Here is a 72,089-nt window from a genome sequence, read left to right as displayed (position 1 = left end):
TGACACCTTGGGAACAGGAGAAGTACTCCCAAGGTCACCAGGAGGACAACATGGGGATTAGAACCCAAGTTGTATATCAGTGATCCCTGCACTCAACCCTGATCACACAAGCTGTGAGCCAGCTGGACAGCAGATACACAACACGTTTATCACCTCTTTAAAAAAGGGGCAATCAGACTTTCAACAAGAGAAACTTAAGATCACATTGGGGCGTGACAGTGCTGTGACTGAGGGGCTTGGGGTGTAAGTGCTAAGTTCAAGAACACTAGAGTGTTAGCCTGTGCACCTGGCTTCAAAGCTTGCTGCTTGTGTGGCAGATGTCATTCTTCTTACTTGTACAATCTTGATGCCTGTGCTTAAAGGTGACAATATTTTTCCAACAATTTTGTCAAGCGGCTGACGCTTAACAGGGCAAGGCATTTCTCTTTTAAAAGAATTCCTCACCTTGTGAACCAGCACTGGGAAAAGGACAGAAACACAAGGAGAAGTTCCTGGGGATAGAACCCATATGTTCCTGACTTCTCTATCAGCAAATAACTTTACCAGTGCACTACCTCTGCAGTCAAGCACCAGCAGCAAATTCTTCCAAAGATGACATTTTCTTATTCCTATTGGAAGTGGCGTTTACATTTGGTCTTATGGGGACAATAAAAAACTAACCTGAGCTGGTGGTCTGGGGCTTAAGTAGTATCCAAACAGTGAGAGTCTTCTGTGCTGACCGTGGTTCAAATCCTGTTGTGTGTCTTTGTCGAATAATGTAAATGTGACAGGATGCTTGTGGTATTACTGTCCATGTATGTTGCTCTCTGGTTGTGGTCATGGGGAATTGAAGTTTATGGAGTGTTGGCTTGTGGCTTTGTGATGTGATCCAATGTTTTCCATGTGGGAGGGAGGATTAGGTATGTGGGGTTTCAACATAGTGGTCTGGAGGCAGTACAATGAGATTGTTGCATAAGAAAGTAACTTTTTCTAGACAGCTGTATTTATATAGTATATTATTTCAGATTTATACACATCACTCAAACAGGTATCATAATCCATCACTGGCACTTTGTGGGTAGCAGCCCAAGGTCACCAGGAGGCCAACATGGGGATTAGAACCCACATTGTATGGAAGGCCACATTGTATTGTTCTCAACTCAGATCACGCAAGCTGCATCTACACAACAACTCATTTATCACCTCTTTAAAAATAGGGGTAATCAGATTTTTGACAAAGTAAACTTTAGATCACATTGGGGCACAACAGCACTGCAGCTTGGGGATTAAGTGCTGTCAAGGTTGGAGACCCAAGGAGGAGATCATGACTCCTCTAATGCACTAACAGAGAACTTTACCAGTTCACTACCTCTGCTGTTTACAGCTGACTGCAATTTCTTACAAAGATGACATGTACTTATTCCTGCTTGAAGTGACATTTACATCTGGTCTTATGGGGATAATACAAAAGTCTAGAGCTCAACCTGAGCTGGTGGTGTGGTCCTTATGCAGTATTGAAACAGTGAGTAACCTCTGTGCAGATCCTGGTTCAAATCTTGATGTGTGGCCTTTCCCAAAACGTTCCTTGCTGGGTGGAGTTCATAGTGGTGTGGAGGCAGTGTAATGAGTACTTTGCTGCATAAGAAAGTTACTTATATGAAGAATGTTACTTACAGGCCCTCAGGCTTATTGGCCATAGGGACTATGACTGCGGGCAATTTAGGGGTTAATATGGGTACAACAGGGCTAGGGGAAATTAGATCCCTCCCCCTTTTCTTTACTCTATGAAAATGGCAGGGAAGCCTATAGGGATTTAAGGTCCCTCCCACAGGGCAGCTTTAGGGGGAATAGGGGCGGTTTTACCCTCCTCCTCACCTGTGTTTATAAGGCAAGGGTGGGAGGGCTTCTTCCTCTTTGGCCGTCACTTGTCAGACACACAGTATTACAGTGAGTTACCTACCTTGCTATTACTTACCTGACGATGAGGCAGGAGTTAGAAGAGATCATCCGCCTCCAGGATGAGGGCTCCGTCTGGTTGCAGTCCCTCCTCAACGAGACTGTGGCACCGGAGTCCTCTCTGCGGGGCACACTCCCTGCACGGCGCTCCACGCGCCGCTCCAGGCTGCCAGTGTGCTTGTCCCCCTCCAGCAACCATAGAGCTGGCTCCGCATCGGCAAGACCGCCGGGGCATGCGCAGTCGGGATCCCGGCCTCCAGTCTCGCCGCAAATATCGCGAGACTTAGTGGCCGGCATTGAAGAGGAGGTTATTCCTCCATCCCGAGCCACAACGCTTCCTCCAGCCTGGGACGGATTAGAGCTCGTCCGGTGGCCGTGCGGAGTACGGCCTTGCAAGCCAGGATGCAGGCTGCATTTTCCGCTGCCACCACTGTAGATCTTCCCAGGGGGGCTCCGCTGCCCCCAGCTCTCAGGACAGCTGCGGGCAGTGCACCGGCTACACAGCACCACCCACAAGAGTCTGCCAGCGGAGGCTGGCATGAGATCTCACCTCCACCGCTGGACGACCACGAAGATGGGTCCTTGGCGGACAGCAGCGACGAATACTTCCCCTGCGAGCAGGATAGACCAGTGGTGAGGCAGAACCCTTCCCCTGCTCCCCATGCTGCAGTGGGCATACCTTCCGTTCTGGGCCCCGCTTATGTGCTAGCTGAACATGTAGAACGTGGTTTATCGGTGAGCTCCAGGGACTCTAGACGTATGGTGAGCTCCTGCTCACGGCGCTCTTCTAGGCATGGCTCTTCATGCTGGTCCAGGCGACGCCGTACCCGATACAGGAGATCGCCTTCTTTAAGCTCTAGGTCCACGAGCTCGCGCACTGGTTTGTCTACCCACGGCAGTCCGCACCATAGCCACCGCTCATCTCATGGTCGTCGCCAGACGGGAGTACGGAACAGGGAGGGTACAGTAGCAGCTTCAGCACCTGTTCCTCCTCCACCTCCTCCTCCACCTCCACCTCCACCCTCGATGGCTCTGGTTCCTACTTCGGCTACTGGACACGGTGAGTTGGATTGCCGTCGGGCTTGGGGCACGGGGGGGTCTACTGATTAAAAATTGTTGCCTGTGTTATGATCTCTGTTGGCGGGCACTCCGTCCGTTCCAGTGGCACCAGTCTCGCAGGCGGAGGCCGGTAAGATGTTAGTGGAAGCATCCACTTCAACCGCTACTCCTTCCATGCCCGCCTTCAGGGATTCGTATTTTTGCGGTATAGACCCCGCTCGGTGCTCACTTGTCTGAAGATACCAAGGAAACGATAGCAAGGAATGAATACATTGATATCTGGTCCTTGGTGTCGGTGGATTCGGCGACAATCGACAAGGAGCGCCGATTTGAAAGAGGCGTTCCCTCTAAGCCTAAAGTTGCTAAATCCTTTAATAATTGGTTACAGGCCTTCGCGGTTTTAGGTTGCGTATTATCCCAAAAGTTCCCAGATAAGTCCTTCCAACTCTTCGTCTACCTAGACACCATCTTCAGTGCGTATAAGTCCCATGGGGGAACGGCATGGTGGCGGTATGACGAAGAGTTCCACAGACGCATGGCACAAATACCAGAGGTGGGGTGGGATACAAAAGCGACGGACGTATGGCTGCGGCTTATGATGTCGCAGCGCCCCTTTCAGCCGAGGGCCCCCTCCAGTGTCCGGCGTCGTGGCCACTGGGGCTGGGGGCCTCAGCAACAGGCGGACCAGGACTTGCTGGTTCTTCAATGAGGGCCACTGCAAGTTTTACGGTTCCTGCAAGTTCAAACACGAGTGCTCAGCCTGCGGTGGCCCCCATCCCGCAGCACGTTGCAACCGCCGGACTGGCGCAGCCCCGTCCCAATACTACGGGTAGGATAGAGGACCCCAGTCCGCGTGTTAGAGATACTAACATGGTTAGACAGGTACCCCAAGATGGGGGAAGCCGCATTGCTTAGGACGAGTTTTTCATTTGGTTTCTTTAACCCGTTTGTTTATAACCCCTCGCCCACGTTCTTAGGCAATTTGAAATCAGCCAAGGAATTCCCGTCGGTTATCGCTGAAAAAATAGACAAGGAATTGGAGCTAGGCCGGATAACCGGCCTCTTTACTGATCTACCATTCCCTAACATGCGCGTTTCTCCCCTAGGAGTTGTCCCCAAAAAAAGAGCCTGGCAAGTTTCGTCTAATCCATCACCTGTCCTACCCTAAGGGCAATTCCATGAATGATGAGATTGAGAAAGACCTCGCCGCAGTGTCGTATGTGTCGTTCGACAGGGCAGTTGATTTGGTTTCCCGAGCCGGCCAGGGGGCCCTTATGGCCAAGTCGGATATAGAATCCGCTTTTCGTTTGTTACCAGTTCACCCCGATTGTTACCACCTCCTCGATTGTCAGGTAGATATTATTACGATATGTGCCTTCCCATGGGGTGTTCGATCTCTTGCTTCTAGTTCGAGGTGTTCAGTTCATTCCTAGAGTGGGTGTTAAGGGATGTCACAGGCTCGTCCTCCACGTCACACTACCTAGATGATTTTCTCTTCGTTGGCCCTGCCTCCTTACCTCATTGCCGAATGTTGTTAGACTCTTTTCGTAGGTTAGCCAGTCGTTTTGGCGTGCCACTTTCATCGAAGAAAACTGAGGGGCCCACCACGTTCTTGTCTTTCCTTGGCATCGAAATTGATTCACTGCAGTCATTAAATTGCGTTTCCACTTAACAGCTGCTATGTCGGTAAAAAAGCTGCAGCTCTGACAGGTCCAATCGCTTTTGGGCAGAATTTTGTCCCTAGCCACTGCCGGTGTCCATTCCCCTCTGCATTATGTGCAGCCTTGCGCTGTGATTTTCAGGTGTGGCTCACATTCCTGGCAGATTACAATGGGCGTACGTGTTGAAGGTCACCGCGGCATCCAACAAGGAGATACAACTGTTCACCGACGCGGCTGGCAGCACTGGGTTCGGGGCACCCCTGGGCTCAGCGTGGTGCGCGGACCCATGACCCCATTCGTGGCGACCGCGTGGGTGGTGCAAAAATGTAACGCTCCTCGAGCTATTTCCCATTGTAGTTGAGCTATGGGGGTTGGCAATGTCTAATTCATCTGTTGTATTTTGGTCTGATAACGCTAGTGTGGTTCATGCTGTTAACCATTTATCTTCTTCCTCAGGGCCGCTGGTTGTGTTGATTAGACGCTTGGTGCTTAGGTGTCTTTAGCACAATATACAGTTCAGGGCTCGCCACATTCCAGGTGTACAAAATAATATAGCTGATGCTTTGTCACGCTTTAATTGGCAGGTGTTTCGCTCACTTTGCCGATAGGGGGATGTGGAAGGGGTCAGCTGCCCGGATGCGTTATGGAGAATGCTGGATCTCAGCTGGTCCCCCTCGTGAGGTCATCTCTTGCCCCGTCTACATGTGCGGCATACGGTAAAGCATGGAATGAATGGCTGGATGTGGTGGGGTTGCGCGAATAAGGTCTGGCTGCGGGCCCCTTGTTGTCATATGTATTGGAATATCTGTCTCTCTTGTTAGCCCATGGTGTGTCCGGCCTATGCGCCCAGCGCCGCCCCGCCGGCTTGGCCTTTTTCTTTAATTTGCGCTCCTGGCCAGATGTCATGAAATCCTTTTTCATTACCCAGGCTTTGAAGGGGTGGAAGAAGTCTGCAGTGAGCCGGGAAGCTAGGCGGCCAGTCTCTTATCCTATACTTCGTAAGTTGTTAGCGGTCCTTCCGGACACATGTTCTTCCCCGTTCGAGGTTTCCTTGCTTACTACAGCCTTCGTCTTAGCCTTTTTTGGTGCGCTGCGTATTTCGGAACTAATAGCCATTAGCTCTTCACGACCTGGGAGTTTGCTATTTGAGGATGTAGCATTGTCCAACTCGGGGGTCCGTTTTCGCATACGCAAGTCCAAGACGGATGTATTTGGCAGAGGCTGTTTGGTTTCCCTGCGGCCCGTACCCGGGCCTGCATGCCCGGTGGAGGCCGTGTCCTGTTATCTGCGCTCCAGGTCGGCGGGTTCTCAATTCCTGTCACACGCTGATGGAAAACCCCTTACTAGGTTTCAATTTTTGTCAGTGTTTAGATCAGCACTAGCGGTTTGGGCCCCCCGCCCAAAGAATTTGGGACACATTCGTTCCGCATTGGCGCAGCTCACTGCTAGTGGCCTGGGCTTGACCGACGAGGAAGTCCGCCGTATTGGTCGTTGGCGGTCTGATTACTTTGCCGGGTATATCCGCCCTGATTTGGTCCTGCATTAAACTGTGTTTCTTGTTTCAGGTTCACGCCCCACAATTTGGATCCTCGGGCACTCTTATGTTGTCTGGGCGGAGTGGAGGGCGGCCATACGACCAGGAGGTCTCCCGCTGGGTCTTATGGGGGTCGATGTTCGCTGGAGGGGGCTCAGCGGCTTGAGATGGTTGGATGTTTTGCCCGAGGTGGTGGCTATCAGCGGGAATGGTTCCATTTCTATGGTGTTGGTGATCCACATTGGGGGTAATGATTTGTCTTCTGTCCGCTTGGGGGAGCTGATCGCTCTCATACAATCTGATTTGGAAAGGTTCACGTCATTTTTCCAGAACTTTACCAGTGTGCTACCTCTGCTATTGGGAGCCAGCCGGCCGCAAATTCTTCCAAAGATGACATGTTCTTATTCCTGCTGTAGGTGATGATTACATTTGGTCTTATGGGGACAATAAGAAAGCTCAGCAGATTACTTAAGCTGGTGGTCTGGTGCTTAAGCCAGACCTAGGCAGTGACTGTTTTCTGTACAGACTGTGGTTCAAATCCTGATGTGTGGTTTTGTCCAAGAGGACACGTTTCTGTGTGAAGGAAGCTTACAATGGCCGTAGACTTTTAAAGTTTCAGTCCGTTGTCCTATTTTAATCAATACTGGAACAAATTCTAAACAGCCATAAAAAAGTTCAACAGCACGACGGATTCCCAGCTGGTCTCCTACACTGGTACTTGTGAGGCATTAAGCAATGGTACTTCTGCGATCTGACGAGAGAAGACACATTCAGCTTAGAACGGCCATTGACTTTTAAAGTTTTAGTCCGTTTTCCTTTTCAATTCTATTTTTATTAAAGTTTTTTTATAATAGATAAATAGACAAACAATCGAGCACAAAGCCATTTGCTGACCCCGCAGGGCGGCTTAAAAAACAAATGATATCTCAAAAGCCTGTGTAGCTAAGAAATCTTATGTACCAATAACAGTAAAGCAAAAATAAAAATACAAAAAGCTAAATTGCATAGACATATATTTTATATAGTACAAAATACAAAATGCGGTCGAGACCAGACCGCTTAATAAAACATAATGAAAAGAAATGGAAACAAAATAAAAAGACCGAGGGTTACCTCCAATCAAGGTGTCGTCTGTTTTGGAAGATTATTTGAAGTAGCAGGAAGGTAAATATGTAGCGGTGACACGCACAAATTTGTCATGAAAGTCCCATATAGAGGCCGTGAGCTCCTCCATTCGTTGCACCTTTGGTTTCCAGGAGATCCACGAGGTGAATTATGGGTGGGTCAACTGGTTTTCACAAGGCCAAAATAAATGCACGAGCCATGGTAACTAAATGACGTACCACCGATTTCTTGTATGTCACACAGATGAAGCAAGAAGAATTCAGGGGACTTGGGGTACGTGAAGTCAGTAAATTTGGAGGTGACGTGCCAGACATTGTCCCAGAAGGCAGTCAGTCTGGGGCAGCTCCAAAATGTAAGCAAGAGGTCACCTACCTGGGTTCCACACCTCCAATACATGGGGGAGACCTCGGGGTAAAACCTGTGGAGATTGGAGGGGACTCTGTACCATCTCGTCAGTATCTTAAAGCCCACTTCTTGAATTCTACTCGATATTGAGGATTGATGTGTCTGCAGTAAAAGTTAGGTTAAGGTCCGTCGCCCATTTGGACAAATATGGAGGGTGTGAGTCTGCTGCTGGTGAATTCAGCAGGTTATACGTTAGAGAGGGTGTGGCACAAGTGCCCCATCATAGTGCATAAGTTTTCGAATGCTGTAGCAGTGGGGGAAAAGGTAGAGGAAGGAGGGAGGGACAGTAGAAAATGACGAAGTAGGGAGGCCCGAGTCCGTATTCTCAGTCAGTTGTGATAAAATATTCCAGCTGTTGTTAACTATGTAGTGACGGGCTTAGGTCTCGCGGGGTAGTGCGTCGTTGGCCAAAGGGACCTGGCTCACATGCTGGTGAAAAAGAGTCCAGTATGGGATAAAGTGGTGATGGGGAGGGGGAAATGTTGCAGCGTATGAATGTGAGTGACGCTAAACGTAGTGTAAGTCCGATAAGCGGATGAGATCTTATATGTGTTGTGAGTTGGTTCAGCATCCATGGGGCGGCATATAGGGGCAATGGCGAGAATAATTGTTCTAGCTTAACCCAAGGTTTAAGAGTACCATGTCTGCACCAGTCTACAATGCGAACTAGATGCGCTGCCTGGTAGTAAAGATGGATATCGGGCAGTCCCAGACCCCTGTCAAGCTTTGGGCGGGCTAAAATCGTGCAAGCAACGCGAGACGGTTTTCGGGACCAAATAAATTTGATAAGTAAGGAGGAAAGGGAGCTAAAGAATAGGCGTGGCAGCTGTATGGGGAGTGTTTGAAAGAAATACAACAGATGAGGTAACACGTTCATCTTGAATACGGAACAATGACCGAACCAGGTGAACCTTTAGACCATCTGTCAAGTTCACCCTTGATTGATCGTAAGAGGTGAGGGTAATTACAAGAGTAGAGTTGAGAGAGCTTGTTTGTAAGGTGTATCCCTAGGTACTTAATGGAGCTGGGAGCCCATCTGAAAGGGAAGGAATCCGCCGGGGCTGCCGCCATTTGGGTCTGGGGGATACATTGAGTTCTTCTGACTTTTGAAAGTTTATTTTGAAATTGGACAGGGATGCAAATGTTTTAATTTCAGCTAACAGGTTGGGCACCGACATACGAGGGCGGGAGATAAAGAACAAGAGTTCATCAGCATATGCTGCTACTTTGTGCGGCTTATCCCCAACTACGACCCCCTGCAATATCTGGGTTGTTACGAACATGGCAGAGGAAGGGCTCTAGACACAGAATGAAAATCAGGGGGGATAGCGGGCAACCCTGGCGGGTTCCGTTAGTGCTAGGGGAGGAGGAGGAAGTATGGCCGTTGACCTTCATGGGTCCTGAAGGAGATGAGTATAAGCTCAAAATCCAGCTAAGCATACTATGGCCCAAACCTATATAAGATAAAGTCTCTTGGAGAAACGACCTGTCAACCTGGTCGACATGCCTTCTAGGCATCCGAGGAGAACTAGAAGGCTGGGGCAGAGGAGCTAGTGATATGTTCAATGAGGTTAATGGCCCGGATAGTATTATCTCTGGCCTCTCTCGCTGGAAGAAAGTCTGTCTGGTCCCCGTGGATTCCCGTGGATTATCGTTGACAGAAATGGAGTGAGTCGTGTGGCTAGGATCTTGGAGAAGAGTTTGAGATCTAAGTTTGAGAAGGTAGATGGGGGCGGTAAGATTTTTCTGTGTTTTTGTATATATGTCCCCTTGTTTTTATCTGTTGTTTGCACTCACGGTTGCAGCGAGTGATGTCAGATCAGAGACGAGTGACACATTGTGGTTCTTTAGTCGAGTGACCCGGTCACCTAGAGAGCGAACGGTCAGCAAAACTTCCTGCAAGGCTTTGGCCTGCTCCTCTTCCAGGTGCACCATCTCCCACCATCTCCCACAGTTTGGTAAGAGTGCGGTCCACCTGGGTACTTGTGGTTGTTACCGCGGGGTAGTTGCGGTGCAGAGTGGAATACTACCGAAGTTTCCTGAGAGCGTTCACTTGGCGCGCACATGTCAGGAGCAGGACGGACGCCTTTACAGGTTCAGATGGCCGGTTGTCTTTTGCTCTCTGCTGGGGCGTCGCTGGTTTCAGAGAGGGATCACGAGAGGCAACAGGGGTTTCCGGCCTTTGCTTTTCCCCTTGGAAATGTCTGGCCATGCAGGCGAGGGTGAGTTACGAGAGTAGTTCAGCTGGAGGTGTCCGGAGCTCCGGGAAGTTGCTGCCTCGCGCCGCTATGCCCCAGACAGGATGGTTTTAGGTTCAATCTCAGTGAATTGCTTATGGAGCTCATTCTCCCACTCCCTCATATCGCCCGGCTTTGGGCCAGAGTTCTGTAATAGTAATAGTGGGTAAGTATCGGACATAGATTTAGCTTGAGGTGAAGTATAATCAAGGAGTTTCTCCAACCAATTCAAATTTCTATGCGGAGAAGGTAAAAGACGCAGGAACCTACTACAAATTTGTCTAAAAGATAATCCATGCAAAAACGTTAGTTCCATATTGTCACTTCCAGGTAATAAAGACGAGATGTCTGGAATATAAATAAATATAAATATCTTTTATAGGGGATCTGAGAAGTTGAGACCAGGGAGTCGTGATGTCCTCTAATTCATCCGTACACCAAGAGGGGATAATTCCAATTTACATCAAAGCTGAACGCATATCACTCGTGCTTAAAGATTTGGTCAGGCCTAAATTGACCTTAATCGTGGTTGTGCCTCAGGAACTCCAGTAATAGGAAACCCCTGAAGTCAATGACAATATATGTAGGAAAGCTGGGTGACAAGACATTATATATAGGAAAGCTGGGTGACCGGACATTATATATAGGAAAGCTGGGTGACAGGACATTACATATAGGAAAGCTGGGTGACAAGACATTATATATAGGAAAGCTGGGTGACAGGACATTATATATAGGAAAGCTGGGTGACAAGACATTACATATAGGAAAGCTGGGTGACAGGACATTATATATAGGAAAGCTGGATGACCGGACATTATATATAGGAAAGCTGAGTGACAGGACATTACATATAGGAAAGCTGGGTGACAGGAAATTACATATAGGAAATCTGGGTGACAGGACATTATATATAGGAAAGCTGGGTGACAGGACAATATCTATAGGAAAGCTGGGTGACAGGACATTATATATAGGAAATCTGGGTGACAGGACATTATATATAGGAAAGCTGGGTGACAGGACAATATCTATAGGAAAGCTGGATGACAGGACATTATATATAGGAAAGCTGGGTGACATGGCATTATGTATGGAAAATCTGGGTGACAGTACATTACATATAGGAAAGCTGTGTGACAAGACATTAGATAGAGGAATTCTGGGTGACAGTACATTATATAAAGGAAAGCTGGGTGACGGGAAATTATATATATGAAAGCTGGTCGACTGACATTAAAAGCTGGGTGACATGAAATTACATATGGGAAAGCTGGGTGAAATGGCATTACATATAGGAAAGCTGGTTGACATGGCATTATGTAAGGAAAAGCTGGGTGACAGCACATTACATATAGGAAAGCTGTGTGACAGGACATGAGATATAGGAAAGCTGGGTGACAGGACATTACATATAGGAAAGCTGGGTGACAGGACATTACATATAGGAAAACTGGGTGACAGGACAGTACATAAAGGAGCTGAGTGACAGGACATTACATATAGGAAAGCTGGGTGACAGGACATTACATATAGGAAAGCTGGGTGACAGGACATTACATATAGGAAAGCTGGGTAACATGACATTACATATAGGAAAGCTGGGTGACAGGACATTATATACAGGAAAGCTGGGTGATAGGACATTATATATAGGAAAGTTGGGTGACAGGACATTATATATAGGAAAGCAAGGTGACAGGACATTAAAAAGGAAAGCTGGGTGACCGGACATTACATATAGGAAAGCTGGGTGACTGGACATTACATATAGGTAAGATGGGTGATATCACATTATATATAGGAAAGCTGGGTGACACGAAATTACATATATGAAAGCTGGGTGACTGACATAGGGAAAGCTGGGTGACATGACTTACATATGGGAAAGCTGGGTTACATGGCATTACATATGGAAAAGCTGGGTGACATGGCATTACGTATGGAAAAGCTGGGTGACAGGACATTACATATAGGAAAGTTGGGTGACATGGCATTATATATATAGGAAAGCTGGGTGACAGGACATTATATATAGGAAAGCTGTGTAAAAGGACATTATATAGAGGAATGCTGGGTGACAGGACATTATATAAAGGAAAGCTGGGTGACATGACATTATATATAGGAAAGCTGTGTAAAAGGACATTATATAGAGGAATGCTGGGTGACAGTACATTATATAAAGGAAAGCTGGGTGACATAACATTATATATAGGAAAGCTGTGTGACCGGACATTATATATAAGAAATATGGGTGACAGGACATTAAAAAAGGAAAGCTGGGTGACAAGACATTAAATATAGGAAAGCTGGGTGACATTACATTATATATATAGGAAAGCTGGGTGACAGGACATTATATATAGGAAAGCTGGGTGAGAGGAAATTATATATAGGAAAGCTGGGTGACATGACTTACATATGGGAAAGCTGGGTTACATGGCATTACATATGGAAAAGCTGGGTGACATGGCATTACGTATGGAAAAGCTGGGTGACAGCACATTACATATAGGCAAGCTGGGTGACATGGCATTATATATATATATATATATATATATATATATATAGAGAGAGAGAAAAGCTGGGTGACAGGACATTATATATAGGAAAGCTGGGTGACAAGACACTACATATAGGAAAGCTGGGTGACATGGCATTATATATATAGGAAAGCTGGATGACAGGGCATTATATACAGGAAAGCTGGGTGACAGGACTTTACATATAGGAAAGCTGGGTGACAGGACATTACATATAGGAAAGCTGGGTGACAGGACATTACATATAGGAAAGCTGGGTGACAGGACAGTACATAAAGGAAAGCTGGGTGACAAGACATTACATATAGGAAAGCTGGGTGACAGGACATTACATATAGGAAAGCTGGGTGACAGGACATTATATATAGGAAAGCTGGGTGACAGGACATTATATACAGGAAACCTGGGTGACAGGACATTATATATAGTAAACCAGGGTGACAGGACGTTAAAAAGGAAAGCTGGGTGACAGGACATTACATATCGGAAAGCTGGGTGACGGGACATTACATATAGGTAAGCTGGGTGATATCACATTATATATAGGAAAGCTGGGTGACAGGAAATTATATATAGGAAAGCTGTGGGACAGGACATTATATATAGGAAAGCTGGTTGACTGACATATAAGGGAAAGGTGGGTGACATTACATTACATATGGGAAAGCTGGGTGACAGTACATTATATAAAGGAAAGCTGGGTAACATGACATTATATATAGGAAAGCTGGTTGACAGGACATTATATATAGGAAAGCTGGGTGACATGGCATTATATATAGGAAAGCTGTGTTGCCGGACATTATATATAAGAAAGCTGGGTGACAGGATATTAAAAATGGAAAGCTGGGTGACAGGACATTATATATAGGAAAGCTGGGTGACAGTACATTAAATATAGGAAAGCTGGGTGACAGGACATTAAATATAGGAAAGCTGGGCGACATGACATTATATATAGGAAAGCTGGGTGACAAAACATTAAAAATAGGAAAGCTGGATGACAGGACATTATATATAGGAAAGCTGGGTAACATGACATTATATATACAGGAAAGCTGGGGTACAGGACATTACATATAAGACAGCTGAGTGACAGGGCATTATATATATATATATATATATATATATATATATATATATATATATATATATATATATATATATATATATATATAAAAAAAAGCAAAGCAAAAGCAGCACCGTTCTTCCAGTATAGGGTGCACAAGTCCCTGTTCAGACACACGACCAGTGTCCCAAATCCACAGCAAAATCCAATACACAGGTCAGTACTCCAGGTTTAAGTGAAATAAGGATCTTTTTATTCACCACATGCAACGTTTCAGCCCTGCTCAATGGGGCCTTTCTCAAGCAAAGAAAGCTTGAGAAAGGCCCTATTGAGCAGGGCTGAAACGTTGCATGTGGTGAATAAAAAGATCCTTGTTTCACTTAAACCTGGAGTACTGACCTGTGTATTGGATTTTGCTATATATATATATATATATATATATATATATATATATATATATATATATATATATATATATATATATATATATATATATATATAGGAAAGTTGGGTGATATGACACTGTATACAGGAAATCAGGGTGACAGGACATTATATATAGGAAAGCTGGGTGACAGGACATTACATATAAGAAAGCTGGGTGACAGGACATTATATATAGGAAAGCTGGGTGACGTGACATTACATATGGGAAAGCTGCGTGACAGGACATTATATATAAGAAAGCTAGGAGACAGGACATTATATATAGGAAAGCTGGGTGACAGGACATTATATATAGGAGAGCTAGGTGACAGGACATTGTATATAGGAAAGCTGGGTGACAGGACATTATATACAGGAAATCTGGGTGCCAGGACATCATATATAGGAAAGCTGGGTGACAGGACATTATATATAGGAAAGCTGGGTGACAGGACATTACATATAGGAAAGCTGGGTGACAGGACATTATATATATGAAAGCTGGGTGACAGGACATTACATATACGAAAGCTGGGTGACAGGACATTATATATACGAAAGCTGGGTGACAGGACATCATATATATGAAAGCTAGGTGACAGGACATTATATATAGGAAAGCTGGGTGACAGGACATTATATATAGGAAAGCTGGGTGACGTGACATTATATATAGGAAAGCTGGGTGACAGGACATTATATATATGAAAGCTGGATGACGTGACATTATATATAGGAAGGCTGGGTGACAGGACAGTACATATAGGAAAGCTGGGTGACGTGACATTATATATAGGAAAGCTGGGTGACGTGACATTATATATAGGAAAGCTGGGTGACGTGACATTATATATATGAAAGCTGGGTGACATGGCATTATATATTGGAAAGCTGGGTGACAGGACATTATATATAGGAAAGCTGGGTGACAGGACATATACAGGAAAGCTGGGTGACAGGACATTACATATAGGAAAGCTGGGTGACAGGACATTATATATAGGAAAGCTGGGTGACAGGACATTATATAAAGCTATATTATATACTGCTTCCGATGATGTGTGTACTATTGTGACATCACTGCTGTAATCTGCTCCCTGTGATGTGTGTCCTATTGTGACATCACGGAATCTGTAGGAGTATTGAGCGATGTTACAGTGGAGGGGATTAGTCTGGATATATAGAGGAGAAGAGCTATATCTCCAGGTCATCATGCTGTTGCGATTACTTCTCATTGTGAATGTGCTTTTAGCGTCTGTGGAAGGCGCTCCTATCAATTTCCGCAAATATGGATCATTTGCGAAGAATCGGATAAGTAGAGGTAAGTGCGTCACCAGATATACAGTGAATAAGGGGTTAATGCTGTGCGGACAAGTCACTAATCTGATAGGGCTCATCCACGTGGTCAGTCCAGTAACATATAGATCAGACCTGGACGCCTAAGGCTGGACTCATACACAGCAGTTACTTGTGTTTTATACGGCACTTTTTTGTGCCCACAATTTTTGACAAATGCTACGTTAAAGTCTATAATAAAATATAAGAACGTACATAGAATTTTGTTATTCGCTGTTTTTTTTCCGCTTATAGGGTGAGTGGCATTTTTTTTCAAATCACAGCATGCTCAAGGTAATGCGTTTGTTTCTGCCAATTATCAACACTTAAAAAACGCCAGAATTTTTTTTTTTTTAAATGGTCACAAAAAAACTCAAACAAAAACACATTTAAACTTACTTTTAAAAATGCTGGAAATGGATTGGATGGATGGATTGGATGGATGGATGGATGGATGGATGGATTGGATGGATGGATGGATGGATTGGATGGATGGATGGATTGGATGGATGGATTGGATGGATGGATGGATGGATGGATGGATGGATTTGGATGGATGGATGGATGGATGGATTGGATTGGATGGATGGATTGGATGGATGGATTTGGATGGATCGATGGATGGATGGATAGATAGATCCCATATAACCAGTCACTCCTGACAATCTTGGGGACATTCATCTTGATTCCAAACTTGTATTACATGAATGAAAATAATAAAAATAATAATAATAATAATAATGGAGTTTATCTGAACACTTATATGGTTTCTCCTTCTTTTTCAGTACATACTACTACTCCTATTACTACTACTACTCCTATTACTACTCGTACTGAGACTCCACAATACTTTTGGAATAAGTTCATTGTGGTTGCTGCGTTTTCTGCCATCAACTTCCTCCTTGTAACTTTTTATGGCGTCGCCTGTTACATCAGATATAAGTGAGTATTGTAGATAATGATTTCATGTCCGGCCTTTTACCTCCGACTTTCACGCACAGCCGCTGATTATAACCAGGGGCGTAACTAGGAAAGACTGGGCCCCATAGCAAACTTTTAACTGGGCCTCCCTCCCCTGGGTATCACACAACCCCCCCTTGTACATAGTGCCTCCCTATAGATTCCACCACACAGCGCCCCCTATAGATAGCACCATACAGCCCCCTGTAGATAATGTCATACAGCCCCCCCTATAGATAACGTCATACAGCCATCCCCCTGTAGATAACGCCAGACAGCCATCCCCCTGTAGATGACGCCAGGCAGCCCCCCTGTAGATAACGCCATACAGCCCCCTTGTAGATAACGTCATACAGCCCTCCCCTGTAGATAACGCCATACAGCCCTGCCCCTGTAGATAAAGCCATACAGCCCTCCCCCTGTAGATAACGCCAGACAGCCCTCCCCTGTAGATAACACCATACAGCCCTCCCCTTTAGATAACGTCATACAGCCCGCCCCTGTAGATAAAGCCATACAGCCTTCCCCTTTAGATAACGCCATACAGCCCTGCCCTTTAGATAACGCTATACAGCCCCCCTGTAGATAACGCCATACAGCCCTCCCCTGTAGATAAAGTCATACAGCCCTCCCCCTGTAGATAAAGTCATACAGCCCTCCCACTGCAGATAACGCCATACAGCCCTCTCCCTGTAGATAACGCCATACAGCCCTCCCCCTGTAGATAACGCCATACAGCCCTCTCCCTGTAGATAACACCATACAGCCCTCCCCTTTAGATAACGTCATACAGCCCGCCCCTGTAGATAAAGCCATACAGCCTTCCCTGTAGATAACGTCATACAGCCCTCCCTGTAGATAACGCCAGACAGCCCCCCCTGTAGATAACACCATACAGCCCTCTCCTGTAGATAACACCATACAGCCCTCCCACTGTAGATAACGCCATACAGCCCTCCCCTTAAGATAACGCCATACAGCCCCCCTGTAGATAACGCCATACAGCCCTCCCCATGTAGATAAAGCCATACAGCCCTCCCCCTGTAGATAAAGTCATACAGCCCTCCCACTGCAGATAACATCATACAGCCCTCCCCCTGTAGATAATGCCATACAGCCCTCCCCCTGTAGATAATGCCATACAGCCCTCCCCTGTAGATAACGCCATACAGTCCTCCCCTGTAGATAACGCCATACAGCTCTCCCCATGTAGATAACGTCATACAGCCCCAAACACCCCCCTTGAGTTAACGCCATACAGCCCTAAATCCCCTCTGTAGGTAAAGCCATGCAGCCCCCCAACCCCACCCAAAAAAAAAACGGCCTATAGTTTGTCCTACAAACGACATGCATCCCCTATCCACAGGATAGGGAAGATATGTGTGATCGCTGGCAGCGATAAGGAGACCGGGGGGACAAACCTCGGACTTCCGGGGTCTGCGCAGTTCAATAAAAATTAAAGGAGCGCTGGTCTCGCATGCGCACAAGCGTGACCGGTGCACAATTCATTTCTATGGAGCTGCCGACAGACTCCGGAAGTCCGAGGTCTGTCATGGAGATCTTCGGGGGACTTTCGGTCCCCCGTTCTCCTTATCGCTGGGCGTCCCAGCGATCACACATGTATCCCCTATCTTGTGGATAGGGGATGCATGTCTTTTGTAAGAACAACCCCTTCAGTGGCATCGCGCTGTAGCAGCCATAGCAGCTGGTAGCGGAGCCTGCGGCCATGGGAAGGGTGGCCCGTGCCGGCAGGCGGCACGGGCCCCCTCATGCTACGGACCCCGTAGCAGCCGCTATGGCTGCTACAGCGGTAGTTACGCCACTGGGTTCAACATTTCGGCAGAATAAAGTGACTTTCCAGCAGCTCAGAAAATATAATTGATTCTTCCGAAACATTGTCTTTATTGCTCCAAGACGTGATGCTGAGATGTATTTGTAGTTATGAATATTGGAGGGGGTGTATTTTTGTTCCCTTTCCAGGGTTCCCCCAGCACATGACTCCTCAGTGCCGTATTTATGGGCTACACAGGAGTCTATATAGGAAATACTGCACCCCGCCGCCCCCCCCTCCGAGTATAACATGATCCAGTAAAAGGGGCACATTACACCTCTATGTACAGAATATAATGGGGAGACATTACACCTCTATGTACAGAATATAATTGGGGCACATTACACCTCTATGTGCAGAATATAATGGGGGCACATTACACCTCTATGTATAGAATATAATGGGGACACATAACACCTCTATGTACAGAATATAATGGGGACACATTACCCCTCTATGTAGAGAATATAATGGGGACACGTTACACCTCTATGTACAGAATATAATGGGGACACGTTACACCTCTATGTACAGAATATAATGGGGACACGTTACACCTCTATGTACAGTATATAATGGGGACACGTTACACCTCTATGTACAGAATATAATGGGGGCACGTTACACCTCTATGTACAGAATATAATGGGGACACATTACACCTCTATGTACAGAATATAATGGGGACACATTACACCTCTATGTACAGAATATAATGGGGGCACATTACACCTCTATGTACAGAATATAAAGGGGGCACATTACACCTCTATGTACAGAATATAATGGAGACACATTACACCTCTATGTACAAAATATAATGGGGACACATTACACCTCTATGTACAGAATATAATGGGGGCACGTTACACCTCTATGTACAGAATATAATGGGGACACATTACACCTCTATGTACAGAATATAATGGGACACATTACACCTCTATGTACAGAATATAATGGGGGCACATTACACCTCTATGTACAGAATATAATGGGGGCACATTACACCTCTATGTACAGAATAAAATGGGACACATTACACCTCTATGTACAGAATATAATGAGGGCACGTTACACCTCTATGTACAGAATATAATGGGGGCACATTACACCTCTATGTATAGAATATAATGGGGACACGTTACACCTCTATGTACAGAATATAAAGGGGGCACATTACACCTCTATGTACAGAATAATAATGGGACACATTACACCTCTATGTACAAAATATAATGGGGACACATTACACCTCTATGTACAGAATATAATGGGGAGACATTACACCTCTATGTATAGAATATAATGGGGGCACGTTACACCTCTATGTACAGAATATAATGGGGGCACATTACACCTCTATGTACAGAATATAATGGGGGCACATTACACCTCTATGTACAGAATATAAAGGGGGCACATTACACCTCTATGTACAGAATATAATGGGGGCACATTACACCTCTATGTACAGAATATAATGGAGACACATTACACCTCTATGTACAGAATATAATGGGGACACGTTACACCTCTATGTACAGAATATAATGGGGGCACGTTACACCTCTATGTACAGAATATAATGGGGACACATTACACCTCTATGTACAGAATATAATGGGGACACATTACACCTCTATGTACAGATTATAATGGGGGCACGTTACACCTCTATGTACAGAATATAATGGGGACACATTACACCTCTATGTACAGAATATAATGGGGACACATTACACCTCTATGTACAGAATATAATGGGGAGACATTACACCTCTATGTACAGAATATAATGGGGGCACATTACACCTCTATGTACAGAATATAATGGGGGCACGTTACACCTCTATGTACAGAATATAATGGGGGCACATTACACCTCTCTGTACAGAATATAATGGGGGCACATTACACCTCTATGTACAGAATATAAAGGGGACACATTATACCTCTATGTACAGAATATAATGGGGACACATTACACATTCTATGTATAATATAATGGGGACACATTACACCTCTATGTACAGAATATAATGGGGACACATTACATCTCTATGTACAGACTATAATAGGGACACATTACACCTCTATGTACAGAATATAATGGGGACACATTACACCTCTATGTACAGAATATAATGGGACACATTACACCTCTATGTACAGAATATAATGGGGACACATTACACCTCTATGTACAGAATATAATGGGGACACATTACACCTCTATGTACAGAATATAAAGACTTGTCTATAGTCATAATGTCGTCATATCTCTAATCCACAATATTTCTTCCCTTATTACAAGACAATCGAAAACTAAATCCACGAGAGATGTTGAGACCCAATGTTCAATGGATGAAAATAGAGAGAGAAACGGCAAAAAAAACGGTAAATAGAGTTTATCAGATGTGACATATTAATATCTATCTACATAAAACAATTTATAGGAGCTTTATATCACGTGGACACTGGGAATATTCTGCTTTGTCTCTTTCATTATATGAAATGTATTTATAGAAAAATAATCTAATCTATGAGCACATTTTACTAAAGTCATCACAACTGTGCACTATATCTCGATGTATTTCCCAATGACTGCCTCTTATCGGAGAGGATGGAGTATTCCCGCTACTCACATCATGCGGACCCATTCTCTGTAACTATCGGCCTTCTTGTGGCATAACACGACATCAAATACAGTTATTCCCACATCCACCAAAGGTAATATAGTGTAACTCCACCTTACAGTAAAATCCTCCACTTTATAGAATATTCACTACTACACTCAATATAACCACCGCTCCAGGATTGTAGATTTCATCGTCTTCCCTATATCACGGCCATGTTCATTATATAAATCTATATTGTGTCGGGTGATGATCCAGGAGCGTGGTTATACAGGAGACTGGAGGGGTCAGTCATGTCCACAGAGGGTCTTGGAAGGATTTAGTGAGGAACCCGAGATGTAGAGGCAGCTGTGGGGGTTGTGATCTTTTATTCTTGGCATTTACTTTGTCTTTAGGGGATTTCAATTAATAAATTACAGTAAACTTATAGAAGATTTTATTTTATAATTACTAATTTCAATTTTCTGTCTTACAGCAAAACACGAGGACAAAATAAATATTATAGACGAGGATGCCCCTCATAGGCTGGCTGAAAAAAGTGATGTCATTGAAGACTCTCAGATCTCCATACCGGGATCCGATCATGTGACCATCAATATCAGCCCAGAGGATGTGGACACCTCTGATATTATAACCAATGATGCTCCTCCCGGGCTGGCTGAAAAAAGTGTTGTCATTGAAGACAATAAGATCTCTATGTCTGAAACCAATGATGTGACCATCAATACCAGCCCAGAGGATGTGGACACCTCTGATGTCATGACCGATAATGTTCCTCAAGGATTGGCTGAAAAAAGCTACACCGTTGAGGACACTCAGATCTCCATGCCTGGATCCAATCACGTGACCATGAATATCAGCCCAGATCATGTGGACACCTCCTCTGACAGTAAGTTCTTACAGCTTTTATTCTTAAATTTAGCCCAATAATATTAATAATAATTTGTATTTCTATAGCGCCAACATATTATGCAGCATTTTTAAATCAGATGGTTCATGTACAGACAAAATAAGTTCATGTACAGACAAAATCAGACATAACATAGAAACAAACTAATTAACAAATCAAACTAGAGGGGTGAATCTGCTCGCAAGAGCTTACAATCTGAGGGAGGAGGTAGTACACAGGGTGGCAGACAGAGATGAGGGAGGAGGTAGTACACAGGGTGGCAGACAGAGATGGGGGAGGAGGTAGTACACAGGGTGGTAGACAGAGATGAGGGAGGAGGGAGTACACAGGGTGGTAGACAGAGATGAGGGAGGAGGTAGTACACAGGGTGGTAGACAGAGATGAGGTAGTACACAGGGTGGTAGACAAAGATGAGGTAGTACACAGGGTGGTAGACAGAGATGAGCGAGGAGGTAGTACACAGGGTGGTAGAAAGAGATGAGGGAGGGAGTAGTACACAGGGTGGTAGACAGAGATGAGGGAGGCAGTAGTACACAGGGTGGTAGACAGATATGAGGGAGGAGGCAGTACACAGGGTGGTAGACAGAGATGAGGGAGGAGGTAGTACACAGGGTGGTAGACAGATGAGGGAGGAGGTAGTACACAGGGTGGTAGACAGAGATGAGGGAGGAGGTAGTACACAGGGTGGTAGACAGAGATGAGGGAGGAGGTAGTACACAGGGTGGTAGACAGATATGAGGGAGGAGGTAGTACACAGGGTGGTAGACATAGATGAGGGAGGAGGTAGTACACAGGGTGGTAGACAGAGATGAGGGAGGAGGTAGTACACAAGTTGGTAGACAGAGATGAGGGAGGAGGTAGTACACAGGGTGGTAGACAGAGATGAGGGAGGAGGTAGTACACAGGGTGGTAGACAGAGATGAGGGAGGAGGTAGTACACAGGGTGGCAGACAGAGATGAGGGAGGAGGTAGTACACAGGGTTGTAGATAGAGATGAGGGAGGAGGTAGTAAACAAGGTGGCAGACAGAGATGGGGGAGGAGGTAGTACACAGGGTGGTAGACAGAGATGAGGGAGGAGGTAGTACACAGGGTGGCAGACAGAGATGGGGAGGAGGTAGAACACAGGGTGGTAAACAGAGATGAGGGAGGAGGTAGTACACAGGTTGGTAGACAGAGATGAGGGAGGAGGTAGTACACAGGGTGGCAGACAGAGATGGGGGAGGAGGTAGTACACAGGGTGCTAGACATAGATGAGGGAGGAGGTAGTACACAGGGTGGTAGACAGAGATGAGGGAGGAGGTAGTACACAGGGTGGTAGACACAGATGAGGGAGGAGGTAGTACACAGGGTGGTAGACAGAGATGAGGGAGATGTATGGAGGTGCAGCCCTGGGGAGCGCTTTGTAAATGAGAGTAATAAGATTATATTGAATTCTAAAGTAAATGGGCAACTAATGTAGTGACTTGCACAGGGTAGGGGCATTGGTGTAGTGGTCCATTATAGTGACTGGCACAGGGTAGAGGCATTGGTGCAGTGGTCCATTATAGTAACTGGCACAGGGTAGAGGCATTGGTGTAGTGGTCCATTATAATGACTTGCACAGGGTAGAGGCCATTGGTTTAGCAGTCCAGAGCAGTGACTGGCACAGGGTAGAAGCATTGGTGTAATGGTCCATAGCAGTGACTGGCACAGGGTAGGGGCATTGGTGTAGTGGTCCATTATAGTTACTGGCACAGGGTAGAGGCATTGGTCTCCAGGGCAGTGACTGGGACAGAGAAGAGGCATTGGTGTAGCGGTCCATTTTAGTGACTAGCAAAGGTTAGAGGCATTGGTCTCCAGGGTAGTGACTGGGACAGAGCAGAGGCATTGGTGTAGCGGTCCAGAGCAGTGACTGGCACATGGTAGAGCCATTGGTGTAGTGGTTGGTCAGGAAGATGAGCCTGGCGGCTGCATTTAGCATTGACTGTAGAGGGGAGAGTTTAGTGAGGGGAAAACTGACAAGTAATGAGTTACAGGAGTCAAGGCGAGAAGAAATCGGAGTACCAATAAGGGCTCATTCAGACGAGTGTGTATCTCGTCCGTGTGACAGCTGTTAAAACAACGGCCGTCACACAGACTCATCTATTTCAATGGGGCCGTTTACACGACCGTTGTTTTAACGGAGCGTGTGAAAGGTCCGTGGAAAAATAGGACATGTCCTATTTTACTGCGTGTCATGGATCCCTACATAGACTCTAGTCTATTGGGGATCTGTGACAACGCATGCCGTGTGATCGCAATGAGGTCACTTTACGCCTTGATCTCCATGCAGGTTCAAATCAGGTGGGGGGGGGGTGCGAGCTCGGAGAAGCAACAGATACACTGAGACGTTTCTCAAGGTAAAAATCCTTCTGACTTTATTTGCAGAGACACAGAGTTTATATAGTAAAAATATCACATGACTACGTGCAGACACACATTAATCATTTACATTCTTGTGGTTTCTTCCCTTGTGATTTATGTCACAATGTACATTGTTCTTATCTCTAGTTGTTAATCTGGTGTCTGGTCCTTATCTTATCTTGGCTGTATGCACAGAACTCAAAGATCAAAGATCAAAGATCAAAGATCAAACATCAAACAGACTCCTTTGTGTCTGGTAAGTCCTTGTAGGGCCCCAATTTCTACTATCTACAGAATGTCTGCAAATCTATTCCATTACCTTTCCCAGAATATATTCTAATACATGTTTTCTCTTCAGCATTGCACTCTTTCAGGTCTCAGATACATTATACATATATTTATTCCATAACAATCCCTCCTTTTGTGATTTTACCAACACCTAAATTCCAATGCTACTTCTATCTCCTGATAGCAAGGCTTCGATCCATTTCTTCACTTGATTCACACAGGTATGTAGGTGGGGTAATCTCACAACATTCTTTCATCATAATGTATAGGCCTCTGTTTGAATGCTTCCCTTATTTTGCAAAATGCATAACAATTGAAACATGTAAGCAATACAAATAATATTATGAAACATATCAAGGGTTGGAACAACACATGCAGTATCTTAGTGGCAGTGGGGGAAAATCCTGTAAATATGTCATACCAATGATGGGCACTGGCATCTTTTATTGCTGACGATAAATTTATCACTTCCTTAGCTGCTATTGTAGCCAATACTTTCACTTTACTTAGAGTTACATTATGGGCTGCTATCAATTTCTTTACGTCTTTAGACTTTTGTAACACTTGTTTTAACTCTTCCAGTGGCAAACTAAAATTTCCATAGGGCAAAGGTTCAGGTACCCATACAGTGGACATTATTTCTTCTAAAGTAGGCAGGAACACTATAGTTTGGTTCCCCCAAGTCAAATGCGTCACATTGTATAGACATCCTGAAAATGGTCCCATGAGATTAAACTGGCTAAGGGTCTGCTTGTTGTTAGTTATTAAACATACATGCTGTGGACCTACTTCAATATATACCTGTAGGTTAGCTTCTGGGATTATAGTGAGTGCGCATACATTATCCTGGTGCTGCATCAGACAGGGTTCATATATCCCTGACTGTTGATTACATACATATCCTTGCTCTGTTAATTGGCACAAATCTATATTCCTTGTCTTATTTTGAGAATCTATGTGTGTTCCTTTCATTTCTGGCATCCAATATTGTCCTAATAATGTCACCGGATCAATCATTACCATTGGCATAACAATAAATTTGCATAATAGAGTAGGATTTTTCACATTGAATGCTATTAGTCTTCCTGCGCACCATCTAAGTGTACACTCAGTATACTCAGGCTGGAACAATAACCACGTATCATTTCTCTCTCCTACGGGCAGAATGTCTGTCCATTGCCTAACATGACTACTAAACAATTTATTCTTACAATTATTCATCTGTTCTTGTTGCCACATCGTTTTAAGCGTACATACTGTCCAATTTACAAAAGTTGATACATTCTGTAATGTTCTATATTCGGTTAGCATACTTTCATTGAAAACATTTAGAAACAGTTCATCTATAGTTAACCCTTTCTGTTGTATGGCAAAGGTAGTAGGTAACCATGAGGCACCTATCCTTAATGCAGTACATGTGTCATCTCCCACTGAGTTTAATTTGTTCATAACTGTTTCTAACTGTATCCCATTCAATACTCCTAATCCCGTTCCTACCCCTCCTAATAGCGTGTCATACCATTCTCTTTTTTGTCTATGACAGCTGGGGGATTCAGGGAAGGAAATATTGAAGTGTACATTCTCTTTCTGCTGTTGGGTTACAGCGCTCTTACAAGTGTGTGGGATTCTTTCCAGACTTTGTACTGTTATATGTGGCTTAAAACTATCTCTTAAAATTGTTATCAAGAATACAAAATATCTTCTATTTCTTATTTGGCTATTATTCATACATAATATCATCCCATCAGTTTCTTTTATTACAATCGTAGAGTTGAGCCTCTCCTTGTTGCATCTTTCATAAATCTTATTTATCATTTCATTTCTATTTTTACTGGTTGTATATTTCTGTCGATACTGTAAATCTGGTTCATAACAACAAAACAACAGCCGTCTCTTCTTGTATGCTAATGTTGGCTGTTTTGTCTATGTGAAGGTACACAGTCCCTCCATGTGGTCCTTTTCTCCAAGTCCCTTCGGTTGTAGTCACATTTGTAGTATAACACGGGTCATTGGCCTTACAGGTGTAGTTACCCTGCTTTCTATCCACTGTGGCATTCGCCCACCCTGTCCTGAACTGTTCCAGTGATTCTGTACTGATTACGTGTACAGGAGTAGCAGTTCTGCCTTTTTGTATAAGAGCACACGCAACAACCGCCGCAACAACCGCAAAGATCTTCATTCTTCTGGCTGAAGAACCTTTTTACAATGACTGGCGTGAATCCAGCTTGTCTTTCCTTCGAGCTTTACAGAGGTGCTTGTAACGAGTAGGACTTGAAAAGGACCATCAAATCTTGGTTCAAGGCTCTTCCTCACGTGTCTTTTGACAACGACCCAATCTCCTGGTTCTAGCTTATACGTCAACTGAATCAGGACCTGGAATGGAAGCAAAGACTTGTGCATACACCTTGGTCAATTGTTTGTTCAGCGTTGATACATAATCTGTTAGTCTACCATACTGCATTTGGAGCACCTGTGGAAAATAACATCCTAATCTGGGAGCCGACCCAAATAAGATCTCATATGGGCTGAGACCTGTTCTTTTTGTGGGCGTGTATCTTACTGAGAACAAGGCTAATGGTAGACACTCGGTCCATGGTTTCCCGGTTTCTACCATTACTTTTTGGATTTTCAATTTGAGAGTCCCATTTAGTCTCTCAACCTTCCCACTACTTTGTGGATGGTATGGTGTATGTAGGGCTTGACTTATGCCTAGAGCTGACAACACATAGTTCATGATTTCACCCGTAAAATGAGTTCCTCTGTCGCTCTCGATCATCTCTGGAACTCCATATCTGCACACCACCTCGTTGATCAGTTTCTTTGCTGGGCTACGGCTGTAGCTTTGGTTACTGGAAAAGCTTCTGGCCATCCTGAAAAAAGATCAATACAAACAAGCACATACTCATAGGTACCAACTTTGGGTAATTGAATATAGTCTATCTGCAGTCTCTGGAACGGATATATAGGTCTGGGTGTGTGCTTCTGTGGTACTTTTACAGTTCTTCCAATATTATGTGTTGCACAGATCATGCATCCTTGTGTAAAACTGCTGGCCATCACACTAAACCCTGGGGCATACCACACCTTGTTTACCAAGTCCATCATTGCCGTTTTTGACTGGTGTGTCTCTCCATGTGTTATCTGGGCCATCATTGGGAACATTGTCTTAGGCAGGCACAGTTTATTCTGGCACTGCCAGAGGCCATCTTTTCGTAGCGTTGCTCCTTGGGCCGTCCACTTGTCTTTTTCTTCTTCTGTTGCTTGTCCTTGAAGTTTTTGCAGTAGTTCCGGGCTTACAGCTGGTCTTGTTTCCTCTGGATCTTTTATCTGACATACGGCTGCTAACACGGGTAGCTTCTGTGCTGCTTGCTTTGCCGCTTCGTCTGCCAGGGCATTTCCCCTTTTGTCTCTGGTGAACTCACCTTAGTGTGAGCTTTAATTTTTACTACTGCTACTTCTGTGGGTAACATCAGGGTCTCCATCAAGTATTTTACAAAGTCTGCATTCTTTTCAGGTGTACCTGCAGAGGTCAAAAACTGTCTTGCCCTCCATATGGGGCCATAATCGTGTGCAATCCCAAAAGCATATCGAGAGTCAGTGTATATATTTGCTGTCTTTCCTTCTGCATGTTGGCATGCTACTGCCAGGGCCTTAAGCTCCACTTCTTGTGCTGAGCGGGACGCTGGTAAGGAGGCTGCTTCTAGGACTACATCTTCGGTGGTTACTGCATATCCTGTAAGAAAAGATCCTTCTACACAATACCTTGAACCATCCACAAAGAGTATTGGGTCTGGGTTTTGGAGTGGGGTATCTTTTACATGTGCGAACCCCACTGTTTCCTGGGCCATAAGGGCCATACAATCATGTTCATCAGTTTCAGGCAAAAATTGTGACCATACTTTACCTACGTCTTCTCCCCCTTGCTCCAAAGGCAGTAAGGTAGCTGGGTTCAATGTAGTACAGCGGTGTAAAGTAACCTGCTCAGGAAGAAGAAGAGCACAGGTTAATCTCAAATGTCTTGCAGTTGACAAATGCTTAGGTTGTACTTGAGTTAGAATAGCAGTAATATACAAGTTTTGTTTTGCCTTCTCCCTCATCTAAATCCATAAAAACTCGTGTGAGTGATGTCACATCGCCTCCTGTGTAACTTTGCTGGAGGGGGATGGTCTCTTACACATAAACCAAAATTGTACCTAATCAGTTCCTTCACCCTTCCCCCCTTTGTGGACTCTGCGAGAGTGATGTAGCAGAGTTCAAAACTACATCTCAACATAACACTAATTTAACCCCTTGTAATGTACAACAGCCTGAAACAAAAATGACTTTTTCCTGACAAACATGTTATCTTTACAATGACATAACTCATGTGTGAAATCAAAAACAAAACAATTGTAGTTAGTTATTCAATAAAACAGAAAATATTATCTCTGATAACATTAATTACTGCAAACCAATAAACAGTATAACGGTGGGGGCACATACATTTTCAATACCCCGTGTCTCACAGTATCTGTAGTTTAATACATCTGAATTATCAAAACACATGAAATCTGATCACATCATAACACATAATTATCGTAACTTTTATAACCAACAGCGCTTGCGCAAAAGAGAAGAAATTTATTTCGGTTTGTAGACATTACTGATATATATATATCTCAGCAGTGCATATTGAGATCCCTTTGTCTCATCAGCCCTGCAGACTGCACCCAGTCAGCCCCCCTCCTCCTCCTCCCAAACACAGCACACTTTAGAGGGGAGGGAGGGGGGTCACACACTCAAAGCTTCTCACAACTTCTCACAACTTCTCACAACTTCTCACAACTTAACACTTTCAATGCCGGCAAAACAACATACGTATCTGCAATCATTTATCACACCATTGTATAGGAATTATCTACGTTAATGTTTAACCGTACAATCTGACGGCCACCATCTCTATATTATGATGACGTGTTGTTTCATCAGTGAACTAGACTGGAACTTCTGTAAAATAGAAAAAACACTACAAATAACAAAATTAACAAGGTGATTATTTCATACTGATTTGGTTGGGCCGGGCGTGGCCACATCAGGGGCAGGGGGGGGCAGCCTCTCCCATTGGAAACAGTGTGCAGGGGGTTTCCCACCAACAATGAGGACACACTCAACATGAGGTACGGACGCCATTACCGGGCGTCGGCTGGTCCTGTTCTCTAATACATACAATACATTTCTTATTCCTAACTTCCTCTTCTGCAAATCCCTCTAAAGCACTTTCTATCAACTTTCTACCTTCCAACTTCCCTTTGTTCTCCAGAATACCTTTTGCCCAATCTGCGGCTTGGAGCCGCCCTCCTCTTTTTCCCTCTGCCAGTTTTCATGCCTTGATCAGGGCAAGCAACTCTGCACTCTGTGCAGAATGTATGACAGGATCAAGGGTCTCATCATATAAGACAGAGGTGTCTGGTGGTTTGGCTGTGAAGGACTGCTTATACATTATTACATTTATCACTTTTCCTGATTCAATCTACAAAATGACACAAAGTCATACAAAATATCTATATCAGCATTTAATGTTGTGTCCATTCATTTCAAGAACAAGATTACATTTCTTATCTCACTAGCAGCTGTTCTTCACCTCCCCCTTCTCTTATCACACTAGTTGATTCTAAATTATACCATATGGGAATTTACTATAAGGTCATTTGCAACATTAAAACAGCTACTACTTCTATACCTCCCTTTGCTTTAAACTTTACTTTATAAAATATGAATTTCCTCTGACACTTTTCATCTTTCAGCCATCCACGTTTTGTGTCACAACATTCATTCCATTTTTCTGCGTCTAACCGTCCATGGGATTCTAGACCACATGCTTTCATTAATTTTTTTTATTTTTATTTTTTTTAATTTATTTATTTATTTATTTTGTTCCCTGCGTTGCCTTTTTACCTTCTCTTTCTGCTACTACCTGTTTGGCGGTTTGTCCTTTGGGGTGCTCATCTCGTACTCTTGTTACAGATTCTAGCTACTGACAGATGAATTCCATTCTCATCTGTTTTATACAGTTTCTAGTTTCCGTACTTACTCCTGTTACAGATTTTAGCTACTGATAGATGAATTCCATTCTCATCTATTTTAGACAGTTTCTAGCTTCCGTACTTACTCTTATTACAGATTCTAGCTGACAGACGAATTCCATTCTCATCTGTTTTAGACAGTTTCTAGTCTCCGTACTTAATAGGGACACCAGTTCCCCATTGTCTAGTTATAAGTGGTCGCCTAAAGGCAGACCCTAAGTTATGTAGGGGGTAGTTTTCCTGATAGGTGAATTTCTGGATTTACGATCCCCTAGTAAGCTTACACCCTTTTAACAGGTGCTTGCTCACCCATATGCCATACCTCAAACTCTCGTTTGCCGTGACTGTTTCCCATAGCCCTGCTATGATGGAGGGGACTCTTACCCTTCTCTCTCAGTTTTTATCTTCACTAACAAACACTATGGCTATTGGCTGTTAGGGAAAGTCCCACACTACCTTTCTCACCTATTTTATACAGTTACTTATCCCCTCAAAACCCTTTTAAACCTTCTTCTACTCTGGCCAGAGAATTAAATTCCTTTTATAACTAGCTTACTTTCTTCTTATTCACTTTAAACACCACTCAAGGAGATATCCTCCACACCATAACAGTAATATGACAAATATTCCTGATCCAAATAATAAGGAAAACGTAAAATCAAGCTGTTCATTTGACATGCCGGATTATCGGATTGCAGAAAATTCTGGAATTTTGAGCTGAAAATCAGTGCATGATAATCCCCGCAAGTACCTCAATGCTGTACACACATTTTCGGTATTTTGCCAGATTATCAGATTGCACAAAATTTTCGATTTTCGGGCTAAAATTTAGCCTATCATAATCCCCGTAGTCACCTGAAGCATGTACACATGTTTCTGGTAATTTGCCGGATTATCGGAAGTTTTTTCCAAAAACAATTTCCTTATTCTAAAATGCATTTGTGACACAAAACTGGGTTCCTACAACATTCATACAAATACTGTCATGGAGATCAGGCACTTTATCCTGAGGGTAGGATTACATATAGACTTGACCAGATTTTTACACTAAAAATACCCTCATGTGGCCCCTCTATTCCTCAGGAGTACTACCGGGAAGGTGACCTACCAGACAGGAAGGTGCAGAGCAGAGTTTGTAAGAATTAAGTCTTCTTACCTTGCTGCAGCAGTGGTCTGCACGTTCCTTCGTCCGGGTGGTCGCCACTCTAGTCCCGGGAGATCCCCTAGGTGGGGTGCCGTCCTTCTGGTCAAGTCCCTGTTCGGGCGCCAATTTCTGTGATCGCAATGAGGTCACTTTACGCCTTGATCTCCATGCAGGTTCAAATCAGGTGGGGGGGGGGTGCGAGCTCGGAGAAGCAACAGATACACTGAGACGTTTCTCAAGGTAAAAATCCTTCTGACTTTATTTGCAGAGACACAGAGTTTATATAGTAAAAATATCACATGACTACGTGCAGACACACATTAATCATTTACATTCTTGTGGTTTCTTCCCTTGTGATTTATGTCACAATGTACATTGTTCTTATCTCTAGTTGTTAATCTGGTGTCTGGTCCTTATCTTATCTTGGCTGTATGCACAGAACTCAAAGATCAAAGATCAAAGATCAAAGATCAAACATCAAACAGACTCCTTTGTGTCTGGTAAGTCCTTGTAGGGCCCCAATTTCTACTATCTACAGAATGTCTGCAAATCTATTCCATTACCTTTCCCAGAATATATTCTAATACATGTTTTCTCTTCAGCATTGCACTCTTTCAGGTCTCAGATACATTATACATATATTTATTCCATAACAGCCGCATGGGTGGACCTCGGACCTGAAAAAACTGCAGTCTTTCACGTCCGAGGTTGGCTACGTTCATCTGAATGTAGCTTAAGAGTTTTAGCCGTTTCCACAGTAAGAAAAGGGCAGATGCTGAATATGTTTTTTAGATGCAGGAGACATGACCATGCAAGTGTTTGAATATAAGGAGTAAAGGGAAATCTGAGTCCAACATAACCCCAAGACAGTGGCTGCTGCCTAGGACCTTGTTAGCATCTTTCTTCTTTGTGCTCTTACATTCATCCTTTAGGGTCTGTTTACATCTGCATCATGACTTCCATTTATACCGGAAGCCACGACACAGCGCCTCTGGACTTACAATGGGGTCTGTCCGACAAGGTGTCTGATGCTTTCACTGAAAAAAAGAGTGGAGCCTCCAGTGCAGATATGAACATAGCGTTAGGTAGAGATAGAGGTCAGGACTGCAGATCAGACTACATCTGTGTCCTTCCTTAGTCTTCTCTTGGCTTTCGACATATTGCGAGACGAGTGGCGAGATATGACATAGGATCCCATGTTACAAATCCTGAGAAATTGGAGTCAAAAACAGAATCCAAACAGCTGTAAAGGTGGAAACATCTGTATAATTCTATTCAGTGGAAGTTAATGGTCAGGGGAGTGGCTGTGACAACCTCTTATTCATTTTCATGAAAAGCCTTGAGCAGGTAAAAAACCTGTAAGAGGTGACGATGACAGCAGCGCTCCGTATAATATAATCACCAAATATTGTCACTCACCACGAGCCTTTATTTTTTGAGTAGTTCTGGAAATGTTTTACAGTCATTTATTTCAGTGTATTATCTTCTTTATAGTCCTGACCAATCACATCTCATTTACTCATATCCGCCAACATTTTATCCTTATTGGAGGGGCATTGTTAGAATCTTTCTTCTTTGTGCTCTTACGTTCATCCTTTAGGGTCTGTTTACATCTGCGTCATGACTTCCATTTATACCAATTTCGGATCAGATTTTTATAAGTCCCACCCCTTATGATGTCCGTTTTATGGGACTGTCCAGAAAAAAATAGAACTTATTACTGGTGAAGATGAATAAGTGTGAATCTTCTGATTGCCACCATAAAAAGTAACATCAGTTGTTCTAGTTTATCTTGTGTGAATAAAAAAAACTGTCGACGCTCTGATGTTGGTGACAATATATTAGGGAATTGTTGCTTACGCCATTTCCTAATATTTGACAGTGGAGTAGACACTATGTCCATTATATTAACAGGTAATCTTATAGACTGCATCTGTTTTACAGAAAACCAAGAGGACAAAGAACGTCTTCACCATCTTCCAAGTCCTGATGAACATCTTGGCCAGAATAAGGAAGAAGCTGGATTTAATGTCTCTAAGAACTACACACCTACAGACACAGCCAGTTATACCTCACCAAGGCAGCAATTACATGAACATCTTCTGGCATATTTCCAAAAAAGGAATGTCTCGGCTGAGTCACAGAGCTAAACCTTGAAAAAAAAGAGAGAGACAATTTCTCTGGCTGTAGCTCGGCTGAGTCACGGCTCAAAACATCTCACAACATGGACAATTTCTCTGGCTGTGGCTCGGCTGAGTAGCACATTACTATAGTGACTGTAACCTGAAACTTATTGATATACCACACTCTGGACTATTGGGTATAGAAAAATGCTGCTGAAAGTCATAAAATCGAATATGAGGATAATTCAGCATAGAAATCTAGGGAGCGGATCAAAAAGCAGCTCTGGCATGATGAGTTTTGCTCAGTCACTCTCCTCGCTACTCCCTTAACCACGCAGTGTCAACCGTCACAGCGGTAGGCTCTTAAAATGACAAAAATGTATACAAAAATTATAAAATCTAATCAATCATTTATATCTACCCCAAAATGCTTCTATTAAAAATATAGTTCATCCCGCAAAAAACAAGACCACATACGGCTTTATTGTCTCTCTGAATGCAGTTACATAGTTACATAGTTAGTACGGCTGAAAAAAGACACATGTCCATCAAGTCCAACCAAGGGAAGGGAAAAGGGAAGGAAAAATGTCTACACATAGGAGCTAATATTTTTTTGTTCTAGGAAATTATCTAACCCTTTTTTAAAGCCATCTACTGTCCCTGCTGTGACCAGCTCCTGCGGTAGGCTATTCCATAAATTCACCGTTCTTACTGTAAAGAAGCCTTGTCGCCTCTGCATCTTGAACCTTTTTTTCTCCAGACGGAGGGAGTGCCCCCTTATTTTTTGAGGGGGTTTTACAAGGAACAGGATATCACCATATTTTTTGTATGTGCCATTAATATATTTATATAAGTTAATCATGTCCCCCCTTAGTCGTCTTTTTTCAAGGCTAAATAGGTTTAATTCTTTCAATCTTTCCTCATAACTTAAATTCTCCATGCCCCTTATTAGCTTCGTTGCTCTTCTTTGTATTTTTTCCAACTCCAGGGCATCCTTTCTATGAACTGGAGCCCAGAACTGAACTGCATATTCTAGATGAGGCCTCACTAATGCTTTGTAAAGTGGCAATATTACATCTCTGTCCCGCGAGTCCATGCCTCTTTTAATACACGACAATATCTTGCTGGCCTTTGAAGCAGCTGATTGACACTGCATGCTGTTATTGAGTTTATGATTTACAAGAACACCCAGATCCTTCTCAACAAGTGAATCCGCCAGTGTAGCGCCCCCTAGGACATATGATGCATGCAGGTTGTTGGTACCCAGATGCATAACTTTACATTTATCTACATTAAACTTCATTTGCCAAGTGGACGCCCAAACACTTAGTTTGTTTAAATCTGCCTGCAATTCACAAACATCTTCCATAGTCTGAACTATATTACATAGCTTGGTGTCATCTGCAAAAATAGAAATAGTGCTATTAATCCCATCCTCTATATCATTAATAAATAAGTTGAATAATAGTGGTCCCAGCACTGAACCCTGGGGTACACCACTTATAACTGGGGACCATTCAGAGTAGGAATCATTGACCACAACTCTCTGGATACGGTCCTTGAGCCAATTCTCAATCCAATTACAAACTATGTTTTCTAAACCTATAGTCCTTAATTTACCCATTAGGCGTCTATGGGGGACAGTGTCAAATGCCTTTGCAAAGTCCAAAAACACTATATCCACAGCGGCCCCTCTGTCTAGACTTCTGCTCACCTCTTCATAAAAACAGATTAGGTTAGTTTGACAACTTCTGTCCTTTGTAAAACCGTGCTGGCTGTCACTTATAATGCTATTTATTGTCACATAATCCTGTATATAGTCCCTCAATAGCCCCTCAAACATTTTCCCCACGATGGATGTTAAGCTTACTGGTCTATAATTACCCGGGGAAGACCTAGAGCCCTTTTTGAAAATAGGCACCACATTTGCCCTGCGCCAGTCCCTTGGCACTATACCAGTCACTAGAGATTCTCTGAATATTATGAAAAGGGGGACAGAAATAACTGAACTAAGCTCTTTAAGAATTCTAGGGTGTAACCCATCTGGTCCCGGGGCCTTGTGCACATTTATTTTATTTAATTTAGCTTGGACCATCTCTACATTCATCCAATTCAGTATATCAACTGATATATTAACAGCACTGGCACCGGCTAAATCAGCTGCTCTTTCTTCAGTTGTATATACAGAGCTAAAGAACCCATTTAGTAACTCTGCCTTCTCTTGATCCCCTGTGATCAACTCCCCATTACCATTATCTAGGGGTCCTACATGTTCAGACCTTGGCTTTTTTGCATTTATATGCTTGAAGAATTTTTTAGGATTTGTTTTACTATCCTTGGCCACCTGCCTTTCATTTTGTATTTTTGCTAATTTTATTACATTTTTACAGATTTTATTAAGCTCTTTATATTTTACAAAGGCTACAGCTGTACCCTCAGATTTGTATTTTTTAAATGCCCTTTTTTTGTCATGTATTGCCCCTTTCACAGAAGGTGTAAGCCATGTGGGGTTTAATTTGAGTCGTTTATACTTATTACCTGTAGGAATAAATTTTGCACTATAATAACTCAAAGTAGATTTGAAAATCTCCCATTTATCATTTGTTCCATTATTTGACATTAGTTCTTCCCAGTCCATATCCTGAATTGCAGCCCTCATCCTGGGGAAATTGGCTTTCTTAAAATTAAATGTTTTTGCCCTCCCAGCCTGCGTTTGTTTTTTACAGTATAGGTAAAATGTAACTATATTGTGATCACTGTTACCGAGGTTTTCACGAACATTGACATTCCCAACAAGATCTGCATTATTAGAAATGACCAGATCCAACAGAGCTTCACCTCTAGTCGGGTCTTCCACAAACTGGCCCATAAAATTTTCCTGCAACAGGTTGAGGAAATGTCTCCCCTTTGCAGTTGAAGCCGAACCATGACACCAATTAATATCCCGGAAATTAAAATCTCCCATTATCACTACAGTACCCGCCTGTGCAGCCCGCTCCATCTGTTTATATAGCTGAACTTCCATCTCCTCAGTTATATTGGGGGGTCTATAGATTACACCAAAAGTAATTTTTTCAGTGTTTACCTCCCTTTCTAGTTCCACCCACAAGGTTTCAACCTCCTCACAGTCTTCACCCACTATTGTCTCTTTCACACTCGCCTTCATATCACTTCTCACATACAGACATACACCACCACCTTTCCTATTTGTCCTGTCTTTACGAAAAAGTGTAAAACCCTGTAGATTTACAGCCCAGTCATGTGAAGAGTCCAGCCATGTTTCAGCAACACCAACTATATCTATATTTTCTTCCAGTATCAAGGCCTCCAGCTCCCCCATTTTACTTGCTAGACTTCTGGCATTTGTGAACATACACTTTAACTTGCCTGTCAGTTTTTCACTTTTATTATCAGAAATGTGATTTGACATTAATCGGTCCTTTTTATTTACACTGATGTTTTGTAACGAAAGGATCTCCTTATCCTGTTGTCCAGTCCTCTCCCCACATTCTGTTTCTCCCCCCACCAATATAGTCTGACCCCTCTCTAACCTGGCTACCCCTTTTTTTTCTACATTGACCTCCCTCCTCAGCCCTAGTTTAAATACTCCGCCACCCCAGCTAGAATTCTCTCCCCCAGCACAGCGGACCCCCTTCCATTTAGGTGCAAATCATCTGCAGAATACAGTTTGTACCCCAATGAAAAGTCAGCCCAGTGCTCTAGGAACCCAAATCCTTCTCCTCTACACCAAGACTTCAGCCATGCATTTAACTCCCTAAGCTCCCGCTGTCTTTCCTGTGATGCGCATGGCACAGGCAGTATTCCTGAGAATACAACCTTGGAGGTCCTTCCCTTCAGCTTGTAGCCTAGTTCTTTAAAATTATTCTTAAGGCTCCTCCACCTACCATTTATTCTGTCGTTGGTACCGACATGGACCACGACAGCTGGATCATCACCAGCCCCTCCCAGCAATTTGTCCACCCGTTCCACCACATGCCGAACCCTGGCACCAGGGAGACAGCAAACCATTCGGTTGAGGTGGTCTTGGCGACAAATAATTCTATCCGTCTTCCTGATTATAGAATCCCCTACGACTATCAATTGTCTTGGCTTACCTGCATTACCATCCCGCCGACTACTAGCTGGGCTGTTCTCCCGGCTGTTAGGGAGATCAGTATCCACTAGGGCTGCCATTTCTGAGACTGACACCCTCGCATCATCACCCAACTTGACAATTTTGCCTGGAATGTCAGAAACCGGATCGGCCTTCCTTGTCTTTGACCCCTTTCTAGTGCCCCTAACTACATTAACCCAGCTACTTACCTGATCCTGCTCACCCATGTCTTCACCCTCCAGTTGTAACCCACTAACTGCATGCTCTGTGAGCAGCAAGCTCCGTTCAAAATTGTCTATCCTCCTCAGTGATTCAACAATGAAAAATTCTGCCATAAGAGGCTCGGTAATGAAAGAGAGTAAACCCTCCGGTAATGAAGTGGTTAAATATGTAAGCCAAAATAATAACAGAAGGAAGAAAATAAACATGGAAAACAGATCCAAAACAATAATTAAATACAGTGACTCACAGGTGATGTCTTCTCCGATTAGAGTCGTACACTTTCCTTTTCTAACTGGCCAAGACCACTATAACGACTTAAAGGGAATCCGGGAGCAGGGAGAGTTGGATTAACTTCTTAACGCTCCATGACGAATATATTTATCATGGCATCAAGCCGTCACCGTGTCTTAGTGCATGGTGACAAAGCTATGATGACAGCTGTCACAGACAGCTGACCATCACCGCTAGACGCCCCGGGACCAATGAGAGTAGTCCCGGGTCGGCAATCGCTCTGATTGGTCAGTAAATTTTCACGGACCAACCAGAGCAATGTCCTATTTAAATTACGCGGTGGGAGAACGGGGGCTATAATCCCCGCTGTCAGAGACAGTAGAGGAGCACAGCTAGCCGCTGCGGGACAAGTAAGAGCAGTCCTGGTTCGGCGATTGCTCTGATTGGTCCGTGAATTTTCAAGGACCAATTAGAGCAATGTTGCTCCAGGATGTACTATTAGGTCATGATGAGTATATAGATATAGGAGAAACAGAGTCTGTAGCCAATATATTATCAGAAAATATCAAAACAAAGCTTTATTTAAATATGCAAGATAACAAACATTTAAAAAGATACGTATAACAGGAGAAACTCAATAAAAAATGACATAGTGATACATCAGGAGAGCCTGAGTCATAAATATTTAGCCCTTGTTGTATAGGTTTGCAGTAGGAATATCACTGGTATGAAATATGGTAGTTTGAACTCAGTGCGTGTGTTGATGCTACTAAGGGACATAAATGGTCCAGAAAAAGAGCATCGTGTACTAAAAAAATGAATCTAAACCATACCCTGAAAATACAGGGATAGCCAGGATAATCTTACCCATAGAGTGTCCTTAGCTGTATCCCGATGGTCACTGTGTGTGCCCCGACGTGCGTTTCGCAGATGTCCTGTAATGATGGGGGTAGGGAAACAGACAAGTGAGCCCTAATCTACCCGCCACTCAGTCCCTGCCTACTTGCAACGACCCACCCTGGGCGACGGGGTACAACTGGGCGACCGTCCCTACGCTCAATAAGTGTACGACAGACAAGGGTACACAGAAGCTAAGGGAAATGTGGCCGTTGCCCACGGCAACACCGTAAGCAACAAGAGTGGTGAACGAGCCGAGTCAAGCCAGGAGTGTACGAGGTACCAAACGCAGAGCAGGAGAGTAGTGAACAAGCCGAGTCAAACCAGGAGTGTACGAGGTACCAAACGCAGAGCAGGAGAGTAGTCAGTAAGCCAGGGTCAATATGAAGCAGGGTCAAATAGTTCAGAAGCTGCAGCAGGGCCAGGAAACCAAACGAGAAGAATCACAAGCAAGGAGGAACAGGAAAGGCAGGTATAAATAGACAGAGGGCGGGAACTAGCTCCGTCTGGCCAGGCTGTGATAGGCTCTCCCACTCCTAAGCCTGCCATCCTGAGTGGTGGAAAATGGAGTCAGTCTCACAGACATAGAAGCAGGTGCAGACTGATTACCTATGGGCGTTGACACAGAAGCTGTGCCTGGCAGATCCTTTACAGTTCCCCCCCTTTTATGAGGGGCCACCGGACCCTTTCTAGGGGGACCTGGTTTATTGGGGAAACGAAGGTGGAACCTCCTGACCAATACCCCAGCGTGAACTTCCCGGGCGGGTACCCAAGTCCTCTCCTCAGGCCGTATCCTCTCCAATGGACCAGGTACTGGAGGGAGCCTTGGACCATCTTGCTGTCCACAATCTTGGCCACCTCGAATTCCACCCCCTCAGGGGTGAGAACGGGGACAGGAGGTTTCCTCGAGGGAGCCAAGGACGGGGAGCAGCGTTTAAGGAGGGAGGCATGAAACACGTCGGAAGGAGACAGTTCTTCGACGATAGCCACACCAGATCCCCGACCATAAACAAGGGGTTAGCAGAACGTCTTCTATCTGCCTGAGTTTTTTGTATGCTCTGGGACGCCTCTAGGTTCTTCTGAACCTGGGCCCAGACTGTGCACAGTTCCCGATGAACGACCTCTACCTCGGGATTGTTGGAACTACCAGGTGAAACGGAGGAGAACCATGGATTAAACCCAAAATTACAGAAAAAGGGGGAGACCCCTGACGAGTTACTGACCCGGTTATTAAGGGAAAATTCGGCGAGGGGAATGAATGAGACCCAATCATATTGACAGTCAGAGATAAAACACCTTAAATATTGTTCTAGAGACTGATTAGTCCTCTCAATTTGGCCATTAGTTTCAGGATGGAAGGCAGAGCAGAAGGAAAGATCAATCTCCAACTTTTTACAGAAGGCTCTCCAAAACAATGAAACAAATTGTACCCCTCTGTCAGAAACAATATTGACAGGGACCCCATGGAGACGCAGGATGTGTTTGACAAACAAGGTAGCTAACGTCTTAGCATTGGGTAGTTTCTTGAGGGGCACAAAGTGGCACATCTTACTGAAGCGGTCTACTACAACCCACTCCACCGACTTGCCTTGAGATGGAAGCAAATCGGTGATAAAATCCATGGCGATATGGGTCCAAGGTCTCTGGGGAATGGGCAAAGAATGTAGTAAGCCCGCTGGTCGGGACCTGGGAGTCTTGGACCTAGCACAAACCTCACAAGCGGCGACGTAGGCCTTAACGTCTTTAGGCAACCCAGGCCACCAATAGTTTCTGCCAATGAGGTGCTTGGTACCCAGGATGCCTGGATGACCAGATAGTGCGGAGTCATGATTTTCCCTAAGTACCCTTAGCCGGAATTGCAGGGGAACAAACAGCTTGTTCTCAGGAAGGTTCCCGGGAGCTGAACCTTGATCAGCCGCAATTTCAGAGACTAAATCAGAATCAATAGAGGAAATGATTATACCTGGAGGCAAAATACAAGCAGGATCTTCCTCCGAAGGAGGGCTGGCCATGAAGCTACGCGACAGTGCATCAGCCTTAATATTTTTAGACCCAGCCCTATAGGTAACCAAAAAGTTGTATCTGGTAAAAAATAACGCCCATCGAGCTTGTCTCGGGTTTAGCCTCCGGGCAGATTCTAGGAAAACCAGATTCTTGTGGTCGGTAAGGACCGTTACCTGGTGCCTAGCCCCCTCCAGGAAGTGGCGCCACTCTTCAAATGCCCATTTAATGGCTAAGAGTTCGCGGTTGCCAATATCATAGTTACTCTCAGTGGGCGAAAACGTCCTGGAGAAGTAGGCACAAGGACGGAGATGGGTGAGGGACCTGGAACCCTGGGACAAGACAGCCCCCACTCCCACCTCGGATGCGTCAACTTCCACGATAAATGGCTCCATTTGGTTGGGCTGAACTAGCACCGGGGCCGAGATAAAGCACTTCTTAAGGACCTCAAAAGCCTGGACAGCCTCAGGAATCCAGTGGAGGAGATCAGCACCTTTGCGAGTGAGGTCTGTAAGAGGCTTAGCGATGACCGGGAAGTTAGCAATAAATCTCCTGTAATAATTAGCGAACCCCAAGAAGCACTGTAACGCCTTCAGGGAGGCAGGTTGGACCCACTCCGCCACAGCCTGGACCTTGGCGGGGTCCATGCGGAATTCATGAGGAGTGAGGATTTGACCCAAAAATGGTATCTCCTGCACCCCAAACACACATTTTTAGGTCTTCGCAAACAGTTTGTTTTCCCGAAGGACCTGGAGCACCTTCCTGATATGCTCAATGTGGGAGGACCAGTCCTTGGAAAACACAAGTATGTCATCAAGGTACACTACAAGAAATACCCCCAGGTAATCTCTTAAAATCTCATTTATGAAACTCTGGAAGACTGCGGGAGCATTACACAACCCAAAGGGCATGACGAGTTATTCGAAATGACCTTCGGGCGTGTTAAACGCAGTCTTCCACTGATCCCCCTCTTTGATGCGGATAAGGTTATACGCCCCTCGTAGATCAAACTTAGAGAACCATTGGGTCCCCTGAACCTGATTAAAGAGATCAGTAATCAAAGGAAGGGGTAACTTATTCAAGTTACGGTAGTCAATGCATGGCCTAAGACTACCATCCTTCTTCCCTACGAAGAAGAAGCCAGCACCTACCGGAGAAGTAGAGGGGCGAATGTAACCCTTGGCCAGGCATTCCTGGATATACTCTCGCATGGCTTCACGTTCGGGACAATAGAGATTAAATATCCTACCCTTAGGGAGCTTAGCTCCTGGTACCAAATCGATAGCGCAATCGTATTCTCTATGAGGAGGTAACACTTCGGAGGCCTCCTTAGAGAAAACATCAGCGAAGTCCTGAACAAACTCAGGTAGCGTGTTCACCTCCTCAGGGGGAGAAATAGAATTAACAGAAAAACATGACGTCAAGCATTCATTACCCCATTTGGTAAGATCCCCAGTATTCCAGTCAAACGTGGGATTATGCAACTGCAACCAGGGAAGGCCTAAAACCAAATCGGACGATAATCCCTGCATCAACAGTACAGAGTACTGCTCCAAATGCATGGAGCCAACAAGGAGTTCAAAAACAGGGGTATGCTGTGTAAAATAACCATTAGCAAGAGGAGTGGAGTCGATACCCACTACCGGGACAGGTTTAGGCAAATCAATCAAAGGCATAGCTAAAGACATAGCAAATTCCACAGACATGATATTAGCAGAAGACCCTGAATCCACGAAGGCACTGCCGGTAGCAGACCTACCACCAAAAGAGACCTGAAAGGGAAGCAAGATTTTATTACGCTTCATATTTACGGGAAATACCTGTGCGCCCAAGTGACCTCCCCGATGATCACTTAGGCGCGGAAGTTTTCCGGCTGCTTATTCTTACGCCTAGGACAGGTGTTCACTTGATGCTTGTCATCCCCACAATAGAAGCAGAGACCATTCTTCCTGCGGAACTCTCTACGTTGTCGTGGGGACACGGAGGCCCCGAGTTGCATAGGTATCTCCGAGTATTCCGTGGAAGAGCGAAGCAACGGAACCTCGGGAGGCATCATGGGGGAGTCAGAGGGGAAAACACAAAAACTTTCAAGTTGTCGTTCCCTGAGACGTCGGTCAAGTCGTACCGCTAAAGACATAACCTGGTCTAGGGAGTCAGAAGAGGGATAGCTAACTAGCAGATCTTTCAGGGCGTTCGACAGACCCAACCTAAACTGGCACCTTAAGGCAGGGTCATTCCACCGAGAAGCTACGCACCACTTCCTAAAGTCAGAACAATACTCCTCAACCAGGTCTCTTACCCTGACGTAAGGTCACCAGCTGACTCTCGGCAAAGGCAGTCCTGTCAGTCTCGTCATAGATGAGTCCGAGAGCAGAAAAGAAAAGATCAACGGAGGAAAGTTCAGGGGCGTCAGGAGCCAAGGAGAACGCCCATTCTTGGGGCCCTTCCTGGAGCTGGGACATAATTATACCCACCCGCTGGCTCTCAGAACCTGAGGAGTGGGGCTTTAAGCGAAAATAGAGGCTACAACTCTCCTGAAAGGAGAGAAAAGTCTTCCGGTCCCCTGAGAACCGGTCAGGCAACTTGAGGTGGGGTTCAAGAGGTGAGGTGAGGGGCACTACCATGGTAGCATCAGGCTGGTTGACCCTCTGAGCCAGGGCCTGGACCTGTAGGGAGAGACCCTGCATTTGCTGAGCCAGGGTCTCAAGGGGGTCCATAGTAGTGTGAGGGACCAGGGTAGACTAGGTATAAGGGCTTGTGATTATGTAATGATGGGGGTAGGGAAACAGACAAGTGAGCCCTAATCTACCCGCCACTCAGTCCCTGCCTACTTGCAACGACCCACCCTAGGCGACGGGGTACAACTGGGCGACGGTCCCTACGCTCAATAAGTGTACGACAGACAAACAGACAAGGGTACACAGAAGCTAAGGGAAATGGGGCCGTTGCCCACGGCAACACCGTGAGCAACTAGAGTGGTGAACGAGCCGAGTCAAGCCAGGAGTGTACGAGGTACCAAACGCAGAGCAGGAGAGTAGTCAGTAAGCCAGGGTCAATATGAAGCAGGATCAAATAGTTCAGAAGCTGCAGCAGGGCCAGGAAACCAAACGAGAAGAATCACAAGCAAGGAGGAACAGGAAAGGCAGGTATAAATAGACAGAGGGCGGGAGCTAGCTCCGTCTGTCCAGGCTGTGATAGGCTCTCCCACTCCTAAGCCTGCCATCCTGAGTGGTGGAAGATGGAGTCAGTCTCACAGACATAGAAGCAGGTGCAGACTGATTACCTATGGGCGTTGACACAGAAGCTGTGCCTGGCAGATCCTTTACATGTCCACTGTATCAAGTGTCCAAGAGAGGTTTAACGACACGTCTCATTTACAACATTAGCCTAGACACATCAGGCAGTATCAAAATGTCAATGGAACTTTATGAACTCTGCAAAGCACATCCCTGGGGCGGTTTGGGTCTCTGGTGCTAGGACCCGCTGAGCAATGGACCCCGTCAAAGGAGGCCTCCGCAAAACGGTCCAACATTTTATTAAAGATGGAGGTCACTGTATCGTGTGTAATTCCTCCGTTGCTACAGATTCGGGGATACCATGCAACTCAAGATTGTTACGCCGTCCCCTTTTATCGACATCGTTAAGATGGAAAGCAAATTTTTTCTTACGCACTGCTGGTGCACTCACGGTAACAAATTGACACAGCCAGGTCAGAAACCCATGCACCACACGCCACTCCCCTCAAGACTAGTGGGCGTGGCTATTATTATTTAAAGCACCTGCTCACTCTCCATCAGCGTTTCTGACCTGGCTGTGTCCATTTGTAAGTATGGCCTTTTTTTCAGTGTTTTTGAGGTATAAGGTCCCCTTGTTTTTATCTGTTTTGTTTGTGTATCAGGAACTTTTAGTTCCATTTAGGGAGTTATGGACTCGCAAGACCGGGGATCCTTGTCGTGGATTGCGAGCTTGCGTTCTTTTGGCCAAAATTATTACTAATATCCCAGGTATTTTTCATTCTTACTTATATTTGCTTCTTTTGGACACATTCGGGTCTTTGATGCTGGGAGAGTATGGTGTGCTGTTGTTTGGCATAGTAAGCAGGGTAGCCCGCTCTATGAATTATCAAGGCGTCACAAATAGGCTTCTACCTGGATATACACGCTGTGCCTCATGACCTACACACTATCCCTCCATGTTTCACACACTGGCACCCCATTATTCATTTATTTTTATTTATGCACTTTACTCATTACTGCCCCCTATATTTAACCCCTATTATTACTTGCACATACACCATTTATTTATAATTTTTTACTACACATCCCATGCACCACTTGCCACTCCCCTCCAGACTAGTGGGAGTGGCTATTATTATTTAAAGCACCTGCTCACTCTCCTTCATCAGCGTTTCTGACCTGGCTGTGTCCATTTGTAAGTATGGCCTTTTTTCTGTGTTTTTGTGGTATATGTCCCCTTGTTTTTATCTGTTTTGTTTGCACTCACGGTTGCAGCGAGTGATGTGTGATCAGAGACGAGTTACACATTGTGGTTCTTTAGTCGAGTGACCCGGTCACCTAGAGATCGAACGGTCAGCGAAACTTCCTGCAAGGCTTTGGCCTGCTCCTCTTCCAGGCGCACCATGTGAGCGTCCACGGCCACCCGTGTGGGGAGAGTTCTCACCATCTCCCACAGTTCGGTAAGAGTGCGGTCCACCTGGGTACTTGTGGTTGTTACCGCGGGGTAGCTGCGGTGCAGAGTGGAATACTACCGAAGTTTCCTGAGAGCGTTCATTTGGCGTGCACATGTCAGGAGCAGGGCGGGCGCCTTTACAGGTTCAGATGGCTGGTTGTCTTTTGCTCTCTGCTGGGGCGTCGCTGGTTGCAGGAACCGATCCAGAGAGGGATCACTAGAGGCAGCAGAGATTCCGGTCTTTGCTTTTCCCCTTGGCATGTCTGGCCATGCAGGCGAGGGTGACTTATTAGAGTAGTTCAGCTGGAGGTGTCCGGAGCTCCGGGAAGTTGCTGCCTCACACCACTATGCCCCAGACAGGATGGTTTTAGGTTCAATCTCAGTGAATTGCTTATGGAGCTCATTCTCCCACTCCCTTATATCGCCAGACTTTGGGCCAGAGTTCTGTAATAGTAATAGTGGGTAAGTATCGGACATAGATTTAGCTTGAGGTGAAGTATAATCAAGGAGTTTCTCCAACCAATTCAAATTTCTACGCGGAGAAGGTAAAAGACGCAGGAACCTCCTAAAAATTTGTCTAAAAGATAATCCATGCAAAAACGTTAGTTCCATATTGTCACTTCCAGGTAACAAAGACGAGATGTCTGGAAGAACCTTGGGAACAAATATCTTTTATAGGAGATCTGAGAAGTTGAGACCAGGGAGCTGTGATGTCCACTGATTTATCCGTACACCAAAAGAGGATAATTCCAAATTTACATCAAAGCTGAGGGCATATCACTCGGGCTTAAAGATTTGGTCAGGCCTAAATTGACCTTAATCGTGGTTGTGCCTCAGGAACTCCAGTAATAGGAAACCCCTGAAGTCAATGACAATATATGTAGGAAAGCTGGGTGACAGGACATTATGTATAGGAAAGTTGGGTGACAGGATATTATATATAGGAAAGCTGGGTGACAGGACATTATATATAGGAAAGCTGGGTGACAAGACATTACATATAGGAAAGCTGGGTGACAGGACATTATATATAGGAAAGCTGGGTGACCGGACATTATATATAGGAAACCTGAGTGACAGGACATTACATATAGGAAAGCTGGGTGACAGGAAATTACATATAGGAAAGCTGGGTGACAGGACATTATATATAGGAAATCTGGGTGACAGGACATTATATATATATAGGAAAGCTGGGTGACAGGACATTATATATAGGAAAGCTGGGTGACATGGCATTACGTATAGAAAAGCTGGGTGACAGTACATTACATATAGGAAAGCTGTGTGACAAGACATTAGATAGAGGAAAGCTGGGTGATATCACATTATATATAGGAAAGCTGGATGACAGGAAATTATATATATGAAAGCTGGTCGACTGACATTAAAAGCTGGGTGACATGAAATTACATATGGGAAAGCTGGGTGAAATGGCATTACGTAAGGAAAAGCTGGGTGACAGCACATTACATATAGGAAAACTGTGTGACAGGACATTAGATATAGGAAAGCTGGGTGACAGGACATTACATATAGGAAAGCTGGGTGACAGGACATTATATACAGGAAAGCTGGGTGACAGGACATTATATATAGGAAAGTTGGGTGACAGGACATTATATATAGTAAACCAGGGTGACAGGACATTAAAAAGGAAAGCTGGGTGACAGGACATTACATATCGGAAAGCTGGGTGACAGGACATTACATATCGGAAAGCTGGGTGACGGGATATTACATATAGGTAAGCTGGGTGATATCACATTATATATAGGAAAGCTGGGTGACAGGAAATTATATATATGAAAGCTGGGTGACTGACATAGGGAAAGCTGGGTGACATGGCATAACTTATGGAAAATCTGGGTGACATGGCATTACGTAAAGAAAAGCTGGGTGACAGCACATTACATATAGGAAAGTTGTGTGAAAAGACATTATATTGAGGAATATTGGGTGATAGTACATTATATAAAGGAAAGCTGGGTGACATGGCATTATATAAAGGAAACCTGGGTGACATGACATTATATATAGGAAAGCTGTGTGACAGGACAATATATATAGGAAAGCTGTGTGACAGGACATTATATATAAGAAAGCTGGGTGACAGGACATTATATATAGGAAAACTGTGTGACAGGACATTATATATAGGAAAGCTGTGTGACAGGACATTATATATAGGAAAGCTAGGAAACAGGACATTATATATAGGAAAGCTGGTTGACAGGACATTATATATAGGAAATCTGGGTGACGGAACATCATATATAGGAAAGCTGGGTGACAGGACATTATATATAGGAAAGCTGTGTGACAGGACATTATATATAGGAAAGCTGGGTGACATTACATTGTATTTAGGAAAGCTGGGTGACAGGACATTACATATAGGAAAGCTGGGTGACAGGACATTACATATAGGAAAGCTGGGCGACAGGATATTACATATAGGAAAGCTGGGTGACAGGACATTACATATAGGAAAGCTCGGTGACAGGACATTACATATAGGAAAGCTGGGTGACAGTACATTATATATAGGAAAGCTAGGTGACAGGACATTGTATATAGGAAAGCTGGGTTAAATTACATTGTATACAGGAAAGCTGGAAGACAGGACATTATATATAGGAAAGCTCGGTGACAGAACATTACAAATAGGAAACCTAGGTGACAGGATAGTATATAAAGGAAAGCTGGTTGACAGGACATTATATATAGGAAAGATGGGTAACATTACATTATATATAGGAAAGCTGGGTGACAGCACATTATATACAGGGTAGCTGGGTGACAGGACATTATATATAAGAAAGCTAGGTGACAGGACATTATATATAGGAAAGCTGGGTGACAGGACATTATATAAAGAAAAGCTGGGGGACAGGACATTATTATATATAGCGAAGTTGGGTGATATGACATTACATATAGAAAGCTGGGGGACAGGATATTATATATAAGAAAACTGGGTGACCGGACATTATATATTGGAAAGCTGGGTGACAGGACATTATATATAGGAAAGCTGGGTGACATGGCATTATATATAGGAAAGCTGGGTGACAGGATATTATATATAAGAAAACTGGGTGACCGGACATTATATATAGGAAAGCTGGGTGACAGGACAGTACATTTAGGAAAGCTGGGTGACAGGACATTACATATATGAAAGCTGGGTGACAGGACATTATATATAGGAAAGCTGGGTGACAGGACATTATATATAGGAAAGCTGGGTGACAGGACATTATGTATTGGAAAGCTGGGTGACATGGCATTATATATTGGAAAGCTGGGTGACATGGCATTATATATTGGAAAGCTGGGTGACAGGACATTATATATAGGAAAGCTGGGTGACAGGACATTATATATAGGAAAGCTGGGTGACAAGACATTACATATAGGAAAGCTGGGTGACAGCACATTATATATAGGAAAGCTGGGGGACAGGACATTATATATAGGAAAGCTGGGTGACCAGACATTATATATAGGAAAGCTGGGTGACAGGACATTCTATATAGGAAGGCTGGGTGACATGGCATTATTTATAGGAAAGCTGGGTGACAGGATATTATATATAAGAAAACTGGGTGACCGGACATTATATATAGGAAAGCTGGGTGACAGGACAGTACATATAGGAAAGCTGGGTGACAGGACAGTACATATAGGAAAGCTGGGTGACAGGACATTATATATAGGAAAGCTGGGTGACAGGACATATATTGGAAAGCTGGGTGACATGGCATTATATATTGGAAAGCTGGGTGACAGGACATTATATGTAGGAAAGCTGGGTGACAGGACATTATATAAAGCTATATTATATACTGCTTCCGATGATGTGTGTACTATTGTGACATCACTGCTGTAATCTGCTCCCTGTGATGTGTGTCCTATTGTGACATCACGGAATCTGTAGGAGTATTGAGCGATGTTACAGTGGAGGGGATTAGTCTGGATATATAGAGGAGAAGAGCTATATCTCCAGGCCATCATGCTGTTGCGATTACTTCTCATTGTGAATGTGCTTTTAGCGTCTGTGGAAGGCGCCCCTATCAATTTCCGCAAATATGGATCATTTGCGAAGAATCGGATAAGTAGAGGTAAGTGCGTCACCAGATATACAGTGAATAAGGGGTTAATGCTGTGCGGACAAGTCACTAATCTGATAGGGCTCATCCACGTGGTCAGTCCAGTAACATATAGATCAGACCTGGACGCCTAAGGCTGGACTCATACACAGCAGTTACTTGTGTTTTATACGGCACTTTTTTGTGCCCACAATTTTTGCCAAATGTTACGTTAAAGTCTATAATAAAATATAAGAACGTATAGAGAATTTTGTTATTCGCTGGTTTTTTTCCGCTTATAGGGTGAGTGGCATTTTTTTCAAATCACAGCATGCTCAAGGTAATGCGTTTGTTTCTGCCGATTATCAACACTTAAAAAACGCCAGAATTTTTTTTTTTTTTTTAAATGGTCACAAAAAAAAACTTACTTTTAAAAATGCTGGAAATGGATTAGATAGATAGATAGATAGATAGATAGATAGATAGATAGATAGATAGATAGATAGATAGATAGATAGATAGATAGATAGATAGATAAATAGATAGATAGATAGAGATAGGAGGGATGGATGGATTGGATGGATGGATGGATGGATAGATATCCAGTTTAGATCCCATATAACCAGTCACTCCTGACAATCTTGGGGACATTCATCTTTATTCCAAACTTGTATTACATGAATAATAATAATAATAATAATAATAATAATAATAATAATAATAATAATAATAATAATGGAGTTTATCTGAACACTTATATGGTTTCTCCTTCTTTTTCAGTACATACTACTACTCCTATTACTACTACTACTCCTATTACTACTCGTACTGAGACTCCACAATACTTTTGGAATAAGTTCATTGTGGTTGCTGCTTTTTCTGCCATCAACTTCCTCCTTGTAACTTTTTATGGCGTCGCCTGTTACATCAGATATAAGTGAGTATTGTAGATAATGATTTCATGTCCGGCCTTTTACCTCCGACTTTCACGCACAGCCGCTAATTATTCAGTTCCGTCCATATAACGGTGCAACCAGGGGCGTAACTAGGAAAGACTGGGCCCCATAGCAAACTTTTAACTGGGCCTCCCTCCCCTGGGTATCACACAACCCCCCCTTGTACATAGTGCCTCCCTATAGATTCCACCACACAGCGCCCCCTATAGATAGCACCATACAGCCCCCTGTAGATAATGTCATACAGCCCCCCCTATAGATAACGTCATACAGCCATCCCCCTGTAGATAACGCCAGACAGCCATCCCCTGTAGATGACGCCAGGCAGCCCCCCTGTAGATAACGCCATACAGCCCCCTTGTAGATAACGTCATACAGCCCTCCCCTGTAGATAACGCCATACAGCCCTGCCCCTGTAGATAAAGCCATACAGCCCTCCCCCTGTAGATAACGCCAGACAGCCCTCCCCTGTAGATAACACCATACAGCCCTCCCCTTTAGATAACGTCATACAGCCCGCCCCTGTAGATAAAGCCATACAGCCTTCCCCTTTAGATAACGCCATACAGCCCTGCCCTTTAGATAACGCTATACAGCCCCCCTGTAGATAACGCCATACAGCCCTCCCCCTGTAGATAAAGTCATACAGCCCTCCCCCTGTAGATAAAGTCATACAGCCCTCCCACTGCAGATAACGCCATACAGCCCTCTCCCTGTAGATAACATCATACAGCCCTCCCCCTGTGGATAACGCCAGACAGCCATCCCCCTGTAGATGACGCCAGACAGCCCCCCCTGTAGATAACGCCATACAACCCCCTTGTAGATAACGTCATACAGCCCTCCCCTGTAGATAACGCCATACATCCCTCCCCCTGTAGATAACGCCATACAGCCCTGCCCCTGTAGATAAAGCCATACAGCCCTCCCCCTGTAGATAACGCCAGACAGTCCTCCTCTGTAGATAACACCATACAGCCCTCCCCTTAGATAACGTCATACAGCCCGCCCCTGTAGATAAAGCCATACAGCCTTCCCTGTAGATAACGTCATACAGCCCTCCCCCTGTAGATAACGCCAGACAGCCCCCCTGTAGATAACACCATACAGCCCTCCTCCTGTAGATAACGCCAGACAGCCCCCCCTGTAGATAACACCATACAGCCCTCTCCTGTAGATAACACGATACAGCCCTCCCCTTTAGATAACGCCATACAGCCCTCTCCCTGTAGATAACGCCATACAGCCCTCCCCTTTAGATAACGTCATACAGCCCGCCCCTGTAGATAAAGCCATACAGCCTTCCCTGTAGATAACGTCATACAGCCCTCCCCCTGTAGATAACGCCAGACAGCCCCCCCTGTAGATAACACCATACAGCCCTCCCCCTGTAGATAACGCCATACAGCCCTCCCCTTTAGATAACGCCATACAGCCCCCCTGTAGATAACGCTATACAGCCCTCCCCCTGTAGATAAAGCCATACAGCCCTCCCCATGTAGATAAAGTCATACAGCCCTCCCCCTGCAGATAACATCATACAGCCCTCCCCCTGTAGATAACGCCATACAGCCCTCTCCCTGTAGATAACACCATACAGCCCTCCCCCTGTAGAGAACGCCATACAGCCCTCCCCCTGTAGATAACGCCATACAGCCCTCACCCTGTAGATAACGCCATACAGCCCTCCCCTGTAGATAACGCCATACAGTCCTCCCCTGTAGATAACGCCATACAGCCCTCGCCCTGTAGATAACGCCATACAGCCCTCCCCTGTAGATAACGCCATACAGCCCTCCCCTGTAGATAACGCCATACAGTCCTCCCCTGTAGATAATGCCATACAGCTCTACCCATGTAGATAACGTCATACAGCCCCAAACACCCCCCTTGAGTTAACGCCATACAGCCCTAAATCCCCCCTGTAGGTAAAGCCATGCAGCCCCCCAACCCCACCCAAAAAAAAACGGCCTATAGTTTGTCCTACAAACGACATGCATCCCCTATCCACAGGATAGGGAAGATATGTGTGATCGCTGGCAGCGATAAAGAGACCGGGGGGACAAACCTCGGACTTCCGGGGTCTGCGCAGTTCAATAAAAATTAAAGGAGCGCTGGTCTCGCATGCGCACAAGCGTGACCGGTGCACAATTCATTTCTATGGAGCTGCCGACAGACTCCGGAAGTCCGAGGTCTGTCATGGAGATCTTCGGGGGACTTTTGGTCCCCCGTTCTCCTTATCGCTGGGCGTCCCAGCGATCACACATGTATCCCCTATCCTGTGGATAGGGGATGCATGTCTTTTGTAAGAACAACCCCTTCAGTGGCATCGCGCTGTAGCAGCCATAGCAGCTGGTAGCGGAGCCTGCGGCCATGGGAAGGGTGGCCCGTGCCGGCAGGCGGCACGGGCCCCCTCATGCTACGGACCCCGTAGCAGCCGCTATGGCTGCTACAGCGGTAGTTACGCCACTGGGTTCAACATTTCGGCAGAATAAAGTGACTTTCCAGCAGCTCAGAAAATGTCATTGATTCTTCCGAAACATTGTCTTTATTGCTCCAAGACGTGATGCTGAGATGTATTTGTAGTTATGAATATTGGAGGGGGTGTATCTTTGTTCCCTTTCCAGGGTTCCCCCAGCACATGACTCCTCAGTGCCGTATTTATGGGCTACACAGGAGTCTATATAGGAAATACTGCACCCCGCCGCCCCCCCCTCTGAGTATAACATGATCCAGTAAAAGGGGCACATTACACCTCTATGTACAGAATATAATGGGGAGACATTACACCTCTATGTACAGAATATAATGGGGGCACATTACACCTCTATGTATAGAATATAATGGGGACACATTACACCTCTATGTACAGAATATAATGGGGGCACATTACACCTCTATGTACAGAATATAATGGGGACACATTACACCTCTATGTACAGAATATAATGGGGAGACATTACACCTCTATGTACAGAATATAATGGGGACACATTACACCTCTATGTACAGAATATAATGGGGGCACATTACACCTCTATGTACAGAATATAATGGGGGCACATTACACCTCTATGTACAGAATATAATGGGGACACGTTACACCTCTATGTACAGAATATAATGGGGACACATTACACCTCTATGTACAGAATATAATGGGGAGACATTACACCTCTATGTACAGAATATAATGGGGACACATTACACCTCTATGTACAGAATATAATGGGGACACATTACCGCTCTATGTAGAGAATATAATGGGGACACGTTACACCTCTATGTACAGAATATAATGGGGGCACGTTACACCTCTATGTACAGAATATAATGGGGAGACATTACACCTCTATGTACAGAATATAATGGGGGCACGTTACACCTCTATGTACAGAATATAATGGAGACACATTACACCTCTATGTACAGAATATAATGGGGAGACATTACACCTCTATGTACAGAATATAATGGGGGCACGTTACACCTCTATGTACAGAATATAATGGGGGCACGTTACACCTCTATGTACAGAATATAATGGGGACACGTTACACCTCTATGTACAGAATATAATGGGGAGACATTACACCTCTATGTACAGAATATAATGGGGGCACATTACACCTCTATGTATAGAATATAATGGGGACACGTTACACCTCTATGTACAGAATATAATGGGACACATTACACCTCTATGTACAGAATATAATGGGGGCACATTACACCTCCATGTACAGAATATAATGGGGGCACATTACACCTCTATGCACAGAATATAATGGGGGTACATTACACCTCTATGTACAGAATATAATGGGGACACATTACACCACTATGTACAGAATATAATGGGGATACATTACACCTCTATGTATAGAATATAATGGGGACACGTTACACCTCTATGTACAGAATATAATGGGGAGACATTACACCTCTATGTACAGAATATAATGGGGGCACGTTACACCTCTATGTACAGAATATAATGGGGACACATTACACCTCTATGTACAGAATATAATGGGACACATTACACCTCTATGTACAGAATATAATGGGGGCACGTTACACCTCTATGTACAGAATAAAATGGGGGCACATTACACCTCTATGTACAGAATATAATGGGACACATTACACCTCTATGTACAGAATATAATGGGGGCACATTACACCTCTATGTACAGAATATAATGGGGAGACATTACACCTCTATGTACAGAATATAATGAGGGCACGTTATACCTCTATGTACAGAATATAATGGGGACACATTACACCTCTATGTACAGAATATAATGGGGGCACATTACACCACTATGTACAGAATATAATGGGGACACATTACACCTCTATGTACAGAATATAATGGGGGCACATTACACCTCTATGTACAGAATATAATGGGAAGACGTTACACCTCTATGTACAGAATAAAATGGGGAGACATTACACCTCTATGTACAGAATATAATGAGGGCACGTTACACCTCTATGTACAGAATATAATGGGGGCACGTTACACCTCTATGTACAGAATATAATGGGGAGACATTACACCTCTATGTACAGAATATAATGAGGGCACGTTACACCTCTATGTACAGAATATAATGGGGGTACATTACACCTCTATGTACAGAATATAATGGGGAAACGTTACACCTCTATGTACAGAATATAATGGGGACACATTACACCTCTATGTACAGAATATAATGAGGGCACGTTACACCTCTATGTACAGAATATAATGGGGGCACGTTACACCTCTACGTACAGAATATAATGGGGAGACATTACACCTCTATGTACAGAATATAATGGGGAAACGTTACACCTCTATGTACAGAATATAATGGGGACACATTACACCTCTATGTACAGAATATAATGAGGGCACGTTACACCTCTATGTACAGAATATAATGAGGGCACGTTACACCTCTATGTACAGAATATAATGGGGGTACATTACACCTCTATGTACAGAATATAATGGGGAAACGTTACACCTCTATGTACAGAATATAATGGGGACACATTACACCTCTATGTACAGAATATAATGAGGGCACGTTACACCTCTATGTACAGAATATAATGGGGGCCCGTTACACCTCTATGTACAGAATATAATGGGGAGACATTACACCTCTATGTACAGAATATAATGGGGGTACATTACACCTCTATGTACAGAATATAATGGGGAAACGTTACACCTCTATGTACAGAATATAATGGGGACACATTACACCTCTATGTACAGAATATAATGGGGACACATTACACCTCTATGTACAGAATATAATGGGGGCACATTACACCTCTATATACAGAATATAATGGGGAAACATTACACCTCTATGTACAGAATATAATGGGGACACGTTACACCTCTATGTACAGAATATAATGGGGAGACATTACACCTCCATGTACAGAATATAATGGGGACACGTTACACCTCTATGTACAGAATATAATGGGGACACATTACACCTCTATGTATAGAATATAATGGGGACACGTTACACCTCTATGTACAGAATATAATGGGGGCACATTACACCTCTATATACAGAATATAATGGGGACACATTACACCTCTATGTACAGAATATAATGGGGACACATTACACCTCTATGTACAGAATATAATGGGGGCACATTACACCTCTATATACAGAATATAATGGGGCACATTACACCTCTATGTACAGAATATAATGGGGGCACATTACACCTCTATGTACAGAATATAATGGGGACACATTACACCTCTATGTACAGAATATAATGGGGGCACATTACACCACTATGTACAGAATATAATGGGGGCACATTACACCTCTATGTACAGAATATAATGGAGACACATTACACCTCTATATACAGAATATAATGGGGGCACATTACACCTCTATGTATAGAATATAATGGGGGCACATTACACCTCTATGTACAGAATATAATGGGGAGACATTACACCTCTATGTACAGAATATAATGGGGAGACATTACACCTCTATGTATAGAATATAATGGGGACACATTACACCTCTATGTATAGAATATAATGGGGACACATTACACCTCTATGTGCAGAATATAATGGGGGCACGTTACACCTCTATGTACAGAATAAAATGGGGGCACATTACACCTCTATGTACAGAATATAATGGGACACATTATACCTCTATGTACAGAATATAATGGGGACACATTACACCTCTATGTATAATATAATGGGGACACATTACACCTCTATGTAGAGAATATAATGGGGACACATTACACCTCTATGTAGAGAATATAATGGGGACACATTACACCTCTATGTACAGAATATAATGGGGACACATTACACCTCTATGTACAGAATATAATGGGGACACATTACACCTATGTACAGAATATAATGGGGACACATTACACCTCTATGTACAGAATATAATGGGGACACGTTACACCTCTATGTACAGAATATAATGGGGACACGTTACACCTCTATGTACAGAATATAATGGGGGCACAATACACCTCTATGTACAGAATATAATGGGGACACATTACACCTCTATGTACAGAATATAATGGGGACACATTACACCTCTATGTACAGAATATAAAGACTTGTCTATAGTCATAATGTCGTCATATCTCTAATCCACAATATTTCTTCCCTTATTACAAGACAATCGAAAACTAAATCCACGAGAGATGTTGAGACCCAATGTTCAATGGACGAAAATAGAGAGAGAAACGGCAAAAAAAACGGTAAATAGAGTTTATCAGATGTGACATATTAATATCTATCTACATAAAACAATTTATAGGAGGTTTATATCACGTGGACACTGGGAATATTCTGCTTTGTCTCTTTCATTATATGAAATGTATTTATAGAAAAACAATCTAATCTATGAGCACATTTTACTAAAGTCATCACAACTGTGCACTATATCTCGATGTATTTCCCAATGACTGCCTCTTATCGGAGAGGATGGAGTATTCCCGCTACTCCCATCATGCGGACCCATTCTCTGTAACTATCGGCCTTCTTGTGGCATAACACGACATCAAATACAGTTATTCCCACATCCACCAAAGGTAATATAGTGTAACTCCACCTTACAGTAAAATCCTCCACTTTATAGAATATTCACTACTACACTCAATATAACCACCGCTCCAGGATTGTAGATTTCATCGTCTTCCCTATATCACGGCCATGTTCATTATATAAATCTATATTGTGTCGGGTGATGATCCAGGAGCGTGGTTATACAGGAGACTGGAGGGGTCAGTCATGTCCACAGAGGGTCTCGGAAGGATTTAGTGAGGAACCCGAGATGTAGAGGCAGCTGTGGGGGTTGTGATGTTTTATTCTTGGCATTTACTTTGTCTTTAGGGGATTTCAATTAATAAACTACAATAAACTTATAGACGATTTTATTTTATAATGACTGATTTCAATGTTCTGTGTTACAGCAAAACACGAGGACAAAATAAATATTATAGACGAGGATGCCCCTCATATGCTGGCTGAAAAAAGTGATGTCATTGAAGACTCTCAGATCTCCATGCCGGGATCCGATCATGTGACCAACAATATCAGCCCAGAGGATGTGGACACCTCTGATATTATAACCAATGATGCTCCTCCCGGGCTGGCTGAAAAAAGTGATGTCATTGAAGACAATAAGATCTCCATGTCTGAAACAAATGATGTGACCATGAATACCAGCCCAGAGGACGTGGAGACCTCTGATATCATGACCGATAATGTTCCTCAAGGATTGGCTGAAAAAAGCGACACCATTGAGGACACTCAGATCTCCATGCCTGGATCCAATCACGTGACCATGAATATCAGCCCAGATCATGTGGACACCTCCTCTGACAGTAAGTTCTTACAGCTTTTATTCTTAAATTTAGCCCAATAATATTAATAATAATTAGTATTTCTATAGCGCCAACATATTATGCAGCATTTTATAAATCAGATGTTTCATGTACAGACAAAATAAGTTCACGTACAGTCAAAATCAGACATAACATAGAGACAAACTAAATAACAAATCAAACTATAGGGGTGAATCTGCTCGCAAGAGCTTGTACACAATCTGAGGAAATACGGGTGACACAAAATGTTAAAAGTGCTTATTTTGTACAGTAGTCCAGACGACTTTTATACTAAACAGGGTAGAACACAGGGTGGCAGACAGAGATGAGGGAGGAGGTAGTACACAGGGTGGCAGACAGAGATGGGGGATGAGGTAGTACACAGGGTGGTAGACAGAGATGAGGGAGGAGGTAGTACACAGGGTTGTAGACAGAGATGAGGGAGGAGGTAGTACACAGGGTGGCAGACAGAGATGGGGGAGGAGGCAGTACACAGGGTGGTAGACAGAGATGAGGGAGGAGGTAGTACACAGGGTTGTAGACAGAGATGAGGGAGGAGGTAGTACACAGGGTGGTAGACAGAGATGAGGGAGGAGGTAGTACACAGGGTGGTAGACAGAGATGAGGGAGGAGGTAGTACACAGGGTGGTAGACAGATATGAGGGAGGTGGTAGTACACAGGGTGGTAGAAAGAGATGAGGGAGATGTATGGAGGTGCAGCCCTGGGGAGCGCTTTGTAAATGAGAGTAATAACATTATATTGAATTCTAAAGTAAATGGCCAACTAATGTAGTGACTGGCACAGGGTAGGGGCATTGGTGTAGTGGTCTATTATAGTGACTGGCACAGGGTAGAGGCATTGGTGCAGTGGTCCATTATAGTGACCGGCACAGGGTAGAGGCATTGGTGTAGCAGTCCAGAGCAGTGACTGGCACAGAGCAGAGGCATTGGTGTAGCGGTCCAGAGCAGTGACTTGCACAGGGTAGAAGCATTGGTGTAGTGGTCCAGAGCAGTGACTGGCACAGAGTAGAGGCATTGGTGTAGTGGTCCATTATAGTGACTGGCACAAGGTAGAGGCATTGGTGTAGTGGTCCATTATAGTTACTGGCACAGGGTAGAGGCATTGGTCTCCAGGGCAGTGACTGGGACAGAGTAGAGGCATTGGTGTAGCGGTCCATTATAGTGACTAGCACAGGTTAGAAGCATTGGTCTCCAGGGCAGTGACTGGGACAGAGTAGAGGCATTGGTGTAGTGGTCCAGAGCAGTGACTGGCACAGGGTAGAGGCATTGGTGTAGTGGTTGGTCAGGAAGATGAGCCTGGCGGCTGCATTTAGCATTGACTGTAGAGGGGAGAGTTTAGTGAGGGGAAAACTGACAAGTAAGTTACAGGAGTCAAGGCGAGAAGGAATCGGAGGAACAATAAGGGCTCATTCAGACGAGTGTGTATCTCGTCCGTGTGACAGCTGTTAAAACATGGCCGTCACACAGACTCATCTATTTCAATAGGGCCGTTTACACAACCGTTGTTTTAACGGAGCGTGTGAAAGGTCCGTGAAATGTCCTATTTTACTGCGTGTCATGCATCCCTACATAGACTCTAGTCTATTGGGGATCTGTGACAACGCATGCCGCATGGGTGGACCTCGGACCTGAAAAAACTGCAGTCTTTCACATCCGAGGTTGGCTACGTTCATCTAAATGTAGCTTAAGAGTTTTAGCCGTTTCCACAGTAAGAAAAGGGCAGATGCTGAAGATGTTTTTTAGATGCAGGAGACATGACCATGCAAGTGTTTGAATATAAGGAGTAAAGGGAAGATCTGAGTCCAACATAACCCCAAGACAGTGGCTGCTGCCTAGGACCTTGTTAGAATCTTTCTTCTTTGTGCTCTTACGTTCATCCTTTAGGGTCTGTTTACATCTGCGTCATGACTTCCATTTATACCAATTTCGGATCAGATTTTTATAAGTCCCACCCCTTATGATGTCCGTTTTATGGGACTGTCCAGAAAAAAACAGAACTTATTACTGGTGAAAATGAATAAGTGTGAATCTTCTGATTGCCACCATAAAAAGTAACATCAGTTGTTCTAGTTTATATTGTGTGGATAAAAAAAACTGTCGACGCTCTGATGTTGGTGACAATATATTAGGGAATTGTTGCTTACGCCATTTCCTAATATTTGACAGTGGAGTAGACACTATGTCCATTATATTAACAGGTAATCTTATAGACTGCATCTGTTTTACAGAAAACCAAGAGGACAAAGAACGTCTTCACCATCTTCCAAGTGCTGATGAACATCTTGGCCAGAATAAGGAAGAAGCTGGATTTAATGTCTCTAAGACCTACACACCTACAGACACAGCCAGTTATTCCTCACCAAGGCAGCAATTACATGAACATCTTCTGGCATATTTCCAAAAAAGGAATGCCTCGGCTGAGTCACAGAGCTAAACCTTGAAAAAAAAAGAGACAATTTCTCTGGCTGTAACTCGGCTGAGTCACGGCTCAAAACATCTCACAACATGGACAATTTCTCTGGCTGTGGCTCGGCTGAGCCACAGCTCAAAACTTCGCAAAAAATAGGCAATGTCTCTGCCTGTGGCTTGGCTGAGTCACAGCACTATACCTTGCAAGAAAAGATAAATGTCTCTGCCTGTGGCTCGGCTGAGTCACAGTGCCAACCTGGACAAGAGTGCCACCGATTTTTGGCAAATACCAACAGAACAACGATTGAAAAATTTAATACCCTTCATTCCCATTATACCAACAGAAGAGACTGCAGTTACAAACCGTCTCAAGATGAAAGGAGGATTTTCAAGACTGGCATGTACATGACTGCTTCTGGTTACACCTTACATGTCTCAGAATATTCCTAATTGTATACCAGCTTTATGGAAAAAAAATTGTAGTCCTGATATTTCAATAAAAACATTGAGACCTAAACAAAGCATGTTATTTTATAAGTAGCACATTACTATAGTGACTGTAACCTGAAACTTATTGATATACCACACTCTGGACTATTAGGTACAGAAAAATGCTGCTGAAAGTCATAAAATCAAATATGAGGATAATTCAGCATAGAAATCTAGGGAGCGGATCAAAAAGTAGCTCTGGCATGATGAGTTTTGCTCAGTCACTCTCCTCGCTACTCCCTTAGCCACGCAGCATCAACCATCACAGTGGTAGGCTCTTAAAATGACAAAAATGTATACAAAAATTATAAAATCTAATCAATAATTTATATCTACCCCAAAGTGATTCTATTAAAAATATAGCTCATCCCGCAAAAAACAAGACCACATACGGTTTTATTGTCTCTCTGAATGCGGTGATGCAACAATGAAAAATTCTGCCATAAGAGGCTCGGTAATGAAAGGGGGTAAACCCTCCGGTAATTAAGTGGTTAAATATGTAAGCCAAAATAATAAAAGAAGAAGGAAAATAAACATGGAAAACAGATCCAAAACAATAATTAAATACAGTGACTCACAGGTGATGTCTTCTCCGATTAGAGTCGTACACTTTCCTTTTCTAACTGGCCAAAACCACTATAACGACTTAAAGGGAATCCGGGAGCAGGGAGAGTTGGATTAACTTCTTAACGCTGCATGACGAATATATTTATCATGGCATCAAACGTCACCGTGTCTTAGTGCATGGTGACAAAGCTATGATGACAGCTGTCACAGACAGCTGACCATCACCGCTAGACGCCCCAGGACCAATGAGAGTAGACCCGGGTTGGCGATCGCTCTGATTGGTCAGTAAATTTTCACGGACCAACCAGAGCAATGTCCTATTTAAATTACACGGTGGGAGAACGGGGGCTATAATCCCCGCTGTCAGAGACAGTAGAGGAGCACAGCTAGCCGTTGCGGGACAAGTAAGAGCAGTCCTGGTTCGGCGATTGCTCGGATTAGAGCAATGTTGCTCCTGGATGTACTATTAGGTCATGATGAGTATATAGATATAGGAGAAACAGAGTATGTAGTCAATGTATTATCAGAAAATATCAAAACAAAGCTTTATTTAAATATGCAAGATAACAAACATTTAAAAAGATATGTATAACAGGAGAAAATCTAAAAAATGACATAGAGATACATCAGGAGAGCCAGAGTCATAAATATTAAGCCCTTGTTGTATAGGTTTGCAGTAGGAATATAACTGGTATGAAATATGGTAGTTTGAACTCAGTGAGTGTGTTGATGCTACTAAGGGACATAAATGGTCCAGAAAAAAAGCATCATGTACTAAAAAAAATGAATCTAAACCAGGGGTCTCAAACTCGGCCGGGTAAGTGGGCCGCATATAGAAAAAATGGGAAGTTGACGGGCCGCATTACTTTCAAATTTGATACAATACAAAGTTATTGTTAATCAATTAGTTATTTGAACGACTATAACACTATATTACTATAATACTAATACTACATTACTATAATAATAGCGCTAGGTTTAAAATTTTAGATATTTCTCCACGTGCTTATTTCAACAATCCAGCTTTCCAGTTTAAGTGTCGCTAAATGCAGTCCGGCGGCTCAGTTAGCACACATGTCAAGATTGGGCAGCCCCTTTTTAGATAGTGCCGCAGTGCCCTCTGTGGATGCTGCCGCAGTGCCCTCTGTGGATAATGCAACACACCCCTAGATAAGGCCACAGTGCCCTCTGTATATAAGGCCGCAGTGCCCTCTGTAGATAAGGCCATAGTGCCCTCTGTAGATAAGGCCACAGTGCCCTCTGTAGATAAGGCCACAGTGCCCTCTGTAGATAATGCCACAGTGCCCTCTGTAGATAAGGCCACAGTGCGCTCTGTAGATAAGGCCACAGTGCCCTCTGTAGATAAGGCCACAGTGCCCTCTGTAGATAAGGCCACAGTGCCCTCTGTAGATAAGGCCACAGTGCCCTCTGTAGATAAGGCCAAAGTGCCCTCTGTAGATAAGGCCAAAGTGCCCTCTGTAGAGGCTGCCACAGTGCCCTCTGTAGAGGCTGCCACAGTGCCCTCTGTAGAGGCTGCCACAGTGCCCTCTGTAGAGGCTGCCACAGTGCCCTCTGTAGAGGCTGCCAAAGTGCCCTCTGTAGAGGCTGCCAAAGTGCCCTCTGTAGAGGCTGCCCCAGTGCCCTCTGTAGAGGCTGCCCCAGTGCCCTCTGTAGAGGCTGCCAAAGTGCCCTCTGTAGAGGCTGCCCCAGTGCCCTCTGTAGAGGCTGCCCCAGTGTCCTCTGTAGAGGCTGCCCCAGTGATGTCAGGGGCTTGCCCAGAGCTGGACTTCCGGAGCACTCTGCCTGGGATTCCAGCTCTGCTCCTGACATCACTGTCCATATATGGACAGAGATGTCAGGGGCAATCCCAGAGCTGGAGTCCCAGGCAGAGCGCTAGTAGGCTCTTCCTGGGACTCCAGCTGTGCTCCTGACATCACTGGGACTCCTGCTCTGGGGAAGCCCCTGACATCATTGTCGATGTATGGACAGCGATGTCAGAGGCTTCCCCAGAGTCCCGGAGCAGAGCCGATAATAGCGCTCTGCCCGGGACTCCGCTCTGGGGAAGACCCTGACACACTGTCCATATATGGGCAGCGATGTCAGGGAATTCCACAGAGTCCCGGAGCAGAGCCTGTACTAGCGCTCTGCCCGGGACTCCGGCTCTGGGGAAGCCCCAGACATCGCTGTTCATATGTGGACAGCGATGTCAGGGAATTCCACGGAGTCCCGGAGCAGAGCCGACACCAGCGCTCTGCTCGGGACTCCGGCTCTGGGGAAGCCCCAGACATCGCTGCTCATATGTGGACAGCGATGTCAGGGAATTCCACAGAGTCCAGGAGCAGAGCCGACACCAGCGCTCTGCTCCGCTCTGGGCAAGACCCTGACACACTGTCCATATATGGGCAGCAATGTCAGGGAATTCCACAGAGTCCCGGAGCAGAGCCGACACCAGCGATCTGCCCGGGACTCCGGCTCTGGGGAAGCCCCAGACATCGCTGTTCATATGTGGACAGCGATGTCAGGGAATTCCAGAGTCCCGGAGCAGAGCTGACACCAGCGCTCTGCTCGGGACTCCGGCTCTGGGGAAGCCCCAGACATCGCTGTTCATATGTGGACAGTGATGTCAGGGAATTCTCCACAAAGTCCCGGAGCAGAGCCGACACCAGCGCTCTGCTCGGGACTCCGGCTCTGGGGAAGCCCCAGACATCGCTGTTCATATGTGGACAGCGATGTCAGGGAATTCCACAGAGTCCAGGAGCAGAGCCGACACCAGCGCTCTGCTCCGCTCTGGGCAAGACCCTGACACACTGTCCATATATGGGCAGCGATGTCAGGGAATTCCACAGAGTCTCGGAGCAGAGCCGACACCAGCGCTCTGCCCGGGACTCAGGCTCTGGGGAAGCCCCAGACATCGCTGTTCATATGTGGACAGCGATGTCAGGGAATTCCAGAGTCGCGGAGCAGAGCCGATACTAGCGGCTCTGTGTCCCGCGGGCCGCAGATGACAGCCCCAGGGGCCGCATGCGGCCCGCGGGCCGCGTGCTTGAGACCCCTGATCTAAACCATACCCTGAAAATACAGGGATAGCCAGGATAATCTTACCCATAGAGTGTCCTTAGCTGTATCCCTATGGTCACTGTGTGCGCCCCGACGCGCGTTTCGCAGATGTCCACTGTATCAAGCGTCCAAGAGAGGTTTAACGACATGTCTCATGTACAACATTAGCCTAGACACATCAGGCAGTATCAAAATGTCAGTGGGACTCTATGAACTCTGCAGAGCACATCCCTGGGGCGGTTCGGGTCTCTGGTGCTAGGACCCGCTGAGCGATGGACCCCGTTAAGGGGTCCTCCACAAGACGGTCCAACTTTTTATTAAAGATGGAGGTCACCGTATCGTGCAATTCCTCCGTTGCTACAGATTCGGGGATACCATGCAACTCAAGATTGTTACGCCGTCCCCTGTTCTCGACATCGTTAAGATGGAAAGCAAATTCTTTCTTACGCACTGCTTGTGCACTCACGGTTACAAATGGACACAGCCAGGTCAGAAACACATGCACCACACGCCACTCCCCTCAAGAATGGTGGGCGTGGCTATTATTATTTAAAGCACCTGCTCACTCTCCTTCATCAGCGTTTCTGACCTGGCTGTGTCCATTTGTAAGTATGGCCTTTTTTCTGTGTTTTTGTGGTATATGTCCCCTTGTTTTTATCTGTTTTGTTTGCACTCACGGTTGCAGCGAGTGATGTGAGATCAGAGACGAGTGACACATTGTGGTTCTTTAGTCGAGTGACCCGGTCACCTAGAGAGCGCACGGTCAGCGGAACTTCCTGCAAGGCTTTGGCCTGCTCCTCTTCCAGGCGCACCATGTGAGCGTCCATGGCCACCCTTGTGGGGAGAGCTCTCACCATCTCCCACAGTTCGGTAAGAGTGCGGTCCACCTGGGTACTTGTTTGTTTTACAGCAGGGGTAGCTGCGGTGCAGAGTGGTATACTACCGAAGTTTCCTGAGAGCGTTCATTTGGCGCGCACATGTCAGGAGCAGGGCGGACACCTTTACAGGTTCAGATGGCCGGTTGTCTTTTGCTCTCTGCTGGGGCGTCGCTGGTTGCAGGAACCGATCCAGAGAGGGATCACGAGAGGCAGCAGGGATTCCGGTCTTTGGTTTTCCCCTTGGCATGTCTGGCCATGCAGGCGAGGGTGAGTTACAAGAGTAGTTCAGCTGGAGGTGTCCGGAGCTCCGAGAAGTTGCTGCCTCACGCCGCTATGCCCCAGACAGGATGGTTCTAGGTTCAATCTCAGTGAATTGCTTATGGAGCTCATTCTCCCACTCCCTTATATCGCCCGGCTTTGGGCCAGAGTTCTGTAATAGTAATAGTGGGTAAGTATCGGACATAGATTTGGCTGGAGGTGAAGTATAATCAAGGAGTTTCTCCAACCAATTCAAATTTCTACGTGGAGAAGGTAAAAGACGCGGGAACCTCCTACAAATTTCTCTAAAAGATAATCCATGCAAAAACGTTAGTTCCATATTGTCACTTCCAGGTAACAAAGACGAGATGTCTGGAAGAACCTTGGGAACAAATAACTTTTATAGGGGATCTGAGAAGTTGAGACCAGGGAGCCGTGATGTCCATTAATTCATCCGTACACCAAGAGGGGATAATTCCAATTTACATCAAAGCTGAGGGCATATCACTCAGGCTTAAAGATTTGGTCAGGCCTAAATTGACCTTAATCGTGGTTGTGCCTCAGGAACTCCAGTAATAGGAAACCCCTGAAGTCAATGACAATATATGTAGGAAAGCTGGGTGACAGGACATTATATATAGGAAAGATGGGTGACAGGACATTATATATAGGAAAGCTGGGTGACAGGACATTATATATAGGAAAGCTGGGTGACAGGAAATTACATATAGGAAAGCTGGGTGACAGTACATTATATATATAAAATCTGGGTGACAGGACAATATAAATAGGAAAGCTGGGTGACAGGACATTATATATAGGAAATCTGGGTGACATGGCATTACGTATGGAAAAGCTGGGTGACAGTACATTAGATATAGGAAAGCTGGGTGACAGGACATTACATATAGGAAAGCTGGGTGATAGGAAATTACATATAGGAAAGCTGGGTGACAGGACATTACATATAGGAAATCTTGGTGACAGGACATTATATATAGGAAATCTGGGTGACATGGCATTACGTATGGAAAAGCTGGGTGACAGGACATTACATATAGGAAAGCTGTGTGACAAGACATTAGATAGAGGAATTCTGGGTAACAGTACATTATATAAAGGAAAGCTGGGTGATGGGACATTATATATAGGAAAGCTGGGTGATATCACATTATATATAGGAAAGCTGGATGACAGGACAATATATATAGGAAAGCTGGGTGACAGGACATTACATATAGGAAAGCTGGGTGACATGGCATTATATATATAGGAAAGCTGGGTGACAGGGCATTATATACAGGAAGGCTGGGTGACAGGACATTACATTTAGGAAAGCTGGGTGACAGGACATTACATATAGGAAAGCTGGGTGACAGGACATTATATATAGCAAAGTTGGGTGACAGGACATTATATATAGTAAACCAGAGTGACAGGACATTAAAAAGGAAAGCTGGGTGACAGGACATTACACATCGGAAAGCTGGGTGACGGGACATTACATATAGGTAAGCTGGGTGATATTACATTATATATAGGAAAGCTGGGTGAGAGGAAATTATATATAGGAAAGCTGGGTGACTGACATAGGGAAAGCTGGGTTACATGGCATTACATATGGAAATGCTGGGTGACATGGCATTACATATGGAAATGCTGGGTGACATGGCATTACGTATGGAAAAGCTGGGTGACAGGACATTATATATATAGGAAAGCTGGATGACATTACATTGTATATAGGAAAGCTGGGTGACAGGACAATATATATAGGAAAGCTGGGTGACAGGACATTACATATAGGAAAGCTGGGTGACATGGCATTATATATATATAGGAAAGCTGGGTGACAGGGCATTATATACAGGAAAGCTAGGTGACAGGGCATTATATACAGTAAAGCTAGGTGACAGGACATTACATATAGGAAAGCTGGGTGACAGGACATTATATATAGGAAAGCTGGATGACAGGACATTATATACAGGAAAGCTGGGTGACAGGACATTATATATAGGAAAGCTGGGTGACAGGACATTATATATAGGAAATCTGGGTGACAGGACATTATATATAGTAAATCAGGGTGACAGGACATTATATATAAGAAAGCTGGGTGACAGAGCATTAAATATAGGAACGCTGGGTGACTGACATAGGGAAAGCTGGGTGTGATGACACATATGGAAAAGCTGGGTTACATGGCATTACATATGGAAAAGCTGGGTGACATGGCATTACATATGGAAAAGCTGGGTGACAGCACATTACATATAGGAAAACTGGGTGACAGGACATTACATATAGGAAAGCTGGGTGACAGGACAATATATATAGGAAAGCTGGGTGACAGGACATTACATATAGGAAAGCTGGGTGACATGGCATTATATATATAGGAAAGCTGGGTGACAGGGCATTATATACAGGAAAGCTGGGTGACAGGACATTACATATAGGAAAGCTGGGTCACAGGACATTACATATAGGAAAGCTGGGTGACAGGACATTATATACAGGAAAGCAGGGTGACAGGACATTATATATAGGAAAGTTGGGTGACAGGACATTATATACAGGAAAGCTGGGTGACAGGACATTATATATAGGAAAGTTGGGTGACAGGACATAATATATAGTAAACCAGGGTGACAGAACATTATATAAAAGAAAGCTGTGTGACAGGACATTATATATAGGAAAGCTGGGTGACAGGACATTATATATAGGAAAGCTGGGTGACAGGACATTACATATAGGAAAGCTGGGTGACATGGCATTATATATATAGGAAAGCTGGGGGACAGGACATAATATACAGGAAAGCTGGGTGACAGGACATTATATATAGGAAATTTGGGTGGCTGGACATTATATATAGTAAACCAGGGTGACAGTAAATTAAAAAGGAAAGCTGGGTGACAGGACATTACATATCGGAAAGCTGGGTGACGGGACATTACATATAGGTAAGCTGGGTGATATTACTTTATATATAGGAAAGCTGGGTAACAGGAAATTATATATATGAAAGCTGGGTGACATGACTTACATATGGGAAAGCTGGGTGACATGGCATAACTTGTGGAAACGCTGGGTGACATGGCATTACGTATAGGAAAGCTGGGTAACAGCACATTACATATAGGAAAGTTGTGTGAAAAGACATTATATTGAGGAATACAGGGTGACAGTACATTATATAAAGGAAAGCTGGGTGACATGGCGTTATATAAAGGAAACCTTGGTGACATGACATGATATATAGGAAAGCTGTGTGACAGGACATTATATATAGGAAAGATGGGTGACATGACATTATATATAGGAAAGCTGTGTGACCGGACATTAAAAAAGGAAAGCTGGGTAACATGACATTATATATAAGAAATCTGGGTGAGAGGAAATTATATATAGAAAAGCTGGGTGACAGGACATTATATATAGGAAAGCTGGTTGACAGGACATTATTTATAGGAAAGCTGGTTGACAGGACATTATTTATAGGAAAGCTAGGTGACAGGACATTGTATATAGGAAAGCTGGCTGACAAGATATCATATATAGGAAAGTTGGGTGACAGGACATTATATATAGGAAAGCTGGGTGACAGGACATTATATATAGGAAAGCTGGGTGACATTACATTGTATTTAGGAAAGCTGGGTGACAGGACATTACATATAGGAAAGCTGGGTGACAGGACATTACATATAGGAAAGCTGGGTGATAGGATATTACATATAGGAAAGCTAGGTGACAGGACATTGTATATAGGAAAGCTGGGTTAAATTACATTAAATATAGGAAAGCTGGGAGCCAGTACATTATATATAGGAAAGCTAGGTGACAGGACATTGTATATAGTAAAGCTGGGTTAAATTACATTGTATATAGGAAAGCTGGATGACAGGACATTATATATAGGAAAGCTGGGTGACAGAACATTACAAATAGGAAACCTGGGTGACAGGACATTATATATAGGAAAGCTGGGTAACATTACATTATATATAGGAAAGCTGGTTGACGTGACATTATATATAGGAAAGCTGGGTGACGTGACATTATATATAGGAAAGCTGGGTGACGTGACATTATATATAGGAAAGCTGGGTGACAGGACATTATATATAGGAAAGCTGGGTGACAGGACATTATATATATGAAAGCTGGATGACGTGACATTATATATATGAAAGCTGGGTGACAGGACATTATATATAGGAAAGCTGGGTGACAGGACATTATATATAGGAAAGCTGGGTGACAGGACATATATTGGAAAGCTGGGTGACATGGCATTATATATTGGAAAGCTGGGTGACAGGACATTATATATAGGAAAGCTGGGTGACAGGACATTATATAAAGCTATATTATATACTGCTTCCGATGATGTGTGTACTATTGTGACATCACTGCTGTAATCTGCTCCCTGTGATGTGTGTCCTATTGTGACATCACGGAATCTGTAGGAGTATTGAGCGATGTTACAGTGGAGGGGATTAGTCTGGATATATAGAGGAGAAGAGCTATATCTCCAGGCCATCATGCTGTTGCGATTACTTCTCATTGTGAATGTGCTTTTAGCGTCTGTGGAAGGCGCTCCTATCAATTTCCGCAAATATGGATCATTTGCGAAGAATCGGATAAGTAGAGGTAAGTGCGTCACCAGATATACAGTGAATAAGGGGTTAATGCTGTGCGGACAAGTCACTAATCTGATAGGGCTCATCCACGTGGTCAGTCCAGTAACATATAGATCAGACCTGGACGCCTAAGGCTGGACTCATACACAGCAGTTACTTGTGTTTTATACGGCACTTTTTTGTGCCCACAATTTTTGCCAAATGTTACGTTAAAGTCTATAATAAAATATAAGAACGTATAGAGAATTTTGTTATTCGCTGTTTTTTTTCCACTTATAGGGTGAGTGGCATTTTTTTCAAATCACAGCATGCTCAAGGTAATGCGTTTGTTTCTGCCGATTATCAACACTTAAAAAACGCCAGAATTTTTTATTTTTTTTTAAATGGTCACAAAAAAAAACTTACTTTTAAAAATGCTGGAAATGGATTAGATAGATAGATAGATAGATAGATAGATAGATAGATAGGTAGGTAGGTAGGTAGATAGATAGATAGATAGATAGAGATAGGAGGGATGGATGGATTGGATGGATGGATGGATGGATGGATGGATGGATAGATATCCAGTTTAGATCCCATATAACCAGTCACTCCTGACAATCTTGGGGACATTCATCTTTATTCCAAACTTGTATTACATGAATAATAATAATAATAATAATAATAATAATAATAATAATGGAGTTTATCTGAACACTTATATGGTTTCTCCTTCTTTTTCAGTACATACTACTACTCCTATTACTACTACTACTCCTATTACTACTCGTACTGAGACTCCACAATACTTTTGGAATAAGTTCATTGTGGTTGCTGCTTTTTCTGCCATCAACTTCCTCCTTGTAACTTTTTATGGCGTCGCCTGTTACATCAGATATAAGTGAGTATTGTAGATAATGATTTCATGTCCGGCCTTTTACCTCCGACTTTCAAGCACAGCCGCTGATTATAAC

The 72,089-nt window shown here is 44.2% G+C and overlaps 3 protein-coding genes across 3 annotated transcripts in view; all 3 read left to right on the top strand.

Annotated features, from left to right (window-relative positions):
* Positions 1-15,184: 15,184 nt before the first annotated feature.
* Positions 15,185-34,123, top strand: LOC142663738 (uncharacterized). The gene is made up of 5 exons (XM_075842560.1): positions 15,185-15,318; positions 16,118-16,274; positions 20,441-20,523; positions 21,238-21,651; positions 33,494-34,123. The coding sequence occupies exons 1-5, from the start codon at positions 15,210-15,212 to the stop codon at positions 33,697-33,699; spliced, it is 969 nt and encodes a 322-aa protein (XP_075698675.1). The 5' UTR covers positions 15,185-15,209; the 3' UTR covers positions 33,700-34,123.
* Positions 34,124-49,820: 15,697 nt separating this feature from the next.
* Positions 49,821-61,715, top strand: LOC142663739 (uncharacterized). The gene is made up of 5 exons (XM_075842561.1): positions 49,821-49,953; positions 50,701-50,857; positions 57,592-57,674; positions 58,389-58,802; positions 61,052-61,715. Exons 1-5 carry the CDS (start codon positions 49,845-49,847, stop codon positions 61,255-61,257), a joined length of 969 nt encoding a protein of 322 aa, XP_075698676.1. The 5' UTR covers positions 49,821-49,844; the 3' UTR covers positions 61,258-61,715.
* A 9,294-nt stretch (positions 61,716-71,009) lies between these two features.
* The window catches only part of LOC142663737 (uncharacterized), a 9,676-nt gene continuing 8,596 nt past the window's right edge, over positions 71,010-72,089 (top strand). The window contains exons 1-2 of the mRNA XM_075842559.1: positions 71,010-71,146; positions 71,860-72,016. Coding sequence (XP_075698674.1) covers positions 71,038-71,146; positions 71,860-72,016 — 266 coding nt within the window. The 5' untranslated portion in view covers positions 71,010-71,037. The remainder of the gene's footprint in view (positions 71,147-71,859; positions 72,017-72,089) is intronic.

This window comes from Rhinoderma darwinii, chromosome 11 (assembly GCF_050947455.1).
Source record: "Rhinoderma darwinii isolate aRhiDar2 chromosome 11, aRhiDar2.hap1, whole genome shotgun sequence".
NCBI lineage: Eukaryota > Metazoa > Chordata > Amphibia > Anura > Rhinodermatidae > Rhinoderma > Rhinoderma darwinii.
The sequence above is the reverse complement of the archived record's forward strand: the minus strand, read 5'-3'. Positions and strand labels throughout refer to the sequence as shown.

What these genes read in the sequence shown, in the direction of transcription:
- LOC142663738 (XM_075842560.1), top strand. Translation starts at nt 15,210, where the DNA reads ATGCTGTTGCGATTACTTCTCATTGTGAATGTGCTTTTAGCGTCTGTG. An exon ending in GAAGAATCGGATAAGTAGAG is followed by an intron (nt 15,319 to 16,117) that starts GTAAGTGCGTCA and finishes CTTCTTTTTCAG; the next exon opens with TACATACTACTACTCCTATT. An exon ending in GAGAAACGGCAAAAAAAACG is followed by an intron (nt 20,524 to 21,237) that starts GTAAATAGAGTT and finishes TCTGTCTTACAG; the next exon opens with CAAAACACGAGGACAAAATA.
- LOC142663739 (XM_075842561.1), top strand. Translation starts at nt 49,845, where the DNA reads ATGCTGTTGCGATTACTTCTCATTGTGAATGTGCTTTTAGCGTCTGTG. An exon ending in GAGAAACGGCAAAAAAAACG is followed by an intron (nt 57,675 to 58,388) that starts GTAAATAGAGTT and finishes TCTGTGTTACAG; the next exon opens with CAAAACACGAGGACAAAATA. An exon ending in TGTGGACACCTCCTCTGACA is followed by an intron (nt 58,803 to 61,051) that starts GTAAGTTCTTAC and finishes TCTGTTTTACAG; the next exon opens with AAAACCAAGAGGACAAAGAA.